General features: G+C 57.2%; 2 protein-coding genes across 10 annotated transcripts in view; one reads left to right on the forward strand and one right to left on the reverse strand.

The window, feature by feature from the left end:
• LOC122239265 (translation initiation factor IF-2-like) overlaps positions 1 to 978 on the reverse strand; it is a 5,499-nt gene extending 4,521 nt beyond the window's left edge. The window contains exons 1-2 of the mRNA XM_042987757.1: positions 831 to 978; positions 204 to 419 (exon numbers count right to left, since the gene is read on the reverse strand). Of these exons, the coding sequence (XP_042843691.1) occupies positions 204 to 419; positions 831 to 978 (364 nt within the window). The remainder of the gene's footprint in view (positions 1 to 203; positions 420 to 830) is intronic.
• Positions 979 to 1,659: 681 nt separating this feature from the next.
• Positions 1,660 to 43,406, forward strand: MINAR1 (membrane integral NOTCH2 associated receptor 1). 9 transcript variants are annotated; one of them, XM_042987879.1, is made up of 6 exons: positions 1,660 to 2,414; positions 8,042 to 8,101; positions 11,838 to 11,895; positions 12,300 to 14,638; positions 16,813 to 17,067; positions 20,989 to 21,466. In XM_042987879.1, the coding sequence occupies exons 4-6, from the start codon at positions 12,350 to 12,352 to the stop codon at positions 21,184 to 21,186; spliced, it is 2,742 nt and encodes a 913-aa protein (XP_042843813.1). In that variant the 5' UTR covers positions 1,660 to 2,414; positions 8,042 to 8,101; positions 11,838 to 11,895; positions 12,300 to 12,349; the 3' UTR covers positions 21,187 to 21,466. The 9 variants fall into 9 exon arrangements, 7 of the variants coding, with proteins under 7 accessions (XP_042843813.1, XP_042843811.1, XP_042843812.1 ...); XR_006218320.1 differs by lacking the exons at positions 8,042 to 8,101; positions 11,838 to 11,895 and adding an exon at positions 21,707 to 21,791 and having other exon boundaries at positions 20,989 to 21,298; XR_006218321.1 differs by lacking the exons at positions 8,042 to 8,101; positions 11,838 to 11,895 and adding an exon at positions 17,411 to 17,476 and having other exon boundaries at positions 20,989 to 21,067.
• Positions 43,407 to 69,693: the final 26,287 nt, after the last annotated feature.

Below are 69,693 nucleotides of genomic sequence, written 5' to 3' on the forward strand. Positions count from 1 at the left end.
TTTAGACTGTTCTGGAAGCCTGTGGGGTGCCTACCGTTGTGCGACGGCCACCCAGGAGGAATCAGGAACGTGTACGGGGCTGAGGAAGGTGGGAAGTAATACCTCCGTGTGGGTGCAGGTTGGGGCGGGCAGTGGGTAGTGGGGGCAGGTGGGGGGGCGGGCGGACACAAAGAATGACCGTGGGCGGTGGGCAGTGGGCTCACCCTCTCTGTCCCCGTCACCATTGGCACACTTCCTGGGGTGTGCTAACGGCCCGTCTGCTGGTCCGCCTCTCCCGCGGAGCTGGGAGGCCCCGGAGGGATGGGGACGGGAGCCTGTGTGTCGTCGCCCTGTGACTTGCACGGTGCCTGGCACAGGCTGGGTGGCTCCGGGAGCTGCCAGGTGAGGGAGGGGACGAACGGCATCTGCATGACTCACAGCTCACTCTGCAGGGACAAGGGAGGCCTGACTCGGTGGCGGCAGCAGGAAGGAAGGAAACGCCCCGATCCCGCCCCCTGTAACCTCGGTGAGAGTCCCTGCGTGACCGAGGACCAGGTCTGGGCTGAGGGGGACTGTGCTCCGCGCCAGGACGGGGAAGCGACTTGCCAGGCACAGGGCCCAATCGGGAAGCATGTGAGGAAGAACCCCGGCCGGCGGCACCGAGGTGTGACTCTTCCAAATCCCCCCGCCAGCCACCAGCCCTCCCGGAGCCTCTCGGGGTCCTTCCAGAATGCGGATTCCCAGGCTTTGCCCAGGGCTGTCCAGGCCGAGCGTCCGGGCTGAGCCTCCGTTTACCCCACATCTTACAAGTGCCTGTTGCCGGGGGTGGGGGGACCCGGGTTCGAGCCCACATTCTGAGTCGCAGACCGCGCCTTGTGGCCGAGTCCCATCAGCGGGAAGGTGCGGTGGCCGCAGCCGGTCGGGGCTGGTCAGAGGAGCCCGGACAGAGGGGCCGTCTGCCGACCCCGGGAGGGCTGCCCTTAACCAGGTCCCCGACATCTGCCTGGCCTGGGGCAGGGCTGGTTCCGGTGTGAGGAGCAGCCTCGTGGGGAGAGGGGGGCGCTGCCTGGTCTTGGGGGCCACTATGCCCACTGGCTCAGGTCGGGGTGCCGCACGCTCCCGGAATGGGGAGAGGACAAGGCAGTGTGGCCGTCCGCGTCTCCAGGATTTTCGGATGCGTTTCAGGACCCCGGACAGGAGAGCCCGTGTTGACCTCCCCGGTGATAACGGTCACCCCCTGGCTTGCCCGCCCACAGAGGGTTCTCACCGACAGGCTGGGCCAAGCAGGTACTGTTTTATCAGTTAGGGCAGAACATTCGCCGCTGGGAAGGACCCAGGTTTCCAGTTATGTCCCCCTAAGTACGAGAAAGCGCAGTGATGAGGTTTTCTTCCTTCCGTGTGCTCGGGTGGGGGGCATGGGGGGGAGGGGCCCCCAGAACCTGTGACTGTTAAAAATTTTTTTTTTAGTGTTTGATTTTTGACAGAGAGAGAGAGAGAGAGAGAGAGGCAGAGCGTGAGTGGGGGAGGTGCAGAGAGAGAGGGACACACAGAATCCCAAGCAGGCTCCAGGCTCTGATCTCAGCACAGAGCCCGTCGCGGGGCTCCAACTCACGGACTGTGAGATCATGACCCGAGCTGAGGTCGGAGGCTCAACCGACCCACCCAGGTGCCCCCAGAACCTGTGACTGCCACCTTCACAGCAGCAGGGACTTTGCAGACTGATTAAGCACCTTGAGAAGGGGAGTACCCTGGATATCTGGGTGGCCCGTGTCATCACAACAGCCCATACGTGGGAAGAAGGCAGAAAAGTCGCAGAGGGAGGCGTGGCCTCTGGGGCAGAGGGGCAGTCACGTGACTGCTGGGTCTGGAGCCAGAGGAAGGGGCCGGGAGTCCCGGAAAGCCTCGGCCAGGAACCGAAACCCGCGAGGAAACAGGTTCCTCCCTGGAGCCCCTGGGGGGGTCGCCGCCTGGCCGGTACCTGGGCTTTAGCCCCGTGAACCCACGGTGGACCCCTCACGTCTGGGTCCCTCAGATGGCAGGTCGGTGTCGTTTTAAGGCTCTGTGTTTGTGGTGACACGTCACAGCGGCAGGAGGGAGCACATACAGGACAGCGATTGACAGGGTCCCCATTTGCCGCCCACTGGGGCGGCACAACCCGGGCGATGCTCTGAGCTCCGGGGGCCCTGGACGCCCTGGAGAATCCGCCCGGATCTTCGCCCTGGTCAGCGTTTCTCGAGTCCTGACTCCACCCCCTTGGGACTGAGCCGCGGAGTCCAGAGGTTCCACGGGGCCCACTTTGGGAAGCTCGACAGTGAGAGCGCGACACCGTCGCCAAAGCGCATCAGGCACCGAAACCGCGGAGCCGCTCGCCGCTGTCCGGTGGGCGCACGTGGGATCTGGAGCCCGCGTTCGGATCTGGCCCCGGATGAAAACCGGTAACACGAGTTACGGCGAAGGAAAATGGCAGGACTCCGAGGGCGGATGCGGGGGGTTTCCTGGGCGCGAACGCACGGGGGGTTCTTGTGCTGCCAGGCAACGTCGTGGCGTCCCTGCCCCTCCCCCCATGCCGTCTGTCTGTCCGTCTCCATTCTCTTGGCACCATCTGGTCCAGGGCTTCACCTCTTCCTGGGAGGTCACAGGAGGGAGGTGGCCTGGGGACAATTTCAGGCGGGGAGAGGGGACGTTAAGGGACCTGCTACCTCTCGTTATTAGTATTTTACTCTAAAAGGAAACACGAGCCACGCCTGAGCGTTAGGAAGGCATTTTCGGAGACGTTTTGGTAAATAATCACTTTGGAGCTAATACTAATACCTAGTATTTCTTTGCACGCTTTGCACGCTATATTTTATAAAATGCCTCTATGGGCAGCCCAACTTGCCCTTTACGCTTCTGCCCCAGGGCCTTTGTACTGGCTGTTCCCTCTGCCCTGGATGCTTGCCTTCCCCACCCAGGGAGGGGAGGCAGGCACATGGTTTCTTCCATGCCGTGTGTGGGGACTTCGTCCAAATGCAGTCTTTCCCCTGAGAACTTGTCTGACCATCTTACTTAAAATTACCACCCCCTCTGCCCTGTTCTTCCCGAGCTCCTCTGTTTTTCTCCGTAGGTAGTTCGCCTCTAATGTACTGTATGTTTTACTGATTTATTTTGCTTATTATCTGTGCCCCACCTAGAAGACAAGCTCTCTAGGGTAGTTTTGTCTTAGCTTTGGTCTGCTCTGTATCCTGCGGTATCGCTACGGCTGAAAACAGTGCCTGGCATATGCCAGACATCTTTTGAATGAAAAAATGGATGTCTCATTTGACCCCGTTCGTGATCTCGGGAGGAGGAAGTGATACCTTCCTTTTCTAGATGAGAAAACCAAAGATCAGAGGTGATAATTTATTCCCCAATTTACAGTGCTGGGATCTGCCTGAAAATCCTTGCCTCTTTATTGTTCGTTAGAAAATCAGATGATCCAGAACATTTAAGTGATAACAGACCTGAACGAAAGGAAGAAAGAATCAGCCAGGGACACTTACTACTAGTTTTGGTACATAGAGGGTGTGTGTTTACAGACAATTTTATATCATGTTATCACATACCATTTAGTAGCATACCTTTTTACTGACGAAAGGCCATTGGTATTAAATGTGTCAACGAATATATATTTGCAACATGATTTATGAATGGCCGCATGGCATTTCACCGTATGGATGCACTACAATTTCACACGACCAGTTGTTGGAGACAAAGGGTATCCGTGATATTTTCTTACTATGAGCCATATTGAAGTGAATGTATCTGTAGCATTTTTTTTACACATATTTGATTCTTTCCTTTGGAGAAATGCTTACAAGCGTGGATTTGTTTGATTTAAAAATAGGTATATTTTCATTTTAGGTGTTAAGTTTTATTTTAAATGTTACCGCTGATCACTTCCTACAACAGCCGTCGCACAGATGTGCCCTGGTGCCACAGTACAGGGGGCTGCCTGCTTTCCCACATCCCCCCGATAGTGGTACGAGCCTTCTGATTTTTTTTTTTTTGGTTGTTTATTTATTTATTTTTGGAGGGGAGGGGAGGGGCAGAGAGAGAATCCCAAGCAGGCTCCGCACTGTCCGCGCACAGTCCGAGGCAGGGCTTGAACTCACGAACGGTGAGATCATGACCTGAGCTGAAGTCGCACGCTTAGCCGACTGAGCCACCCAGGTATGAGTGTCCTGACCAGCTCCACTGCAGCAGGCAAAAAGTCTGTTTATTACGGTGCTTCTCCATTTCATAAAGAAAATATCAGCTTAAATACTTTAGATTTATAAATTAGAAGGTAGTCAAACACATTGCTGTTTTAGTTTGCTTTATTTATGACGATGCGCATTATTTTCTTAGCCTTTCTTTCTTTGTAAATTGACTGTCTTTTTCTTTTGGACTGATCCTCCTTTCCTACTAGTATTTAGAGCCTTCAGTAAGAGGCGAATAGCTTCTGCATTCCAGTTTTTTTCCCCATTTTTTATGACGTTTATTGGCATTGTAAGTAAGTCATTTCCAGTTATCCAAGCTGATCAGTCTCTTTCTCCGTGATTTCAGCTTCTGGAATCTTGTGTGGAAGACACTTACCCGACCTCCCGTTGTCTAAATCCCGACTAAAATCTCCTTCTTTGTATTTCATGCATAATGTCCTTTCGTACATGCCAACGACTGAGAACTCACTTAATTTTTTACCAGTTGGTTAAGCAGTTACTCCAATGATACCTAATATGGACGCATTTGTGTTTTACTGAATAAACCATTATTTTCTCATTGACCCAAAAGGCTACCTTCATCATACGTTGAATCCTTACCTGCATTGGGTCTTACTTCTTGTCTTTCTACTCTCCATGGATTTCTCCACCAAATTATGATCATAGGAGCTTTATCATAAATTTTAACACTTGACTGTCCAAATAGCTCGGCGTTTTGACCAGAAAACTCATCTAAATTATCTTAAAGCAAGTAACTGCTCAGGGTTCCCTCCAGCACACAGAGCCTCTCATCATAAAAATGCAAATAGAACAAAGCAGAACATCAACAAAATGCTGTCTTGTCAATTTTCTTTTTTTCATTTATTATTTAGTTATTATTATTTTTTTAAATATATAGTTTGTTGGCTAACATATATAGCCATGTAACAAATATATAGTTTGTTGGCTAACATTTTTTTTTTTTTTTTTAATTTTTGTTGGCTAACATTTTTTAAACATATAGTGTGTTGGCTAACATACAGTGGACACAACGTGCTCTTGGTTTGGGGTGTAGATTCCTGTGATTCATCACTTACATGCAACACCAGTGCTCATCCCAACAGGTGCCCTCCTCGAAGCCCATCCCCCATTTACCCCCTCCCCAAAGCCCCATCCCACTGATGGACCTGGAGGGTGTTATGCTAACTGAAATAAGTCAGGCAGAGAAAGACAGACGCCATATGTCTTCACTCATGCGGGGAACTTGAGAAACTCCACAGAAGACTGTGGGGCTGGGGAGAAATAGCGTCTTGTTGATTTTCTTAGTTGCTTGTTTGCGGCCTTATTTATAAAAATTTTCTTTTCTGTTTCTGGCAGGTCTAAGCGGGAACTTGTTTTTCTAGTTTTTAAAATGTACTTTAATTAGTATGTATTTTCAAAAGTGCGTTAAAGAGGAGAAAGTGACCTAAGGGATGTCCATCTGCCACTGAGGTGAAATAGGGGCTCCCATTTCGTCATTTTGCCGCAGTGCTTGTTGCTTCGTGTTTTCAAAGGAAAGACTGTGAGAGTCCTGCTCCCATCACCTGTCCTCCCCCCGTGGTGAGGGGGCTTCCCCTCCTGGAGTCTTGGGGGTGGCCACCCACCAAACACCAGGCGTTGGGCAGACGAAGCCGACAGTGGTTATTAATCACACGTTCACAGCCTGGAGGAGGAGGACACGGGGCCACACAGGGTTTGAACTTGGGAGCAGACTGGACACACGGGCTGCGGGAGGCAGGCTTTGTTGTGACAAGACGGTGAGTGACCCGTGCTTCCCGTGGGAGGCTGTGATCGGCCTGTTTGCACAGTTCCACGGCTGGCAGGGTACCGACCCCCGTTTGGCTGGGGGGTCTTGTCCGCAGGAGCAGATGGGGAGCCATTCGAGGCCCTCCAGGTCTCACCAGATGTCAAGGCAGCGCCTAATGCTGGGCCTTCATTTTAGGCTTCTCCACATCTTCCTCCCCCTCTGTCTTTCTCCAAAAGAAACCACTGTCCCAAACCTGGCCCATTTCATTCCACGTGCATTTTCGTGCTTTCCTTTTTATATATACATTGCAGAACAATCTATTTTGTTCCGAATTACACCAGTCACATGACACATCCATTTGTAACTTTCTTTTCCATGCATTTTTATGTTTTTGTTTTTCTTTTTTTTTAAATTAAAAAAAATTTTTTTAACGTTTATTTTTGAGACAGAGAAAGACAGAGCATGAACAGGGGAGGGTCAGAGAGAGGAAGACACAATCTGAAACAGGCTCCAGGCTCTGAGCTGTCAGCACAGAGCCCGACACAGGGCTCGAACTCACAGACCGCAAGATCATGACCCGAGCCGAAGTTGGCCGCTTAACCAACTGAGCCACCCAGGCGCCCCAATGTTTTTGAAGTGTATCCTTAAATCTGCTGTAAATAAATTCATATTAGCTGTTGTATGATATCAATTATATGATCTCCCCACCCCCCTGTACTCTTTTACTATTAAAATCTGTCTTTAAGAATCAGCTTTGCGTCCTTATGAACCCTGTGAATGGTCACCTTGCTTTGTAACCAGGGGTGGATGTGGAGGGCGATAGAATTTGCTTATCTTGAGCTTTTTCTGTATTGCCAAATTGCCTACTCTTTTCCAGGCACTCATACGTAAAACTCAATCATGCGAGATCAATACTATTACTGGATTTAAATTTGGGCTATCTGGCAAAAGAGTCTACGATCTTTAACTATTGTACTATTCTGCCTATAACAAACACCAACTGTATTCTGATTTGGTTTTGGCTGAAATTTCCTACTTCATCCTGATCCTTGCAGCCTTTCCGTGACAGTATGTTTAGGTATATCGCTCATAGGTGGCATCTGGCTGCAATTAAAAAAAAAAATTCCAAATGAGAGTCACAGACTTTGAGCTGATGAATTTAGCTTGTTTATGTTTATTGTGATTTGATGTATTTGGAAAGATTTCTGTCACCTTATTCGTGATTTTTACTTGTCTTACTTTGTCACTGCTTCATTTCCCTGATTTCTGACCTTCTATTGATTGATTGTTCATTTATTCTGTTTTCTCTACATGCGTTTAAAATTCTACATTAAGTTTTATAATTTCTTCCTGTTCTCCTGGTGGTGATCCATAAATTTTTTTCTTTTCTTCTTTTAAAATTTTTTAGGGGCGCCTGGGTGGCTCAGTCGGTTAAGCGGCCGACTTCGGCTCAGGTCATGATCTCCCGGTTCGTGAGTTCGAGCCCGTGTCGGGCTCTGTGCTGACAGCTCAGAGCCTGGAACCTGTTTCAGATTCTGTGTCTCCCTCTCTCTGACCCTCCCCCGTTCATGCTCTGTCTCTCTGTGTCTCAAAAATAAATAAACGTTAAAAAAAATTAAAAAAAAAGAAATCTTTATAAAATGTTTTAAATGTTTATTTTTGAGAGAGACAGAGTGTGAGCAGGGGAGGGGCAGAGAGAGAGGGAGACACAGAATCCGAAGCAGGCTCCAGGCTCTGAGCTGTCAGCACAGAGCCTGATGAGGGGCTGGAACTCACAAACCACGAGATCATGACCTGAGCCGAAGTCCTTTGCTTAACTGACTGAGCCACCCAGGCGCCCCTCCATAAATTGTTTTCTAACATACATTTTTGAGTTAACATCTAAATTTATTTAACATTCCTTCCTCCTCTGGAGGATACCAGGTAATGCTTAGGGAGTTTTAACCTAGATCCCCACCCCCCTTCTATTTTAGCTCTAAAAATAGTCATTAACATGGTTTTATACAGTTGGTGTGTGTTTAGAATTTACTATACGTTTACTGCTTTCTTCTTTCTGAATCCATCTTTCTTTTCTCTGAAGGAGCTTCTTCAGTAGCTTTTACAGTGAGGAATGTGAGCGACAAAGGCATCTTCGTCTGCGGTTAGTTTTAATCTTTATTTCTGAATAATAGTTTATCTGGTGATAGGATTATAAACGATAAGTCATTTTTCCTTAGCACTTTAAGAATTTTGTGTCTATGTCTTCTAGTTTTCTTTTTTGTGTGTGTCTATGTCTTCTAGTTTTCTTCTTTTTTTTTAACTTTAAATGGACCAGTAATTCTGGACATCTATTAATGGAGTATGCACAATATGGATTTTGTAAACAGACCTCGGTTTATCTGAAAGATGGTCCAAATTACAATATCATCTTTATAGAAGAGAATAGTCTGGTTTTTTTTTTTTATTCTTGAAAAATCTGTTTTTAGTTTTATTCTTTTCTCAGTAATTCATTCCCTCCCCCCCTGCCTCAACCATTTCAGGGCTTTCTCTTCATGTGTGTTTTGCTGTTTAAAGGTGAATTTATTTCTGTATGTCTTATTTGGGGTTGCTCTTTGAGTTTGAGGTTCATGTTTCCGGTCTCAAACATTTCTAACATTATCATTTTGATTATTGGCTTTCCACCGTCCTCCCTTTCCTGGAATACCTGTCAGACATTTGTTAAAACTTCACCAACCATGAGATCATGTGAGAAATGTTGTGACCCAGGCTCGGGCAGAGGGCCGCTGACCCCCGAGGAGGGCACGACTCCCTTAAACTCTGGGGTCAGTGAGGGGTGGGGGAGGGGCTGCCACAGGAGCCCCCAGAAGGGGAGCAGGGTTCCAGCACGGGGAGATGTAGGGCACTCGGCAGGGTTGAGGGGGACGGTCCGTGGGGCCACACGGGGTCCTCAGGGGGCCTGAGTGCCAAACGCCCAGCTGCTCAGGGCCCCCTGAGAGCCCTCCCTGCCCGTCCACGTGCCCACCGAGATTCATGAGGACCGTGTGGCTGGCAGGTGTTGTGCTGGTGTTGGCCTCCTGGACCCGAGACGGTGGGTGTGTGGGTGCCTCGGCCGCTCTCCCAATGTGCTTTGGGCTGTGCTGGGAGCTGAAAGTGTTCACACCCTGAGGGACCGGCCCAGAGAGAGCTGAGAGAGAGGGAGGCTGAGTGAGCGGGGTGTGTGTCTCCATGTGTGTGTGTGTCTGTGAATGTGCACGTGTGTTACTGTCCCAAGCGCACCGAGAGCCGGGAAGCCCCCTCTCCGTCCTGTGGTGCGTGTTCCACGTAGGCCCCTGCATAGAGCCGGGGCTCAGCAGGTGCACGGGCCAGAGCGGCCCCCATACCTGCCCCGACTCGGGCCCTCGGCAACTTGCGTCCCTTCTGGACGGGCGGTCACCCCTCCTGGGACCTCAGTCTCCGGTCTGTGAGATGGGGGCGGCATTTCCCCCCACTCCCCACAGGGCTGCCTGTGTGGTCGAGGGAGGGAGCCCGCCCGCGGCAGCTGGAGCCGGTCCCGCCGTTACAGAGCACCCGTGTCTCCAGGCTCCTGCCTGGTCTGCTCTCCTGTGGGGTTTCTCTGTGGCCATTCGCACACGGGCTGCCCCTGCATCCACACGCCCACTTGCGTGGCGGCAGGTGCCTTCCGCTGGCCGTCCGTGAGCAGTTTTAATAAAACATGACTCAGGCTTTCCAGATCACTCGTGATTCCTTCCTTCTCTGCCGGAGACCCTGGGCCTTGCTGACTGGGGCCGAGAAGTGTGTAGCCAGTGGGCAGGGGAGAACGTGGAGAAGCCCCCCCGGGAAGCAGAGTCGGGGTCTCCCGGGAGCCGTGAAGGGTCGGGGCTCGCTGCTCCCTGTGGCTGCCCTCTGCCCCCCAAGTCCGTTTCCCTGTCGGTCAGGACACTCCCAAGAGGTCTGGTGAGGCTGTCAGAGTCCAGGAAGAGCGTCTGTGCAGGTGCTCGGGTCCCCAGTGATCGAGCAGAATGTGCATTTGTCCCCCCCCATCCTGCGCCCACTTACTCCACACCCGAGTCCCCTCCTTTAACAGATGGTCCCCACACCGAGCGCTTTCTTGGGGCGGGCTGGGTGGCCCCGTAGGGCGTGCTTCCCCGCAGCATGCTCTGGGTGGGAACGGGACCCCTCAGGGCCTCGTTGCCTCCTCCCCACGGGGACATCCAGACCGTGGCCCCTGCAGACACGTGTGGGAGCTCCTCGTGGGAGCTCTGCCCTTAGGAGGGACAGCCCGCTGCCGGGAGCCGCTGAAACCAGCCCAGAGAAAAGATGCGGTTCGTGTAGAAAACAGGGGAACAGGCTGGGCCCGCACAGACAGAGCGGCCTGCCAGCAGGTGCAGCCGAAGACACGTGTCCTGGGCGTCCTGGTAAATCTCAGACCTGGTCCTCAATAATGGATGGGCTCTACTCTGTCTTAGGGAATTCTGTGAAACCCTCGGTTTGGTGTGTTTAATGTTTCCGTTCAGGGACTGGTTAACGTGGCTTTTCCGTCCATTTCGAAGTAAGGCTTATTATTTCTGTGTGCTGATTACGAAATAGCAGACGTCAGAATTTCAGAGAGGATGGGAAATTATGAAGAAAAATAACATTACACATAACACATCAGAACACAGGGTGAAGGGGAAGGGGTACGAGGGAACTCTCTGCGGCACTGGGAACGTTCTAGATCTTTCCAGGGGGGGTTGGTTACTACACAGACGTGCTTTTATTGAAGCTTCAGTAAACGCACCCTTAAGATTTGTGCATGTAGATCTTATTTTTTTTTTTAACGTTTATTCATTTTTTGAGAGACAGAGAGTGAGAGGGGGAGGGGCAGAGAGAGAGGGAGACACAGAATCCGAAGCAGGCTCCAGGCTCCGAGCCGTCAGCACAGAGCCCAATGCGGGGCTCGAACCCACAGACCGTGAGATCATGACCTGAGCCAAAGTTGGACGTCCAACCAACTGAGCCACCCAGGCGCCCCGTGTAGATCTTATATTAAAGAAAAGCTGTGAACTGTTGTTGGGACTTGGATTAATGATACGCATGATGAAACGTTCAGGGGGAAGTGTTCAGATGCTTGCAATTTACTCTGAAGTGCACTAGAAACAAAATAAGATAGCCCGATGAAGGATGGATGGATATGTGAGGAACCAGATACGGTAAAATGTTAATGGTAGAATCCAGATGGCGGGTATAGGAGTATTTGCTATAAAATTCTCTCGGCTTTGCTCTATGTTTGAAAATTTGCATAATAAAATGCTGAGGAACGAAGATTACCGTTCAGAAAAAAAAAGTCCATATTTACCATCCAAACGTAACCACTGTTAACATTTCAGTGTCCATTAATTTCTTTCACTGTCATCTCCAAGAATATATGACTTTGTATAATGAAGACCTTCTCACATATACAGACTAATTTTCATTTTTTTCACTCAATATTGTGTCATATTTTTTTTTGTCATTAAAAAGTCTTCCATGTGTAATTTTTAAATGAAGGTGTAATTCACATGTAGCGAAAGCCACACGTGTTAGCACACGGCTGCGTGACTTTTGACAGATGTAGACGGTCAGGGAAGCACCGTCCGCCAGCCCCCGCGACCACCGACGTGTCTTCCCGAGCGTCATTAAAGTGGCGTCCTCAAGCACGTGGCTTCTTTCGCTCACGCACAATGCCTGTGAGCCCCGTCCACGGTGTTGCCTGTGCCGGTCGTTTGCTCCTTTTTATTGATGGGTGGTACTCCATCATGAGGATGCACTTTAATCTAATCTTACTGCCTCAAAGAGTCATTGTTTATCATAACATATCTTATGTACGCATTCCTTTGTTATTTGGACATTCAAGATGTTTCATTTTTCCACTGTTATAGACGCCATCACAGCAAACATCTTTGTACATGAATCACGGTCCTCGACAATTTCTTTAAGGTGGGTTCCTGGGAAGGGACTTACAAGTCGTAGGCTATGAATGTTTCCGAAGCTGCTGATACACTTTTATTTATTTTTTTAATTTTTTTTTTAACGTTTATTTATTTTTGAGACAGAGAGAGACAGAGCATGAACGGGGGAGGGTCAGAGAGAGGGAGACACAGAATGCGAAGCGGGCTCCAGGCTTCTGAGCTGTCAGCACAGAGCCCGACGCGGGGCTCGAACTCACGGGCTGTGAGATCATGACCCGAGCTGAAGTCGGACGCTCAACCGACTGAACCACCCAGGCGCCCCCTACGCTTTTAAATTAAAGAGCTCCTCGCGTGTCGCTAGGTGGTTCGTAACTGGCCTGGTTTACACTGGTGTTTATGATCTCCCTCTACTTTGTGATGTTGTCACTGTAGAACGGACTGGAGCATTCAGCGTCGGCCGCGAGGCTCTGACGTCCTCAGCCATGGACACCAACCAGGACACTTCCCTCTTCCTGATGACGATCTTGGAGGAGCTGGACAGCAAGCAAAACACCGTTTCCTACCAGGACCTGTGCAAGTCCCTGTGTGCCCGCTTCGACCTGTCCCAGCTCGCCAAACTGAGAAGCGTGCTCTTCTACACGGCCTGTCTGGACCCCAACTTCCCGGCCACGCTGTTCAAGGAGAAGATGAAGTGCCCCGGGAACAACCAGCAGTCGAAGAAGATCATGGTGGCCGCGGACGTCGTGACCATATTCAACCTGATCCAGATGAACGGGGGCGCGGCCAAGGGCAAGCTGCCCACGGGCCGGCAGAAGGGGCGCCACAAGGAGGCGCCCTTCGAGCCCTGCGGGTCGGACGCGGAGGCCTGTGCCGCGGCCCAGTGCGAGCCCCTCGGCTGCGAGCTGGGCGACAGGCCCTTCCGCCGGGGCTACCCCGCCCGCCAGGCGTCCCAGGGCCGGAAGGCGGACCCCAAGGACCGCCCGCCGCAGTTCGTGCCTGCCTCCGAGCCCAACTTCCTGCTGGGCGTCGGCAAGGAGCCGAAGAGCCGCGCGGCCTCCCTGGACCGGCTGCAGGCGCTGGCGCCCTACTCCATCGCCAGCCCCCAGCCCTGTGAGATGCAGAGAACCTACTTCCCCATGAACATCGAGAGCGAGCCCGTCTCAGACCAGGACTCCCTGCCCATGAGCCAGGGTGGCAGCACGGAGCCCTTTGTCATCCAGTCCTGTGTCCAGAAGAGGAACATCTTTAAGGAGGATTTTCACAACCTGATGGCCGTGTCGCCCACGCTGGTTGGCCCCGCCAGCAAGGGAGAGGCCGAGCGTGGGGAGCCCCGGGGGCACCCGGAGCCCCACAGGACACCCTTGTTCAACCGCAGCTTTGAGATGCCCTGCAACAGCCAGTACCTGAACCGCACGTACTCCCCGGTGCCCGACAAGAGGCGGGCCAAACACGAGAGCTTAGACGACCTTCAGGCCTCCACGTATTTTGGGCCCACTCCAGTGACGGGGGCGCAGGAAGCCAGGCGCTGCGCGGGGAGGCCGGGCAAGCAGACCCCCTGGCCGGCCAAAAGCTGGAGCCTCAACACCGAGGAGGTCCCTGACTTTGAACGGTCCTTCCTGAACAGAAACCCCTCTGAGGAGAAGCTGCGATATCCACACCCCAGCAGCCAGACCCCCAGTTTCCCAGCCCCAGACAGGCGGCCCACTTACCTCGCGCCAAGCGACCCACAGCAGGTCCTTCCCGGGGGCTACGCGGCAAAACCAGACGGGCTCAAACCTAAAGAGGTCTCGTCCCCCGTTGACCTGGAGAAGCACGAGCCGGTCAGAAAGTTCAAAGACAAGAGCATTAGCTGCACGGGGGGGCAGCTCAGCTCAGACACCAGCAGCGTGGGCACCCAGACCGAGCAGCACGTGTTGGAGCCCAAGAAGTACAAGGACCTGTGCGCCTCCGGGCAGAGCAAGTACAGTGACAGGCACGCCATGAGGCAGTCGGACGACGACTCGGAGGTCGTCAGCGATGACATCAGCGACATTTTTCGATTTCTTGACGACATGAGCATCAGTGGCTCCACGGGGGTGATGCAGTCCTCCTGCTACAACAGCACAGGGTCCTTGTCTCAGCTTCACAAGTCAGACTGTGACAGTTCGCCGGAGCACAGCGTAACCAAAATCGCCAACGGGCTTCCCGGTAGCAAAGGAGAAAAGGGCAGCCGGCCCGAAGGCAGCAGCCACCGCTCCGAAGAGGAGCTGAAGACCAGTGTGTGCAGGCTGGTGCTGAGGATCGGCGAAATCGAGCGGAAGCTTGAGTCGCTGTCGGGTGTCCGCGAGGAAATTTCGCAGGTCCTGGGCAAGCTAAATAAGCTGGATCAGAAAATGCAGCAACCCGAGAAGGCGGGTGTGCAGGTCGACCTGAATTCCTGGACGAGCGAGGCTCCGTCCGACGAGAGCGCCTCTCCCCGGATGTTTCGTGGGCACAGCGGCCCCCGTGGACCCAAACCCGAGAACGCGGCCGACTGGTGCTGCTCAGAGGCCAGCGGAAGCAACAGCGAGAGCCTCCGCGTCAAGGCCTTAAAAAAGAGCCTCTTCACCAGGCCGTCCTCGAGGTCCCTGACGGAGGAGAACAGCGCCACGGAGTCCAAAATCGCCAGCACCTCCAACTCGCCCAGAGACTGGCGCACCATCACCTACGCCAGCCGCGTGGGCCTCGGTGAGGAGGAGGTGAAGGACAGGGGCCCCGGGGAGAGTAAGGACTGGCACCAGAAGTCCAAAGAGGTAATTTAATCCGCGCCCACCCATCGGGGCTCTCGCGCTGGGACAGCCCCGGGGCGCATCCCCGGAGGAGCCTGGCTGTCCTTCCAGATCGGGGGCACTGTCCGCGTTAGGACAGGGAGGACGGCCCGGGCAGATGGTCCGTCCGCCAGCTGGAAGCAGCGTGCGCCTGGTATTGTCCACGGGAGAGACCGGGGTTCGGATTCAGGAGGGGTGGTGGAGCGGGGGGTGTGGGGGAGACGCGGGCGAGCCAGGGGTGACTGCTCCTGAAACAGCGGGGCGCAGGGAGCGGGCGGTGAGTCCCCAGTCAGGGAACGGCCCCCCCGCCCCCGACGGCAGCTCCCCGACACGCGACGCCCGTTTCCCCTGCCCCGTGGCTGTCTGCCATCGCAGCCGTGTGCTCACTCTTCCCGGGAGCCTCGGTGCCTTTGCATCTTGAGGGCCGACACGTCCCCGTCGGTGCCAGGGCGGGCGTACACGATGCTCGTGTCCCCTGCAGCTGGGAGCCGCGGGCCGGTGGCGCCCGCGGCGGCCCTCCTCGCCCCTTCTGGCCAGAGCCGATGCCCTGGTTCTGCGGGCCGGGCCGCAGGTGCTTGGAGGGGCCGGTGCCGGGGAGGGCGTGACGGCGGTGTGGGCTGCGGGCTCGCGAAGCCACGCGGGAGGCTGGCTTCCACGCAAGTTTTCAGTGTCCAGAATCAGAGGAAGGAGGGTAAAAGATGTGATTTATATACATATATGTATATACATATATATATATATGTGTTAATCTTTGTTTAGGTGTATTTATTCTTGAGAGAAAGAGACAGAGCACGAGCAGGGGAGGGGCAGAGAGAGAGGGAGACACAGAATCCGAAACGGGCTCCGGGCTCCGAGCTGTCGGCACGGAGCCCGACGCGGGGCCCGAACTCACGGACCGCGAGATCCTGACCCGGGCCGCAGTCTCTGAGCCGAAGTCGGACGCTCCACCGACTGAGCCCCCAGGCGCCGGAAGTGACCTTGTCCGATCCCAGGGAGGCATCTCCTGCCTGTGCTGGCCACCGCTCTGCTCTGGTGCAGCCACGTGCAGCCCGTGCTGTCGGGAGCCGGTGTGGCACCAGCCGGCCCGGTCCACGTGCAGGCCCACGCTCACACACTCGCGCCTCGCGGCCCATCCCGCGCTCACGCACGCGTCCCCCTCGGGCACCCGCAGCCTCTCCTCCCTGCCTGCCCTGTTGTCCCTGGCTTCTCCGCGTCGCGTACACGGCTTCGTGTTTTGGTGTCGACCCCCTCTGACACACGGGTGGGCGGCCCTCTGCTCGGCCGTCCGATCCGGCAGGAGAGGGGGAGAAAGGCGGACACTGACAGGTGCCCGCTTTCACGGGCCTCGCCGTCCAGGGGGCGGACGGACGGGGAGCCGGGCAGTCACGGGCCTGCAGAGTGTGCAGAGATGGGGGCCCACCCGGGCTTGGCAGTCACCGAGTGCTTCCCGGAGGCCCTGTGAGACCCCTGTGTGACAGGTTCACGGAGAGCAGAGTCCCCCGGGCCGGGACCCCACGCTGCTGTCCAGCTGGCCGCTCCCCGGAGGGTCTCGGCACCACCGGAGGCTCCAGGCGTGTGCCCTCTGGCTGCTTCCCTCCCGAGGGGCAGGGTGGCTCGATGTCGGAAGCGCCTCGAGGGGAAGGGGGCCCGCGGTGCTTACTCCTCGGCACCAGGTACACACTGGGAAAAACGAGGGGCTGACACTCCCGGAAGCCCAGCTGGAAGCCGAGCCCCCCAGCGGCTGTGCCCCTGCTCCGTGGGGGCCTCGCCCCTGCTCGGCGGGGCCTCTCTGGGCTCCGCTCCGTGCCTGCGCGAGGAGGGCTGCTAATGGCAGTGACGCCACGAGGGCTTGGTCCGCGAGGCCTTGTTACCTGAGCTCACGTGAGGGCCATCCCATTGCACACTTTTCCTGGACACTTGCCCCCACTCCTGGCGTACCTTCTATCTGTGCTAAATCCCTGCATTCTGTTCCCCGGATGCCCGCGGGGTCCCTGTCCCCGGACGCCCTCGGGGCCCCTGTTCCCCCGACGCCCTTGGGGCCCCTGTTCCCCGGATGCCCACGGGGCCTCGCAGTAGAAAGCTGCTGGCTGCCCGGTTGTGCCGTGAAATCCCACAGCCTCTGTGCTACTTTCCTGGCCTCCCCCTGTGCCCCTCTGCAGGCGGCCGGGCCATACAGCGTCCCCCCGCAGCACCGACTGCCCAAGCAGTGCAAGGACAGCTTCCTGGTGGAGCAGGTGTTCAGCCCGCACCCCTACCCCGCCTCCCTCAAAGCCCACATGAAGAGTGACCCCCTGTACGCGGACATGCGGCTGACGGAACTGGCCGAGGTGAAGCGGGGCCAGCCCTCCTGGACCATCGAGGAGTACGCAAGGAACGCGGGTGACAAGGGCAAGCTGACGGCCCTAGACCTGCAGGTGAGTCTCGCGCGGTCGCGGGCGGCGGGGGGAGGCCCCCCGCCCCACACCCCAGCCCATGCAGGAGGGACCTCGCCGTCCGGCGCCCCGGGGCCCCCGCCCCGGGATTCCGAACCTTGATCAGCCGCAGAGCCGAGACTTTAACACGGGGAGCGTTCCTTTGCTGATTTGCTTGCAAACATTTGGCAGTGGGAACGCGGGGTTGATTGACTGACTTTGGCCGCCGAGTAGCTACCGGTGCGTTTAAGGCTCCGTAGCGAGTGTACATCCTCCTCGTTCGTTGCCCACGAGACCTGGGACAGAGCTTCACGAAACACCAGCCGATTTCTCCTTCCACATGTAGCACGTGGGATAAACATATTTGTGGGAGCCAAGCCATGGATTATGTGTCCATGTGGAGCAGTCCCAGGTAAGAGCCACCCCCGGGAGCTCGGTGCACGCAGTCGTGGCCCGAGTCTGGCCACCACACGAGGGGCTGGGGTTCGGGCACACGTCGGTGGGCAGCCCCACCTGGTCCCGTGCACACTGCGCCTGCCCGTGTCTCTGTGTCACCACGGGAAAGCATCCCGTCCTCGCCTGCAGAATGAGCTTTGTGACCTGGCCTGTTGAGGGCTGTGGGGGAGATGCCAGTGGCGGGGGCCGGGGGGCGCGGTGTGGCGGGCAGAGACCTCGGGTTCCCCCAGCGCTGGGCTCCTCTGCGGAGGGACCCGGGACATCCCCTCTGCCTGCTCCGCGCCGTGCACTGGTCGTGCCCGTGTGTCCCTTGCAGAGCCGCTGTGAGAAGGTTTGGGAAGAAGGTACTGAAAGTCCCCGGCGGGAAGCAGGGGCTAGAAAGGATTTCAGGGGCCAGTTAAGTGATGCTGAAACGAGTCAGGTCTGCGTGTTCTTTCCCGGGAGGCTGTGAGCACGGGGCGCGGGGACCGTAGGGTCCTCGGCTTGCAGACGAGGAGATGCCAGTTCTGGGATCCGAGTGCCTGGCCCGGGTCGGACAAGCCTCAGTCTGTGCGGGACCCAGCCCAGCCCCTGGTCCTCCTCCTGGACTGCCGAGAGAGCGGGGGCCCCGCGTGTCCCCGCAATGACCACAGTGAATCTGAGTGACGGCAGTTAGGGGAAGGGGCAGCCCTGGCTAGACTCTAACGGTGGGGCTTGTGCTGACAGCCCCCTCGCCCCTCTTACCCCCTGCACCACGCTGTGTCCCTGCGTGTGCTGTGTCCACTGTCCCTCCGGGCCGCTCCCTGTCCTGTCCTCCTCCTGCTCGTGGGCCAGGGCTTGGATGCCCTGCAGGTGGGCCCTGTGCGGCTTCTCGGTGGGGGCCACTCCCCCTGCGTTCCTGGGTCTCACGGCGTGGATGGTTCAATTAGTACACGGCCGTGAAAGGGTCAGATGAATCGAACGAGTCATAGATCGACTAATGTCTTTATTTTAACGTTTATGTATTTCTGAGAGACGGAGACAGACAGACAGACGCGGGGTGGGGGGAGGGGCAGAGAGAGAGGGAGACAGAGAATCCCAAACTGGCTCCACGCTGTCAGAGCAGAAGCCACCACGGGGCTCGAACTCACAGACTGTGAGGTCATCACCTGAGCCGAAACCGAGAGTCGGCCCTTAACCGACTGAGCTGCCCGGGGGCCCTGAAACAGCGTCTTGAAGTTGGGGGAGGGGGCTGTTCCCAGGCACAGGTGACTTTTTGCCCCTACAGATGCGTGACATGTTAACGTGCCACGTTTATAAGTATAAATACAAAATTGCCCAAAATAACAGCGGGCCTTCAGACTAGAGAGCTTTGGTGACCTCACTTAAGGTCGAGCCAAGGAGGGAGTGCCCTTTGCACAAAGCAGGAGGGGAGGGGTTGCCGGGAGGCGCGGCCTGACTCGTTCTCGTTCCTTTTCGGAAACTCAGGTGATGTCAGGACAGCTGTGCCATCTGGACGATCTCCGGGGCCCCGTGTGTCTGGGTGTGAGGTCGCCCGCTCGGGGGCGGGAGCAAAGGGGGGGCCCTGTTGTCACTCGAAGGGTCTAGGGGCCTGGTCACAAGCCACCCTGGCCCCTGGCCCTGGAAACCGTGGTATCACCGCTGTTTCTTGTCCTTAGAGCCTGAAGTTATCGGGAAGGCTAATAAAAAATAGTTTATTTTGCCTGTAAGGTGTACGTGACCGTGAAAGGAAGCCGACTTCCTTCCGTTTGAGACAGAACCCGCCATGCAGGGTGGGCTTGGTTGGCTCCAGGCCTCCCTCCGTGACAAGACTGGGAGGCAGGGGCGGCCGGGCCCGTCTTGAAGGTGCAGAGTGGGGGGGGGGGGGGCTGCTGTTCAGCCGTCCAACCCTGGCAGGTGGCCGCTCACCGTGGCAGACCAGTCTGCCCGTGAGATTACCCGTCCCGGATCCCCCTCTCCCGTCCGGTGTCCGTGAGATGGCTGAAGGGCTTTCGTGGCCGAGCCACACATTGCAAGTGCCCGTGGGGGGCAGACTTTGGGGGGAGGGAGCCCTGGCTGGAGCCTGAAGACGGGTGCTCGTCCTAATGGCGGGAGCGGGCAGCTGGGGGAGGCCGGGGCTCCTGGGACTCCAGCAGAGGACGCGGCAGTGGGGGCTCCCGCAGAGACCCAGCCCCCTGTCCTGATAGACTTTCCGTTCCTGAGAGAGTCCCGTCACTCACGATGGCCCAGGAAGGGAGGGACTGTCAGGGAGGGGCTGTCACGGTGCGATGGGCAGGGTGAGAGCCCGGGGGGCCTCCGGGCACCAGCACCAGTGACAGATGTCGTCGCCCTGGGATCTGAGGCCGAGGGAAGGGAGCTGTTTCTGAAACCCACCGAGGCCCAGGGCCCCGGAGCAGACGCCTGGAGGGAATTGGGAAAACGTCCGGGCCCACCTGGCGTGCGTCCACGGGGCCAGGCTGCTCTGTCCCCAGAGCCAGGTGACAAATATCAGAGGCGTGTCTGGAAGGACGGGCCAGTGAGTAACACGGGTCAGAATCACCAACATCCCCCCCAAAACACGCTACAATGCAGTTTTCAAACAGTTTTCAAAGGATGTGTTTTGTGATCTTGTGCGTGTGTCCGAGCGACTTTAACGTGCACGTTTTGAGCATTAAACAAGCCGAGAAAATCTCCAGAATGGATACGTTTGTTTGTGTTTCAGAGATTTAGGTGACCTCGCTTGGGATTTCTGTGTTTGCTTTCACGTGACGCTACGTTATTAAAAGCTCTTGCCGGAGGGGGAGAACACTGCTCCCCCCTCCGCCCTGTTACAGGAACTGATTAGCACATCACTGGGGAGCGGGGTCCACGGGCCGTTCAGGAGAACTGTGGTGTTTCTCCTACAGACGCTGCGTCAATCTCAGGACACGGGAGACCGAGGTCAGCGCGGGCCTGCCATCGCGGACGCAGCCCGTGGCCCTCGGACCGTCTGCACGGCCCTGTGGACCGGGACTCCGAGCAGCGGCCTGACCGTATTTTAGATTGTGTGTGAGCTGCTCGTCTGGGACAGGACTTTGATTTCTCAGTAGACGCTTTTGTGTGGATCTGGGAACGGAATCAGAGCCACGAGAGAGCCCTGCCTCAAAGGGCTCTGTTCTTAGGGCCGGTAGGGGAGCATACCCGTCAGTGAGGTTCCCGGGTTGTCCCACGGCCCGGCCGGCCCGCTCGTGGCCGCAGACCCCTGGCGTTGAGCCCCGTTTGTCTCGGCCCTGATTTGCTTGCTCACAGCGAGAAGACCCGTGGTTTCCCCGTGTCAGACCCGTGGACTCAGGCAGCGAGGGCGGGGCAGGTGTAGTCGTGGTGTGGAGGAGCCCGAGGCCTCGGTGGCCCGTGTCAGGCGGGGCTGGCATGGCGGATGTCGCGGTGGTCCCGGGCTGCGGACGAGTCAGGCGCTCTGGGACCTGCTTTCAAGTACTTCCCGTGTCCCTAACGTCTTGTCGTTGCTTCTAGACGCAGGAGTCCTTAAACCCAAACAACTTAGAATACTGGATGGAGGATGTTTATACCCCGGGCTACGACTCGTTACTGAAGCGTAAGGAAGCCGAGTTCAGACGAGCCAAGGTCTGCAAGATCGCCGCTCTGGTCGCCGCTGCCGCGTGCACGGTCATCCTCGTGGTTGTCGTGCCCATCTGCACGATGAAATCCTGAGCCCGGGGCCGCCCCGCCGTGCACGGCTGGCGGCCGCCGGCTCTCCCTCTGTGGCGTGAGGTCTCAGGGCCGTGTGGCGACAGCTCGCTGGGGCTTTCTGCCGGTGGGCAAGGTGCGCTTCAGGAAGTGTGCGTTCTAGAGAGACCTACCCTCCTATTGGCTTTGACTCAATGATGCTCGGATGCGTTGTTAGAAGTGCAATATCTTTTCCTCCCCAAAGAATGTAACGGACGAGCAGAACATGCAAATTGAATTCCAAGCAAAAAAAAATTTAATTGGATTCTTTCCATTTTATTGAAGTCTCGCGGTGGGGAATATGTTACGCGGCAGATATTTGCTACGTGCCTGCCCGGGGCCGCGGAGGGAGAGAGCTGGATGAGTTCTGTTTTCCTTAATGTTGCGTTGCAGGTGAAGTCACAGGTTGTGTGTCCCCAGAGGATGCTACTTCTCTGCTGACTCGCAGGAAGGACTACGACTTTTCAATCTTGCCCTTTGGTCACCATTATGATCCTCGTTGCAGATCTTCATGGAACATTCTGGATCTTTCTCCTGCGCACGGCGTAGGGAGGAGCTCACCTGCCGAGTCAGGCATAGCATGGAGTGTGCTCCCTCTGCGTACGAGGCTGAGGGACCCGGGCCGGGAGATCTTCCTGTCCGCACCTCGTGGTGTGGGGAGAGCCGCTCACCAACACCGTAAGGTCAGTACTGGAAAATCACGGCCACCCACGCGGTCTCCCATGAGCTCCTTGGTCTTCTGTCTCCTGGTGGTACCGGGCACTCTGCTTCTCACACGCGAGTCGGAGAGTTTGGAACGTGTCCTTGTGCCTTGAGGAGTAGAGACGAGGTAGAAACTTTGACATTCTAACTGCGGACCATGGTTTCTATGTGCCACAAAACCACTTCCGGTGGCTTTCACAGGATCTTGAAAGCTTGTCAGTCACACGATAAAGGCGCGGAGGTGTTCTCCACAACGCAGCACCGACTCCAGAGTTCCAAATACTTGTCAGCAGCGCAAAAAAAAAAAAAAAAAATCTCTATTTAACCATTTACGTATCTATCTGTGTATGTCTATCTGAACACCTAGTTTTGGTCTATTGTCCTTCTTTGTCAAATAACTTGAGAGCAAGGTTTCTCCAGCGTGCAGGAAGCTGTTGTAATTTGATCAGAATTTGATCCCAGTTTCCACCTGTTGAATGGTGCTTTGACATAATTGCACGGAGAGAATCCTTTTCAGCGTTTGACTCTAATGTCTTGCTACAGGGTCAAGGAAAAATGATTGGCAGAAACTCGCTACCTTAATTCTTCTGAGAACAAGTTGGGTTATGAACAAATGCTGAGAGTAGGAAGAAGCACTCCGGACGGCATAATAAATTCCCGAAAGAGGGGTTTGGGGAGCATCTCAGATTTTAAAGCAGCAGGATCCAGCATCCATTCCCAAGACCTTCGAATGACTCTCAGCTTGCTCTGTCGAGGTCTCCGTTTCCCCACACGGGGCAGTCGGAACGTTTCACGCTGTGAATAGCTAAGGGACGGATGCTTTTGTCTGTAGTGAGCCTTCATGTTTAGGGGCCTTTATGTCACTGTTTTTATTCTCCTGTTTATCTGTGGACTTTCAACTAGGTGACTGAAACTTAAGCCTTAGTATGCAGAACTGAGGATTTATCGTTGAAAATGAAAAATATATATATATATATATATACATTACTGTCTATTGTCAGAATTTTCGTCTTCTGGTGCTCTGTTCTGGGTTGGGTACATTAAATAAGGTTGTTTCTTTCACCCTCAAAGGGGATACTGGGTTCCCACCTGTAAGAGTTGGGAGCTACCCTATCCGCTCTCCTGCCGTCCAGGACGGCTCTGTGACACGGTCCCCCTTATCACAGATTAAGCCACGAGAGCATCAGAGATAGGTAGCTCCCAACCTCTTGCTCCATGATTTGCAGAGAAGTGGAGATGCACCAACCTGGGATGAGAAAAACCTTGTCCAAGCCCAACCCCTGCTGTCCTTGCCAGGTAGGACCATGGCGGATGGACCAAACTGCCATCGCCTCTTCCTAATGGGCCCTGCTTGAGCCACGCGTCTAGCTACCGAGGCAGGGTGTGTGACCGTAAGCCCCACCCCGTGTGCGGAAGAGAAGGGACTCTGTAGAATTTTCTTCTCCCCTTTTCCTGTCTGAGGAGGTAGCAGAGAAATCTCGTCTGGCCCTCCATCTAGTGTGGCTTGAAAATTCAACTCGACATCATCGCCGCGTGACGGAGAAGAAACACCCAGGGCTGGTGATGCCCCTGGGGAACCCGATGGCCCCAGTGGGGACGGGTTATCCCCAGCTTTATCGCTTGGAGTGTGGTACCAAGTTAGGGATCTTTGCCACAGCTTGAAGCTGACAGATGCTCGGAGCCTTGGCATCTAGAGAAGGTGGAGTTCACGGCTGGGTCTTTTCTCTGTCCTGACCCCATGCTTGTGACAGCCTTCTTTCCCCGGACCCCCTCACTCTAGCCGTCCCCCCTCCCCCACCCCTGTATTTGCAGAGCGGGGCAAGACCAGAGTCTGGCTGGGAAGGAGACTTCTCCTCGTCCCGTGCGGACTGGCCTGACTCCCGTAGCGGCCGTCACCTTGTACCACCGGCTCTGGTGCGTTCACAGGAAGTACGATTTCCCATGCCTGGCGCCTAGAATCATACACTATCAAAATTCACTTCGTTCCTCTTGCTTTTGAAAAGTGAACAGTCAGATGTTCTTACTTAAGGGATTGTCCTGAAATCAGATACCCTCAGCCAGTCATTAAATTCAGAATAATCGTATTCCTCTCTTCTAGTCTGAATTTGCTTCGAACACAGCCTTGCAGAAAAGCAAAAAAAAACGTCTCCCGGCTCGGTTTTCGGATATTTTACGCCACCACCCCCTTCTTTATTTTTTTTTTTTTTTTTTTTTTTTTTAAATTTTTTAACGTTTATTTATTTTTGAGACAGGGAGAGACAGAGCATGAACAGGGGAGGGTCAGAGAGAGAGGGAGACACAGAATCTGAAACAGGCTCCAGGCTCTGAGCTGTCAGCACAGAGCCTGACGCGGGGCTCGAACTCACAGAGTGCGAGATCGTGACCTGAGCCGAAGTCGGCCGCTTAACCGACTGAGCCACCCAGGTGCCCCTCACCACCCCCTTCTTTAAACTGCAGATACAGTCGAAGCAAGTTCCTCTGTATCACCATTACTAGCTGACCGTCGCGCGTTAGTATTTTAGGGCATGGGGCTACGCGATTGCTACCTGCCAGGCCACTTTAGATGTGCCAACGCTCGCTGCTCTGATGTGCCGTGAGTCCCGATGCCCTTATCGGAATCGAGGCAGTGCTGTTTTTGTTTACAGTTTATCAGTGTACGAGCGACGGCACCTCGTTTTTTTAAACAACAATGGAAAAGTGCTGCCAACAGTAAATGATTCTGTTAAGAGGTGTAGCAATTTGTGAATGTTGAAATTCAACATGCTTCATATTATAACCAACTTGCAAGAATATCATGGTCCATCGTGTGAATAATACCAAATCAGTATATACTGTATATTGTACTACAGAGATTTGTATTTAAAGGCAAAGATATTAGTAATTGTCGGGGTAATTGGGGAAAGGGTATTAGATATTTATTGATGAACAATGAAAACTGCGACAGACTTCCTTATTTATGCCTTATGAATAAAAGGGTGTGACTTTTAAGTTCTATGTGCGAGACTCGGGGAGCAGTGGGTATTTTTGAAGGCGGGGACTGTCGACCTTTTCTATGTTTGCTCTGTACAGCTGTTAGCACACTCTTGGTGCTTGATCAACGTTATATAATACCAATAACTAAGCACATTTTTAGATCTTTTTTCAAATGGCTTGTGTAAAATTTGGTTAATGTACAATGGTTGGTTGGAAGCTATCATAGAAAATCTGCCTCTCCAAATATAATCAAAAATAAACTGAAAAATTATAAGATATCTTGCGGTGAGATTTCATTTGATGCGTAAATTGTAAGTGTTCAGTTTTATGCACATATCAGAAGTGTCCAACTTGGCGATTTTTCATAAATTGAAACCATCCATGTAATGAGCACCCAGATTGAAAAAAAAAAAAACCAGGACACTCAGACACCCAGAAGCCTCCCAGAACCTCCCTCATGCCCCTCCCAGTTAAAACCTGGTGAAGAAGAGTGGCCCTCCTGTTTTAAGGGCACACATTCGTTTTGCCTGCTTTTTTTTTTAAACTTTATGTAAACACATTCATGTACCTTGCACTTTTTTTTTTTTTTTTTAGTGTAGTTGACACACAGTGTTACATTAGTCTCACGTCTGTACACTATGCTGGGCCCCGCAAGCATGGCCACCGTCTGTCACCACGCAGCATTGTTACGGCACCATTGGCTGTATTCCATGTGCTGTGCCTTCCGTCCGTGGCTTCTTCATCCCGTAACTGGCAGCCTGGGCCTCCTCTCACTCCCTCTGGAAACCACCAGTTTGTTCTCTGTGTTTGCGGACCTGATTCTGCTTTGTTTGCACGTGAAGAGAGAGAAGTCACAGAAACCATGTGATTTCACGTGCAGGCAGGCGGAAGGTAAGAAACAAATGAGCGTATGCTTTGTATCCTTTGTGTCTGGTTTCTTTCACTCCACATGAGGCGGTGGAAAACATCTGTGCCGCCGTGTATGGTGGTGGCCTCCCCATTTTCACAGCGTTATCTGCTGGAGAATGTGGCACGATTTCTTTACCCACTGGTGGGCGTCTGGGGAGCTCCCGGTTTGGGGCTATGAACACGCTTATCCGTGGTTTTGGTGAATGCACGCGTGCGTTTCTGGCAGTAAAGCTGCTGGTCCCCAGGTGAGCTCCCATGCTGCCGTGGCGGGTGACGCGGCCCCGAGGCTCCCCTCCGCAGTGCGCGTGGGGCTCCAGTTGCTCTGGACGCTACTCGCAGGCATGTTCCGTCTTAGCCCTTCTGCTGGGTATGCGCTGGTGTCTCGTGCATTTAATTTGCGTCTTCCTGATGATGAAGGAGATTTGCACCCTTTCATGTGTGTGTTGGCCCTTCGGATGTCCTGATCTGCGAAGTGCCTGTTCACGGCTCTGCCCATTTTCCATTAGGCTGGTTGTCTTTTCCTTAGCAATTTGTAGAAATTCTCTAGACGTTCTGAAAATGAGTTATTTGTCGGATACACATTACAGACACTGTTTTCCATTCTGTGAGCTGCACTTTTATTCTCTCGTTGGTACCTGATCAATAGGGGTTCTTTATTTTGATATAGAAATGTATCGGTTTCTTCATTATGATTGGCAGTTTGAGTCCTGTTGGAGACGCTTCGTACAGACTCCAAGGTCACGGAGATGCTCTGTTTTCTTCTTGAAGCTTTACTGTTTTACTTTTCTTGGTTGGAGCTGCATGTCTCCTGGAGTTGACATTACACTGGTGTCAGGTGGGGGTTATCCCATGTGGGTACCCATTGATCAGCACCGCTAATTAGAAAGATCATCCTGGGGACACCTGGGTGGCTCAGCTGATTAAGCGTCCGACTCTTGATCTCAGCTCAAGTCCTGATCTCATAGTTCGTGACAATCCCTGTATCGGGCTCTGTGCTGACAGTGTGGAGCCTGCTTGGGATTCTCTCTCTCTCTCTCTCTCTCTCTCTCTCTCAAAATAAATAAATAAACATTGAAAAAAGAAAGAAAGATGGGGCACCTGGGTGGCTCAGTTGGTTAAACGTCCAACTTTGGCTCAGGTCATGATCTCATGGTTCGTGGGTTCAAGCCCCGCGTCGGGCTCTATGGTATTGGTTCAGAGCCTGGAACCTGCTTCGGATTCTGTGTCTCCTTTTCTCTCTGCTCCTCCCCTGCTCTCTCTCTCTCTGTCTCTCAAACGAATAAACGTTAAAAATGTTTTTTTTAATTAAAAAAAATAAAGACCATCCCTCCCTCTTTAACACAAGTCTATTGAACGTATATATGGCTTCCTGGACTTTCTATCCGGCCCTGTCTGCTCCTCTGTGCTTGTGTGAGCACAACATCATAGTTTTCTCCACCCCAGAGAGACAAAGACGTCCCTCGCTGTGAAGTAAGTGAATCACAGCCGAAGGGGCAGAGGCCGCAGCACATTTCTTGCCCATGAAATCGTATCAGGGAGGATGCCGGAGAGAGAATTTATCCAGCTTCTTTAATGTTCATCCTGCCATTCGCAAATGTCACCGAGCTCCCGCTCGAGTCATTAAAGAAAAGTGACGAAACACTGTCCGAGCACATCGCAGAAGGCAATTAATATTGTGACGTCTGGACCCCAAAAGAAGTCTCTGATGAGGGCCTGGACCATGTCAGCGCAGTGATACCACAGCAGGCTTAAGAACGCTTCTCACTTTTACAGTAAATTCTAGTTCAGACGTCAACCTGAGGTTTGCACACGGATCGACTGGACTGCATTTCGCCTGAGTGCTCTGAGCAAGTGAATTGAGAAAATAGCATGTATGTAATCGTGTAGGGAAATGTTCATTTTCCTCACGAGGACAAATGTATGCGCAATGTGCTATTGTAAGGCATTTTAATCTGTTGCTATTTAGATTCCTCCCCCCAAGTACCAGCAAGAGTCAACTTACGTCACACCATTGAATGCACTTTTTTTTTTAATTTTGTTTTTAACGTTTATTTATTTTTGAGACAGAGAGAGACAGAGCATGAACGGGGGAGGGTCAGAGAGAGGGAGACACAGAATCGGAAGCAGGCTCCAGGCTCTGAGCTGTCAGCACAGAGCCCGACGCGGGGCTCGAACTCACGGACCGCGAGATCGTGACCTGAGCCGAAGTCGGACGCTCAACCGACTGAGCCATCCAGGCGCCCCGAATGCACTTTTAAAAAAGCACATCTCCCAGTGCTCTCTCTAGATTTCAGGCTTTCCGAAAGTCCCACCGGCCAAGTCACTGGGATTTGGCCGTTCCTGGGTTTGGATTCAATCTGGACTAGTCCTCGTAATGGAAAGGAGAGGCAGGAGGTGCACCCGACTTTAGACAGAAGCGATGTTATGAGAAAACGACACCAGCGTCCAAAAACAGGAACCGAAGGAACACGGGCGTTTCGGGCCGGACCAGGTACCGCACCCCACCCCCTGCACACACTGCTTCTTTGCAGTCTCAAATCTGACCCCAACTCAGCCGTTTTGGAAGATTGCTGAAAGATTCATTAAGTCCTGGACAGAATATCATTGTTGGAGTTCAGCAGTGCACGTGTGGTTAGTTGCAGATACAGTTTCCTTTCCTTTGCAAGGAAAACACTTAATAAATGAGGCCAAATCAGTAACTGAGTTGTCACCCCGTGAAGAGAAGAAATGTACATGGAAAGTTCACGCGGGCTGCTCAGAGGCACGTTCCACGGTGTGATGATTCTTGCATAATTTCCGAAGTCCTGGCCAGGAAGGCTTTCCCGGCTCATTTTCTCCGGGACCAATGCTGTTCGACTTGGATGTCTCCGCCAGCCTACGTTAGCATTTCATTACTAAGTAGTTTTATTATTAAAGCACGGTTTTACCACTAGCGATGGGTATGTGACCTATTTCTTCCTGTTCTTTGCTCTATTTATTTATTCCTTTATTTATTCAACCGACATTTGTTAAGCAACTTGAATGTGCAGGGCACTGGCTTGGGGCTGAAGTATCGTCCCCAGAGCAACAATGTCTCGAACATAGTAGATGCTTAACGAATACTTATTGAACGAACGAGGGGGGAAACGAATGCACGCAGTCTGAGATCGGGTGTCTCGGAACGTCCATTCCAACGGATGTACAGGTAACAAGGAAGTAAGCAAATAAGGGAAACGATTTCGAACAGCAAGAGGTTTCCTGAAGGAAGCTTTTCCCCTCAGAGGGGAGCAGAGGTATTGCCTGAGTTAGGGCAGCGGGAAGACCTGGAGAATGTGGTGTGTGGACGGCCCAGGATGAGCGCCCCTGGCAGAAGGAGCTGGCAGTGCAAAGGTCCTGCGGTGGGAATGAAGTCTGGGCAGAAGGCTAGTGTGGCTTGAATGTGGTGAGCGCGGTGGGAGGGACATCCGTGAAGCGGCAGGGGCCGTTAGACACGGTAAACAGGTCAGGTTTTATTTTCGGTACGATGTGAAGCCTGGGGACGGTGGCAAGCAGAGGGATACGACGTAATCCATGATCCGAGTTACGTGCTTACGAGATCACCCTGGCTGCAACGCAGAGAAGGGGCTGAAGGGAAGGAGGGGTGGGAGCCAGGAGACCCGTTCAGTAAGAGTGGGAGAGCAGGGAACAAAGAAGTGGCCAGGTTTTCCAGAAGCTCTAAAGAGGCTCCCGGGGACCCGGCGTTAGCGTCAGCAGCCCTATCGCGAGGGGGTCCTGACGTGGGGACGCTGTCACCAGGAGGCAGGAAAGCACGCGAGGGCCGGGGCCACCACGGTGAAGGCCTTCCCTGGGGTGTGCTGACTCAGGGCAGAGGGGTGGGCAGCTGTCGGGACCCTCACTCGGCCCTACGTCCACTGAGCACCCACCGGGCCTTAACTCTGGTGACCGGGGAATAATAATAAGCACGACTCCCACCCATCAAGTCGGCGACCTACGACTTCCTGCTACCAATGAGACACGGGCAGAGACACAGGCCCTGGACTTGCTCTCTGTCCGTGGACAACCAGACGCGAAAGCCCTGTTTCCAGGCATTATTCACGAGGCACCCAGGACCGTGAGGTGGGGAAGAAGGTGGGCCCAGGCCTCTGCCTAGAACATTCTGGGCTGCGGGGGAGCAGCCCCGCCCCCCAGCCCCGCCTCTCCTAACAGAAGCGTCAGAAACTGCCCCCTCGAGGCCGCGGAAACCTCCGTCCCGCGACGTCCTGTGGGCCTTTCTCTGCTTCCGTGTAACCGGCTGCACAGCAGGACGCGTTCCCCACCCCCTTCAGACCCTTTCCTCTCTGGGCCTCCCTCCTCCTTACCGGCCTCCCCTTCTCTGCTTCCTCCCCTGCCTCTCCCTTCCGAGCCCTCCTCCTTGCGTCCACGGTTCCTGGGATTGGACACCGTCCGGATACGGATGAGCCCGGTTCACATCCCAACGTCGATCCCTTCTCTGAGCTCCAGCCTAGATGGCCATCGCCGTGGGTGCGTGACAGGCACACTTCGTGCACCTGGAGGGGGCGGGCTCGCTCACCCCTCGCCACTGTCCTCCCCCCCCCTCCCCCGCACTGACTCGGGCGCAAACACACACTCGGCTCGCGCCCCTCCTGCACACCCACGGTCCACACCGCCTGGCCGCGGATTAGCTCGGAGTCCGACCCGCTGCTTGTCCTCCAACCCGACTCCATTCTCCGTAAGAGCCAAAGAGCCAAAGGCTCCCACCAACTGGATGAGATCCGGTCGTGTCCCCTTCCCTGGCTCCTGTCACATGTGGACTAAAGCCGCAGGGTCTCTGGCCTCCCCCCCTCCCCCCCCCCCCCCCCCCGCCGGGCCTCGCTCCCGTCTCACCGAGCCCCGGCTGCCTTTCTGTCCCAAGCACAGCACGCCTGTTCCCGCTCCGGACTTCAGCACGTCCCGGCAGGAAGGATCGTGTCACCGGCCCGGACCCCCCCCCCCAATGCCCTCACCCGAATCCCCCCGCCCTTCGTGCTAGAAAGCGTCCAGGCACTTGTGTCACCTCGCTGTGCGATGTCATTATTTTTTATACTGTGTCCAAATCCCTGTAAGTGCTGCGTCAGCCCGCAGACCAGGGCCGAGCCCAGAGGCCTTTGGTGAGTATTTGTGGAAAGAACGGAGGGTTTCCTGATATTTGTATTAAAGGTGAAAAAGAGCTCACGTGCGGTTTAAAGGAGACGCTTCCTGCGACAGAAAACACGTTATTGATGTGGGTCTGGAGTGCCCACTGAACTCGCGAATGCCTGTCGATAAACTCCTGTGACGCAGCTGGGACGTTCTCCATTTGTAACGAGAAGCAGCCTAGGCGGGTCTGCAGAAACGCTACGTGTCGTGATGGCAATAAGCCTGTGCGTAAGCAAAGACACGGGCCACGAGACGCGTTCACGGAGCTGTTTGGCTCCCCTCGCGTCCGCAAGGCTAAGACTCAGAAGGTGGCTCGGGAGCCCACGATGGTACGAGATTTGTTTTTGGGGTCCCCGGGGAGAGCGCCCCGGTCAGCAGCCTGGAGGAGGGACGAAGGGGGACCGTGCGGCGGCAGCAGGGGCCTCGGCCCCTCCCCGGGGGCCCCTGGAGCCGGTGTCCGCCACCCTCAGGGTTACACAGAGGGAGATGTGGGATTGGAACCCAGACATCCCGGAAGCAGCGTTCGTGGTCGTGTCTGCTCCGCTGTGCCACCTCCCGAAGCCTCTCAGATCTGCAGGCACAGACTCCCCCCCCCCTTCACTCGACTCCTGGAAGGCGTCTTGCCCTGCGATGACACCGGGCTGACCCTGCAGTCACGCTGTCACTCACCTAACCCGCGACGTGCCAGCTGTGCCCTAGACAGGGCTCTGGGCACTGAGAGCACAGAACACACAACTCCCCGCCCTGAGCACAATTCCGCGAGGAGACCCACGGGCACAGCGGAGTCAGAGGCTGCGTGGCATGGGACAGGGGCCGAGGACGTCTGTCCCCACGGGTACTCACTCATCTTTAAGAAGTAGGTGTTATTCTAACCAGTCTGCAGACGCAGGAACAGAGGCCACGGGAGACCAGGAAGTGCATCTAGAGAGTCACAGGCAGCACAGGTGAACTTGGCTTTCATTCTGGGTTAAATCCACCTGTGACTCTGGAGCCCAAGCTCTTCACCGCGACGCCCCTGGGCCGCTGTTAGAGGAGGAAACGGCCGCGTTGATCCTCTGGGACGCGGGTGGGCGCGAGGGTGGGGAACAGGGTCTGAGGCTGGCGGGGGGACCCCTGGGGTCACCTCCTGAGGCCGCCTGGCCACAGCCCCGTCCGGGAAGGGGACCCCGCATCCCATTCTGAGTGAGAAGGCCACGCAGGACTGAATCAGTGAGAGGTCCTCTCTGGCACCTGTCCTGCTCTCGTCCGGACAAATGTGCTCTTGTAGAGGCAATCAAGAAAGCAAGGGGTTTGTCAGCGCCACACCCTCCCTCCTGGCCTTCACCACGAACTGTAGCGCTTAGAGTTCATCAATCACGCCCACAGCTGTTCCTGTGGTGCCCTCGACTCTGCAGAGGGTGTGCAGGGGTGTGAACCCGGAGCCCCCCCCCCCCCCGCCATGCGTGTGTACATGTGAACAGAAGCAGGAAGAAGGTCGTGTTCGCAACTATCTGCACCAGGCTCTCAGCTCCCAGCAGCCCTCCCTTACCCGGTGGGGGAGGGGGATGTGCCTTGTTCCCTCTGCAGGTGCTGTCACTGGGCTGCGGGGAGGTGGGGTCTGCAGGCAGAGCGGACACAGCTCGTGGGGACCGGGGCTGTGATATGAACCCAAACCCACATCCCTGGAGCCCTCCCTCATCTTCTGGGTCCTAGTTGACGCGGTAACTCGGTCCCTAAAGATTCCATCCGTGTCCTTCCCGAATCCCCAGATCCGAATTCCTGTCCTGGGCTCTGTCCACACCAAGGGGACTGTGACAGCTCATCACACGTTCAAATCAGAGTCTGTGAGCTCAGAGACCCTTCTCCAGCATGTCCCCAAACAGGAGGCAGTGAGACAACGGTTAGAACTTGAAGAAATTCGCCCCTACAATGCAGGTTAATTTGTCGTGACGTGACTGCTCCTGGAGACAAGATGTTATCGTGTGGCCTCGTGAGCTGGAACCAGGCTGTGTTTGGAAGAAAATCGATGAGATGATCTCTCTGCAGCACGGTCACTGCTTGTCCTCGACAGCGGCTTGAAGGGGACTCGGAAATTGCCTCCGTGTATCATGTCCAACCGGGCTAAATTCTTCCCGCGTTTCCGCGACAGATGCGCACGGCAAGCCCACACAAAGGCCCCCGAGTGAACCGTCACATGTCCCCAATTAACGTGGCTTTAATTCCGAGGCAAATAGGATCTCCGTGAATTTCCACGCGTTTGACTTGGCCGGGATGGCGGGCGTGTGGAACTCGCGGGCTTTGGGCTGGAGGGTGGCAGTCGTTTCCGCGTGCTGGTTGCGAGGGGGCCCGAGCTGCACGTGCCAGCGTCTGCACCGCGAGGAACAGGGGCCGCGGCACCAGGTGCCCGCTCTGGACCCGCTGCGGCGTCCCTGGAGCCCGCGCTTCCCATTCTCCACCTCAGCCGCATCCAAACTCAGCAGAACGACGTCCCCTCGCTCTCACAAGACGGCTCCGGATGCAGGGATGCTTACTTGTCCTCGTGAGACCAACCATAGGAATGTTGCAGAAGGACCTGGAATGATCCACCAGGAACAGGACTCCTTCAGCTTTGATGTTCTTCTCAGGTCCGAGATTCTGGGCACATCTGGTATCCGGTGGACGGGCGAGCAGGAAGAAATGGACCCGTTACCGGCGTAAATGTGGAAATACCTGTCCTTGTTTGTCCGTCACTCACGTGCGGCCTCCCCACCAGGCCAGGCACTGGAGATGCCGAGGTGAAACGTCGGGAACATCCCTGCCCTCCGGGAGCTCTGAGTCCAGTGCAAGGGCACTGGGGTGCCTGCAGGGGGGCGTCTGGCCATCGGCTCTGTTTCTACATTACCTGCTGGGACACAAATGTCCTGAAAGGTAATATCAGGTCCCACTACCGGATCTGTCCCCAAACCCGGACGGGACCTGGCACCTGGAAGCCGTTCCCGCAGCATCAGTTGGAGGGATTAACGGGATGGAGGCAAGGTATGAGTAAGGAGCTTTTCAGAAGGTTCTGGGTTTCAGAGGGAAAGGCCGCGGCTGGAAGCGAGCTCGAGGGCAGACACGTCCGTCGGAATCAGTGAGTGATATCCGAGACTGTCGCCTTGTGCCACACGGGGGCACACGGCTCAGGGGCAGGAGCAGACGTGCGCCCGGTTCCTGAGGGCGACAGACATGAGCGAGCAGACAGTGTCCTGTGGCAGGTGCTGGTGGGAGGGTCAGAGCACGGGGCCCAGGGCACTCACAGGGCATCATAATCAGGATCCTGTCCTTTCAGGAGGAACAGGACGGAGAGACCGGGGAATCCGAGGCACGTCCTCTGGTGGCACAGTGTCTGTGTGGGGGCAGGCTGTGAGGACAGCATGCGGGTACCAGGAGAGGGCCTGTGTTGGGCCACTGAGTTTGAGTGTTGTTCACTAGGTGATGGGAGCCCCTGAAGGTTACTGAGCGAGAGCATCCCCAGCCGAGCACTCTGGCGGGTGCAGCTGGGTCCTGTGGGCAACACGGCTCACGTTCAAGCTCATCCACAGTCATCGGGCCAAAGAGCCGCGTGCTTGGAAGAAACCTCGGGTCACACACACCATTCGGGGAGGGCATCTCGTGTTGCCCGTGTGGCAGCCTCCTGCCTGAGGGGCGTCGGGCTGGTTGCAGGGACAGAGGCCACGTCCCCGGCCACCCGGAACGCTGGGAAGCTCTCTCTTACGTCGAGTCAGACTCCGGGGACGGCGGGTTTTGGTCCCTGCGATGGTTGGCTTAATGTGCCACCTGGACTGGACCTGGGGGCCCAGACATTCGGTCAGGCGTGACGCTGGGTGTGTCCGGGGGGGTGTTTTGGGCGGTCAGAATCTGAATCGGCAGCCCCAGGGCCCCAGTCTTCTTGCCTGACTGGCTGGAGTCGGGACTCCGGGGCCCTGCCTTCAGACTCCAGCAGAAACATGGGTTCCCCTCGGGTCTTGGGCCCGGCAGCGTCCCCACCCAGGACTGCCGGGTCCCCAGCTTGCCGGCTGCACACCCGGGGACGGCTTCGCCGCCCTAATCCCACGAGCTGATCCCGTAGGGGAGGTGTCTTTGTATTAGAAACACGGGCGTGAATGTGTCTCTCCCGTCGGTTCTGCTACTCCGAAGAGCCTGACCGACCCGGTTTCCCCCGCAGACCTGCCCGTCGGTGCCCTTCACAAAGCGGGGTGTCGGAAGTGGCCGACGTGGCTCAGGTGCTGTGACCCCGCAGAGGGTACGAGTCCCTCCTCCCTTATTCTGAACTGCACCTCTTTACTGAGGTCACAGTGCGACCGACCCCCCGATCCCCACGGTCTCTGAGGAAGCTCAGAGGGGGCAGGAGTTGGTTCCAGGTCACACAGCAACGGAAATGACACGGATGGAACTCTGAGCGCCTGTTGCGCGAGCGACACGTGCTGCACGTCAAGCCTGGGCGTCCACAGGACTCCACACCTGCTCTGGCCCGTACTGACATCTCACTCACCAGGTCCTTTGGTAAGTCGCCCCACCGGTCCCAGCAGGAGCCCCGCGGGGTGGACGACGGCCCTTCTCCCACCCCGGCCACCTTCCCGCAACCCAGCGAGGGTCGGCAATGACCTTGTGCTAACGGCGTTCTGCAGGCCGGACGACCACAGGTGCACGTGAGTCAGCGTCAGACGATGTCGGGACCGTCCGCTCCCAGACGGCACGCTGTGCACCCTCGCGCCGCGGGGCCTCCCCGACCCGACCCCGCACCCCCCACTCACTGCAGGGACAGCCCCGCCTCTCCGTGCTTCTCCCACACCTGCGCTGTGCACCTGTCGTGCGGCAGACCCGGCTTTAGGGCTTCACGTGTTTTTATACGGTGACAATGAGCAGGTCAGGCTTGGGCCAGCTTTTATAATTTTGTCATTAGCAACTTCGTCATTCAGAACGAGCACACGGGCAGCAACCGCAAACAGCGAGGGCTGCGAGTACTGGTCCCCCCGAGGTCCCCCTGCCCCTCGGGGAGGCCGAGACCCAGCTTCCCAACCACTGGCGGAAACCGCGTTCGTAACTGATGACCGGAAAATCTCAACTTCTATTCTATCCTTGACAATGGAAACGGTGCTCCGTCTTGGCAGTTTTCTATAGGCCCTCCTGCCATCGGCTCATCCCGACGCAGACCACCGGGACTGGCGGTGCGGACCCTCCCCCGGCCCCCGTCTCCTAAGCACACAGCGCTCGCGGGGAGAACGCCGTGCGGGGCTCAGGCCGGTGTCAGAGCCCGTGGAGGCAGATGAACTAACAGAAGACGGGACTGTCCCCTGCTCCCATCCCGTCACTTTGTTTTATGCAAGGAAAGAACAGAAGACATGCCCAGATATAGAGGTGATACTGTAGAGATGCTCGGGGCTGGGGTCTGCCCTCAGCCGTGACCTTGCAAAGCCAGTCTCCTCCGCTGGACCTCGGTTTCTCCGCTAAAAACAGACAAGAGCAACCATAACCCGCCTGAGACGAGTTGCCGTGAGAATCAGGGAGCCCCCTCTGACCCTCGGTCCCACTCCGCCTTCACAGGGTTCCTGCAGATATTTTAAGGCGGCCAGGAATTCTACGTGACATCACAGACATCCCTAAGGAGACTCGGAGGTCTCCCGTGAGCCTCCTACGCTCTGGTCATCAGGCTCGGGGAGGGAAACACCATTATTTTACAACGTCCCCAAAGAACAGAGCTCCCAGAATGTGTAATTCTGCAGACCTCACCCAACGATGCCCTCAGGTCTGTCCCCAGACTTAGGGGTCTCGTGCGCGCGCCCAGGCAGGGCGTAGGTGAACGTCCACGCGACTTCTTTGTGCTCACGGGGTCGGGTCTCCAAGTCCCAACAGGGCAGATGTACAGAGCCGGTCCCCAGGTGCCAGGAGGAGTAAAGGCAGAAGCCAGAGCGCCAGCAGGGGACCCCCGTCCAGGGGGTGGTAGCTGACGTACTAACACACAGAAAACCGATTTGTAACCCGTGGAGGTAAAGCCTGCTGCCCGCATTTGTGAACGCATGTCGAATTGTACACGAACCTCTTCATCACACAAGCGATACTGCGATACCCTCCCCTTCTGGGAGGTGAGCGGGACCCGCTCAGGGCACCCGCGGACTCGCCCCACCGCGGGTCCGCGGCTGCACATCCCCCAGGACCTTTTCTCTTGCTTTCACGTAACTACAGGCAGAATCAACAGACGCACAAACGGTACCTTGTATCGGTCACTGGCGTCTGCACGGAGCTTCCTTCCACAGCCCGGCGTCGCTCGGTGAAACGACCCGCATCCATCGCATCCCTTCCGAGCTTTCTGTTCTGAGCAGGACCGTGTGAACGTCTGGGCCCACGAGGGCGCACGGCCCTTCGGAAGCGGCTGTCCTATTTCACAGTCCCGCGATTTCCGGTTTAGTACCAACACTTTGTGTTTCCCAACCCTTCTGGTATCTCCTTGTTTGAAGTTATATCTCTTTTGTTATGAGAGACCCGGGCATCTCTTCTCGCGTGTTTTCTCTTATTTCCTGTGCGTATTATATGATCATTCTTATATTGGGTTATTTGTGAGGTTTCTTCCTCAATTATTTTTAGGAATACTGATTTTTGTTTTGTAATATCTGCTGCAGATGTCTTCTCCCAGTTTGCAGACATTATCCCATTTTCCCCTTAATATTGTATTTTTTTATTTTACCCCTTAATATTTTAGTGTGTTTTTCCTAAGAATAAGGATATCCCTTTATGTAACCAAAATATTGATATTAAATTCAAAACATTTTGCACTGAGGATGTAATTTCACCTAATCTACCAACCACGTTCCAATTATTTTCTTGTCCCAATACTGTTCTTTAAAAAAAAAAAGAATTAATTAATTTTGAGAGAGAGAGAGAATGAGCAGGGGAGGGGCAGAGAGAGAGAATCTTTTTTTTTTAAATATGAAATTTATTTTCAAATTGGTTTCCATACAACACCCAGGGCTCATCCCAACAGGTGCCTTCCTCAATGCCCATCCCCCAGCCTCCCTTCCCTCCGACCCCCATCAACCCTCAGTTTGCTCTGTTTTTAAGAGTCTCTTATCTTAAGCAGGCTCCAGGCTCAGAGTCGAGCCTGATGCAGGGCTTGACCCCAGGTGAGGTCCCAAGTGACATCATGACCTGAGCTGAAATCAAGTGTCAGACGCTCAACCGACTCAGCCACCCAGGCGCCCCCAGTATTGTTCTGAAGGGCATTCTTTCCCTCCAGTGCGTGGGGCTCAAGGCTTCACAAACACCGGGCTCCATGGGCCCCAAACACACCAGGCTCGGCCACTCACCATCGACAAAATCCGAAGGCAGAGAGACGAGTGGGGGTGAGACAGGAGAGAGGTTTATTTCCGGGAGGCCGGCACCCGGAAGACGGCAGACTAGCGTCTCAAAGACCGTGTCCAAAGCGCAGAACCACCTCTAGGTTTATCTGAGGAGACGTGGGGAAAGGTGGGGGGCCCGTGCAGGTGGGCAGGGAAGGTCAGGCAGGTCCCTGTCCTGGGGTCCATCTCGGGGTCCTGCTGGCTCGGGGCGGCCCGCATTGCTCGAGGGGTCGTTTCTGTCCCCGTCACGGGGTGCCCTGCCCTCGGGGTCTCCCACCTGAGCCCAGAGACCCGCCGGAGTGCTGGACGGTGTGAGGTCAGGGTGGGGCTGCCGATGCCCACTTTCAGCGCAGCCCTGGTTCCCGGCGTGCGTCACCCCGGACCCGTTCCTTCCACAGCCTTCCTTCATCCACTGACAATCCTGAGACGTGGGGCCCGATATTCCATAGCGCGTTCCTCTGGTTGGTTTGGTCTGGGGCTTGCTCATGCCTGGATTCAAGTTTTGCACGACCCTCCGTTTCTCCCGGGGCCTCACGCCTGGAGGCCCAAGATGTCCTTCTGATGCTCTGGTGACAGCCATTCTGACGCTGGACCAGGGGGTGATCAACACGGTCACCGTTTCCCTTGACCCTCATCAGAACGAGCCCCTAGTTCATTAGTGGTTCTTGCCCGGACCTGTCTTCACTCTGACGCTCACACGTCTCGTGCCCTCACCAGGTAGCTCTCCACCCGAAGGGAGAGCCCTCTCCTCCCTTCCCGCGTCTGCTTCTCCGCTCACTTGTTGCCCATCCCCGCCCTCTCTCTTCCCCCATCCACCTACCGAATGGATTCAGGGGTTCCCATGGCATTGCTGACTCATAACCCACCGCCGACCGTATCAGTCTCCCGTGGCTGCTGTAACAAACGACCGCATCTGTTCCGACGCAGGTCGGAAGTCCACGGTCGGTTCTCCGAGCCCCAGTGAAGGTGGTGGTGGGGCCACAGGCCACCCGGAGGCCCCCGGGGGAGGGCCCTTCTTTACCCTTTCCGGCTTCCAGAGCCCAGTTCCCCCCATTCGCCCACTTCTGTCCCCATCCTCCACCTTCAGAGCCAGCAGGGTGGCACCCGGCTCTGGTCCATAGATGGTCTACTTCTTCTCCGTGTTCAGATCTCTCTGCCCTTTAATCACATCTGCCAATCCCTTCCACCATACAAAGTGACGTTCATAGGCGGTAGGGCTTAGGACCCCCGTGTCTGTGGAGGCCATCATTCAGCGGTCCCACTTCTCTTGTGCTCAAACTTTGGTGCTCACCTTATTCCAGCTTTGGCCAGTGGGGTCCCCTGCAAGCCTGTTCCTTCCTCCTAGTGACCAGCCACCATCATGTCACTCATCTATTCATTGGAACTTTCTGGCACAAGGTATCTCAGAACCATGTTGCCCATTCTCTTCTTGCCCTTGAGCCAAGCACCGTCCAAGAGACCTACTTCCATCTAGTGGGAATGACATTTGGGGACCATACTCCTGGGTCCTGTCCGCGGACAGACCTTGGAAATATGTACCTATTTACACGGGGTATTAATCTCTTTCTTTCCCTGTTCTGCATCTCCCTACTTCCACGGCAAGAACTGGGTCCCCGCAAAGTCCCCACGGTGTTCACTCGCTCTGTGCTGCAACAGACGTGTGGTTTCAGACCCCCCGCAGCCGGCGTGCTGAGACGATCCTGGTGGAGTCCAGGCTTACTGTCCCTTTGCTTGTCTGGACCGAGGGTCCACAGCCACAGCCACGGCATTGACTTCAGCGTTGACCTGCGTTGGTTCTGTCTCCCCCACTCAGTGTGTTTATTCGTTTGAAATAGACTCATTGTTTTCATTTTCCCATTTGGTTTTAGGTTGCCTTTTCTTCCCGGCTCATTGATCCTTCGGATGAAATTTGCCGGGTCATCTTTCCATCAGTTGCTGCTTCCCTGGGAAGGATGTGGGTGCACAGTGTCCCCCGAGCTCCTGAATATTCAAATCTGTCCTCTTACACACCTTGACAGCGGGACCGGGTCTAAAACTTGTGGCTCCTTCTACTTTTCCTTGAGTTTCCTGAAAATATGGCTCCACGCTTACCTTTCTTGTACGTTTCCCCTTGAGAAGTGTCTTGCCTGCCTGGTTTGTTACCCTGTGAATAATCCGATCTTGCTGATTGGAGACCCCGAGGATTATTTTTCTTGGTCTTTAAATCCTAATGGTTTTAATCATGGTCTTGGACCATTATTAATATTATTATTATTTATTTAATAATAATTAAATTATTTTAATTTAATACTTTTTTTTTTAATTTTTTTTTTCAACGTTTTTTATTTATTTTTGGGAGAGAGACATAGCATGAATGGGGGAGGGGCAGAGAGAGAGGGAGACACAGAATCGGAAACAGGCTCCAGGCTCCGAGCCATCAGCCCAGAGCCCGACGCGGGGCTCGAACCCACGGACCGCGAGATCGTGACCTGGCTGAAGTCAGACGCTTAACCGACTGCGCCACCCAGGCACCCCTAATACTATTTTTTAATATTAATACCAATTAAATACTAAATTTAATACTAAGTAAATACTAATTTGATACTATTATTTAATAGTGGTCTTGGACTTGACCACTCCGGGTAAAATTTCCAGAGCATGCAGTAGTGCCTTTCAGTGCACAGGTGTGAGTTTTCTCTCACATCCGCGAAGTTTTCTTGGATTAAGGTCTTGAATATTAATGCTGTTCCGCTGTGTTTCTTCTTCTGGGACTCGTACCGACTTCCATTTCAATAACTCGCTCTCTGCTCCGTTTTTACTTCCTTCTTTAACTCAATTTCATTCTCTTGGCTACTTTTGTGCCTTGTCTTCAAGGCCCCTTATTAAAATTTAATTTGGCTCTTTTTCCCTTGGGCATGTTATGATTTATTTATCTTTTATTTTGAGGTGGTTTTGCCTTTTTATGCCATTTCTTTCCTGCATTCACATTGCTTCTGTGTCTTCCTCTGGCTTACATTTCTGTTCTTAATCTTCGAGTTTCTTTCTTTTTCTTTTTTTTTGAGACAGAGAGAGAAAGAGAAGAGACAGAGCATGAGTGGGAGAGGGGCAGAGAGAAAGAGAGAGAGAGAGAATCCTAAGCAGGCTCCACACCCAGCACAGAGTCTGACCCAGGGCTTGAACCCAAGACCCTGAGATCACAACCTGAGCCAAAATCAGGAGTCAGACGCTTAAATGACCGAGCCACCCAGGTGCCCCTAAACTTCTATTTCTATGTGTTTTTCAGTGACTCCAAATGCTAGTTCGAGGATATTTGATTTGGTCTAAAGTGCATCACCTTACGGTCATACTTGGCCTCACGGTCTTGTGCGAAAAGAATGGTCACAGGCTAAAATGTTATGATTCACATTTTAAATTTTGTTTTCAAGGCAGTTCGGTATAGAGTTGGCTGGCTTTCTTCTATAGGAGAAATTCTATAGAGGAGTTCTATGGGTCGGATTCCCAGGCAAATGCGCGGTAGCCCCTGATGCTGACGGGGGAGGTTGGTGGGGTTGAGGTGGGTTGTTCTTTCCCTCCTAAGGGGTCTCTGAATTCTGCCTCTGACTTCCTCCCTCCCTTTGATGCCAGACCCCCCGGGGACATCACTCCTTCTCGGTGGAGTTTAAACCCAGAACCGCGTTCCGTGCTTCGTGTTAGGGCCAGCCTTTCCCTTCCGGAGATGACATCCTCTGCTCACTTCCCATCCCGGTCTCCTCGGCCCTCCCGCCCCCGCTGTCCCCACTCTCAGATCTGCGGTGGCCGTGGGGACTCTGGCGACTCCGTATTTGTCGCTGTCCTTACGGGAGACCTGATGTTCGTGGCATTCTCTCTTTCTTGGAAATGCCGACAGCACGCGTCAGGAGCTGCTTTTTTGTCCTCAAATCCCCGTTTCTGCACGAGTCCACTTCTGTTCCGTCAGTCCACGTCTCCGTGGAGCACAGGACCACGCTTTTTATTTACTATACTCTTAGATGTTTGGGAAGCTGGAAAGCTCACTCTTCTCCCTTGATCTTTGTCAGAAATACCGTGGCTGCTCGTGCAGAATCAGTGCTCCTTGTGAACCTTGAAATCAGTGCTCCACACTAATTACAAACATTTTGAGAGTGCCTGATACACAATAGGTGACTTATAACCTGCCTCACAGAGAAAGGAACTGGCAGCCGAAGCCGTTAGCTTCGCGGACTCCCCCTCCCTTCCGCGGTTAACCGCAGCCTCTTCCTGTCTCGTTACAATGAAGAACCTTCTCTCCCCTGTGTAAGGCTCACCCCTGCACCCCTGCTCTGGGCCCGGATCTTTTTATTTTGATTTATGTATTTATTTTTACAGCCCCACGGGCTCAGCACACATGTGGCCACCACCTTGGACCACAGCTCCCGCGTTTTGTCACCCAGCCTCTCCCCCCTGCCCCTCCCCATCGTGGAGCAGACGCGGGTCCCCTCCCCGGCTGGCTCTCGCCCACGTCTCCCGGCTCCTCTCAGCCTTCTCTCCTTGTCCATCCTGCTCCGGCCACTCCGGAGCCACATCCAGGCCCCACGCACATGCATCTTCCTTCGTCTTGGGCCCTGCAAACCTGACCCCTTTCCCCACATTGCCCCAGGCTCCTCCAGCCCCCGGAACGACGCCTGACCTTCAGAACCTGGCTCAGATGCCCTACCCCTGAAGTTTGGTGGGTGCCCCCGCAAGGCCCTCCATCACCCCATCTGCTGCCCCAAGTCTCCCCAGGGCACTTGCCGGGGCACTGTCCCCCACCGGCCTGGGAGCTGCCAGGAGGCAGGGGCTGCGGTCACCTGGGAAGACCGGTCCCCATCACGGTCCCGGCACACGGTCCATGCCGACTTCCCGCTGGATTCCCGTCCTCCTTCCCCGCGAAGAAGGAAGCCCTCGGGACGACAGCAAGCGAGGGAGGACCCAATCCGAACAGCCACCGTTTACCCGCCAGAAGGAGCTCGCGGGTCCTCCGTTCGCCTCTCTCTCCGGCGGTGACGGCAGCAACCAGGACAGGAGGCAACATGGAGGTGAAGCACTTCACTCGCGGGGGCGCCCCCAGGGTCACCCCCCGACGGAGCCGGACAGGTCACCTGTCACCCCCATTCATCACTCTGTCCTCACCTCGCATGTGCCTTTCTCATCAGCATGGAAAGGATTTCCTCCTTTTCCAGGGCGACTGGGACTCCTACGAGCCCATGTCGGCCTTTACCGGAATCTTCCCTCTACTGGGCCAAACATCGTCGTGCCCTTCCTCTTGGGGCCCAGAGAACAGTTTTTGCTGCTGGTCTCCTCGGGGCCCCATCAATCTTCTTGCCTTATCTGGCGATGCTGGGGCCTTAGTTAATTTCAGTACGACAGACTGTCCCGATCAACAACCTCCTCGAGAATGAACACTCGATTACCGAATGAATGGAGCTCTGTCCGTCGTGGGTTCATCCTTTGTCCCCACCGGGGCTTTGGCCATCTGGAAAGCCGGGCCCGCTTCCTGTTTCCCATGATGACACAGGTCAGTAAGGTAGTCCAGACAATGGCAGATTGTGAAATTATGAGAATTAATAAATCGTCTGGGGAATAATCACATGAAGTTCTAGAATTGCAAAACTCGATTTCAATCACCCCAAAGGAGAAAAACCATCTGGAAGTGAACGTTTGGTCTCCCAAACTCCTATTTTACAATGGATTTGAATCAGAATTTCTGGGGTGGTTTGTGTGTGTGTGTGTGTGTGTGTGTGTTTTAGCTGAAGGTGCCTCTGTGGAGGGGGTGTGGGAACAGGTATCAGCTAGGGGTCCTGGAGGGCCATGTGAGGTGACATGGGAGGAGCCAGCCACACAGCCCTCGGGGAAGGGCATCGTGGGAAGTGAGAGGAACACGTCCTCGGGGCTGGCAAACAGGAAGGGGGCCATATGGGAAACAGACTAAAACAAACAGAAATGAATAGACACTTACGTTGTTCCTCAAATACACCATTTACGACCCTTCCTTTCGACAGGGTTCCAATCACTTTATGGCTTGACTCTTCTCAGCACTGGCCAGCACGGCCCAGGTGGACCCAGCTAGATGCCACCTGTCACTCAACCATCCTCACTGTGGGACCCTCCGGGAGGATGGCAGGGACCCTCCCCACAACCCTCCCTGCCTGCCCCCCTCCACAACAGCGCCCGGACCCCCTCCCTTCATACATCTCATTGACGGGCAACGAGGCGGCGGCCAAAGAGCGGCTTGCGAGGAAGACGAAGTTCTTGGCTTTGCACAAAGTCCTCAGGGTCTTTGCCCCCCGGGCTCTCTGGGTCCCAGGTGGGGGCCCTCTCTTGTTCTCACGCCAACCCCTTCCTCTAGCCAGTCGGCCCAGATGTACGTAAAGCCAACGCAACAAGAGACCCAAACGGCCTGCTGTCCGAGGGCCTCCCGGTCGGCCCCCAGCCTCGTCGCCGTAGGCCCCAGGGCCCCGTGGTGGAGCCTGACCTGTCGCAGCACGAGAAGGCCCAGCCACAGAGAAAGGAGCAGCCGCTGGGCACAAGGCTACTGCCGTGGCGAGTACTTTGGTCTCCTTGCTCCCTCGTCCTTCCTGGAGGCCTCAGCCTCGGGCTCTGACTCTCCACCACGGCCTGGCCAGCAGGAGGCGAGGAGCCGGTGACGGCAGGCAGGTGCTTCGGTTGGTAACTGTGGAGGGGCCCCCGAGGGTGGCAGAGTTCCCTCCTCCCACTGCGGGGGGGGGGGGGCAGAAAGAAGCCGGTCCAAGCCGGCAGCTGTTATTTACACGTCTGAGTCACGTGCGAGGGCGGGAGTGTCACAACAGTCCAGATGACTCAGGAGAGGAAAGAAATGAGGCCTTCGACAAAGCTGGGTACTATCTTTGTAAAACCCGATGCCTCTGCTAAAAATAGACCCCAGCACCCAGTGCTGGTTCCTGATGGGAGGACGACACAGATAATGAAGTTATTTCACGTCTGTCTTTCGCCCGGGCTGCCGGCCCACCTGTCTGCCACCTCGGTGAGCATCTCAATTTCCCAGCGGCTGCTTTCGGCAAAATATTCCAGAAGCTGCATGCCGCTCTAGTCCCGCCTCCCCACTACTGCTGCTGCTGTTCACCTTAGCTCTGGCGTCTGAGGGCAAGGGAGCAAAACCGAGTTTAATGCTCACCGCCAGTCCCACCCTTTCTGAACCCAAGAAACCACTTGGGCGGTTGACGGCTCGGATGGGAATGTCGAGTTTCCATGTCTAGGAGATGGGTTTGGAACGTGTCTCGCTCATGGGGAGGGACGTCGTGCATGCGGAATGACTGACTTTCTGCGCCAAACCATTCGACCTGAATTTTTATGATTATGGTCTGAGATCAACCAAACCCACAAGATGAGGGGGAAACTCCACATGACTTTAAATAAATATCAACTCTTACCTGCACGTGAAATACACTAACTAGCATCAATGAGCAAAGAAGACAAAACATGAGTTGTTTTTTTAAATCATATGGTGAAAGTGTAAGAAGGGTGTGGAAAAAGGTGGCTGGGAGCTGCCCGTGGGGAAGACCGGAATTGATGACCAATGCCGTCGCGCATGGAGCCTCCTCACCCTCTCCACCCACCCGCGGGGCTGTCTCTCCTGCTGGCTGGTGGGACGGGGTGGGAAAGGGGGAAGCTGGCAGCTGGAAGTCCAGATTCGCACCTCTATGCATAGACGGAGGACTAAGGGAAAAAGGGGCTGCTCTTCTCCAGCTCAGATTGGGAAAAAATCTCAGGGCAGGACTGTGATTGGCCCACCTTGAACCGCTTGCCCACCCATTGGACCAACTGTTCAAGGAGCGGGGGATGCCATTGGCTCAGCTTGGCAGCAGTGGGCGGGGCTCTGCGACCGCAGGAGGTGCAATACCCCACATGGCCGCTGGGGGGGGGCTTGAGAGTCAACAGCGACTGCAGCCCAGGTTGGTCCCATGTGGCCTCCATCTAGTTGTGCAGGAGAGGCTACTCAAAGGTGGGTCTCCGGGTTGAGGCCCCCCGGGGAGCTTGACGGCATATACAATCGGCTTCAGTTTGGAACGGCCCCGCCCACTTCCTGGCAGGGAGAAGAAGGAGCTAGTGCTCTGGGGAGATGCACTTTTTAGGGAAGCAAAGGTTCCTCTCTAGGGAAATGGTTTTACAGGCTGTAAAAATTTCACAAGGTCACACAATATTTTCTAAGAAAGGCACAATGAGAATTACATCCTTCAGCTCCATAGAGGAGGGAAAGAGGGGCTGTGCCTTGTAGACGGAGCGGAGTCAGGCTGAAATAGATACGCGGTTCCTGGGACTGGGGAGGGGTGGGCTTCAGAAGAACCACCCGCGAGCTGAAGCAGTTCTCTTCCATTTTACACCCTTTAAGTTGGGGGATGCTTTTTTATGAGAATACCCAACCTCGGCGGGGTTCCAGGGAAGCAGGTACACGTGCAGGGTGCCCAGGGAACGGTGGGTCGGAAAGCGACTTGATAATACGTACTTGCAGCCACTAAAGCACTTGGCTTTTCCGACCCTGCGACCTCTCTTCGTGGAATTTCTCCTTAGGAACCCAAACGAAAATAAGGCAAAATGAAGATCCTCACCAAGCTCTAACTCCTACCGGAGAATTCCAAGGGCCAGGGTCGTGTTTTATTTATCACCGTGTCCCCAGCGCAGTCTCTATCGGGCCTGACACAGAGCCGGCGCTCCGCAATCTGTTAAAATAATAAGTGAAAATGCATGCCCGCAAAAGGGTCATTTCTACACTAATCACGTAGGATCATTTCAGTGTGAGAGGACGTTGTCCTCCGAATAAGAACTATGAAAACGATACTACAGAGTGGGAGACGGCAACAGGAAAACAAGCAATTATTTGTTGCTTTCTAGACGCTGAATTCCCTACCATACAGTCCCTTAATACGTACGCACTAACATGTTTTAAAACAATTGATGTGTTTGCGAAATGTGCTTTCGTGGCAGAACGGCCAACGGCACCAAATATGTGACGGGTGACGCGTGGCCGACAGGCACGTGGGAGGCTTCAACACAATATGAGCCAAGACAGACGTTTTCTTGTTACGATATTGTGATTTATAATGAGAAAGTTGTATTTGGTCCTCGTCCCTGTTCCTGGCACACAGCTCTTAAACCCGCGTCACCTCCCAAGTGATCAGAGCACCAGGAAACTCTTGTTCTGATACCTGGTCTTGACCCTGGTTCCCGACACGGCGCTCCTGGATCCTTTGTTCTAACGAGGCGATGCTAGGTGGCTCCCGGGTGGGGGCTGGACGCGGGAAAGACCCAGCTGCCGTCAGAAGCCTGGAACGTTCAGTTCGCCCAGCCCGTTCTCCAGAGTGAGGGGCTGGAAAAGGGTCCCTCAAATGATGATCACGTCCACATGGTGAAGCCTCCGTAAAAGTCCCAAAAGTAGAGGGCGGGTGAACACGGGCGCATGGGGGGCGCTGGCAGAGGGGTGCCCCCGGGGAAGGGCGGGAGCTCGGCACCCCTCCCCGTACCTCGCCCTACGCCCCTCCCATCTGAGTTCACGGCCTCCTTCATCCTGTCCTCGTATGACAAACGGGTGAGCAGCGACCGCTCTGAGCTGCGTGGGCCCCTCCAGCAAATTATGGAACTTGAGAGGGGGTCGTGGGAGCCTCCCCTCCGGAGCAGGGAGGTCAGAAGCACAAGAGACAGCCTGGCCTTGTGACTGGTGTCTGAGGTGGGGACAGTCTCCGGGTGGATGGTGTCACAAGTGACTTACACTGCAGGACACCTGGCTGGGGCCGCAGAATTTCTTGGTGTGGGGAAAACCCTACCCCCCTGGGGCGCAGCGTGTCCGCAGCACTGCGCTCCGAGTCGTGCAGGAGGAATGTGGGTGTGATCGGCACACTTACCCACCAGGCGTCTGTACAAGAATGGCTGCATGACTGGTAAGGCCTGGTAGAAAAGGAGAACGTGGGGACCCTGTGTAAAAAAACTACCTGGGGCACCCGGGGGCTCAGTCGGTTCAGCGTCCGACTTCGGCTCGAGTCATAATATCACGGTCCGTGGGTTCGAGCCCCGCGTCGGGCTCTGTGCTGACAGCTCGGAGCCTGGAGCCTGTTTCGGATTCTGCGTCTCCCTCTCTCTGACCCTCCCCTCGTGCTCTGTCTGTCTGTCTCTCTCAAAAAATAAATAAACATTGAAAAAAATTTTTTTAACTAGCATGAATTTCAAGATGGCAGTAGCAAAGCGTTATGTGGGGTCCTTTTGACCTTCTGAGGGTGACTTTGCCGCTGTGCAGGTCAGCTCCCCGGGGCCACCCTGGAGGTGCACACGGGCTGGGAGTGGTTCCGTGCTCCTGGGTTCTAGCGTCCAGCCCCCTCCCGCTGGCCTGCCGCCAGAACAGGGACACCTTCTCTCTGTGCCCCGTCTGGTCGCAGTCTGGCCTCCCTGCCAGCCCCGGCCCCTCCCCCCGACTCTGGGTCCAGCTCTGCAAGCCGGGAGCAGCCCCTCCGGTCCCCGTGGGCTGTGCTCCTTCCAGAACTTGCCACCGCCGGGGGAATGCGCCTTCAAATTACCATCTGCAGATTCAGCCCGACGCACCCTCCCCCTACCTTCCCATTAAAATCCTCATAAAAAAAGATGAAAAGGAGAAAATTCACAGCAGCAGGGACATTATGGGTAATAAGCAACCATATGCCAGAGCCCCGGGTGCGATCACGTCCCGGCGGCCGCAGGGTTGTGGTTAGAAAAGCAGCCGCGACCACAGCTGACGCCCGAACGAGGCCCGCGGCCCTGCATCCAGCTGGGGTGGCCGCATCTCAGGCTGCGGGCCCCTCAGAGACAGGCTTCTGGGGGGTCACCCGCTGCCCGGCCCCTGCCTCTCGCGCCAGCCCTGGGGAAACTGGGAAGCCTGGCTAACCCTCAGCCTCCCCTGCGTCCTGTACTCCTTGGTCACCCGGGAAGTCCTTGCCCGCTCTCCTGCCCGCCCCCACCCTCGCCCTCCCCAGCCCTACCCGCCCCTGCCGGGCTGCCTCTCCCTGATCCTGTGCCCGTTGCTCTCCTTGTGTCCCTTGGGACTCTGTGCCTCGTAACCTGTCAGGGTGAGTGTGCTCCTGTCTAAGAAGCCCGACTCCCCAGGGACCCGCTCAGCTCTCTTCCCATCCCCTCACCCCTGCCCACGTCCACAGGCAGGAAGGGAGGCCAGGCCGTGCTAACACTCGGGCGTCCTGGGTGGAGTGACCAAGGAGAGGGACCACCAGCAGACATCTGACCAGATGGCTCCCCCCAGGCCACGGGAGCGGTGACTCCCAGGCCCATCTCCTCTGTTTCACTCCTCGCTCCTGCTGCACAATGGCCATCCCCACCCCTGCACGGACACGGGACCACAGTGAGGACGAGCAACCCCAGTTCCGTGAGGTCTCCGTGTCCCCGCTGAGCTGTTGGTGGCATCTTATGACCAAGATTCACCTATAAACAGGGGAGCCCCTGGCCTGGTCCAGATGGTGTGGCTCCCTCAGAAACCAGTAATGTTGGCACGACTGTAGGATTTCAGAAGAAAAGTCTACCCAAGAAGAGAAAGTTAAGATGCCTTCGCTGTGTCTTTCAGGAGCTGCCTACACACTCATTTGTTCGAACCACGGGTTTCTCCTCGACTAGACCGATTCTCGGGACAACAGACGGGCTCACCTGATGAGCAAATGAGTCCCTTTCCAAACGGCTGCTGTCCCACCAGGGCTCCGTGGGAGAAGACCCTCCTGGTCTCAGTGCTGGCCGTCCTCCTGGCTCAACTCAACTCCGGCGGCTTTTACCTTCGGGCCGTCCGCCGCCCGCAGCGCCCTGGACTCTGCCCACCTCTCAGATGCCCGCGTGCGGTCCTCGCAAGGTGACCGGCAGCCGGTGCGTCCGCCACCCGCCCCCCCAGCCCCTCGTTGCCCCTCCCCCATGTGAAGGCTGCGCCGGAGGTGTTTGGGTCGTTGGGGAGCATCTACCGTGGGGGCAAAGACTCTGGCTCCGGAGGACGGCCTGGGGCCTAAACGAAGATCGGCGCAGTTTACTCAGCGAGCGCTGGCCCCGCGGAGGGACTGGGGATCCGGGAGCTGCGGGGACGCGGAACTTGACAGAGAGGGGACAGTTTTGTGCAAACTGGGATGCGTGGGTCGGCCCATCCCCAGGAGGAACCGCTAAGGGGGTGCGGGGATCAGGAGCATCAGGCCGCATCCTGACCCCCTGGGGGACACGGAGGGTGCGTTAGGCCTCTGTTCGTCCCCACATGAACTGAGGGGAGAGCCTTGACCTCCCGTGCCTTCTGATGTCCACTAAGGTCCTTGGGCTGGGGACGTGCTGGGGCAGGGGGTGGGGAGACAGCCTGAGGGCCACCCTCCATGCACCGACGCCCCCCCTCACAACTGTAGCTCCAAAGGGCACAGGGTCACATGATTCACGCAGACAAATGAGGGCGCCTAGCCGTGCACCCCCATCACATGACACAGAAACTGACTTGGGGTGGGGGGTCTTCCCACGGTCAAAGGGAGGGCCCGGGCCAGCACTCCACCTTCCTGGAGGTCCCTAAGGAAGGGCGGGGCTCGCAGAGAATTCCCCTCCAAGTCCATGGGTCATCAGGAAGGCATCTGCTTGACCCCTTCTCTCATTACTTCTGGAATTGAAAACATTTCAGGGAGTCCCACGTGAGGAGGGCATTAAGACAGGAGTGCCACGTGCCTAGACCGCGAACGGAGGGCCCAGCACCCGCACACGTATTCTGCGTGACCTTGAAGACACGGAAACCCAGCCAGAGGCTCCCAGGGCCCTGAGTGGGGGGCCGGGGGCTAGCGGGAGGATCACGGGAGTTTTCTGCCTTGGAGTCCGTGGCTGGGGTGGGGGCTCCCCTGAAAGGGCTGTGGTGTCCCCTTGAGGGGCCCTTGGTCACAGGGTCCCATGTGGACCCAAGTCCCAGCAGTGCTCACGGGAGCACCTGTGACCCCCCAGCGCACACCTGCTTTAGAAGATTCCTTAAGTCTGTTGAACGCATTTACTTTGTCCCCAGGGAAGGGACACGGGACACGCGAACTGAGATTCTACGGCGAACGTGCCTCCAGGGTCTCCGTCCTCCTTATCACTGCAACAAGGGACGAGTATTTGAAGTCTTGCCTAAGAAGGTCTCTCATCGTCCCCAAATGTCCCCTCATAACAGAGATTAAGCTGCCCTTCACGCTTTGAGTGACTTCTCAAAAATAAAGTCAGTTTTGTCCCCGAGCCTTAAAACTGCCTCTGGTGACGGAAGAGTGGGTGTGATGTGCCGCAGCGACCCGTCATTTCTGCCGCAGGACGGCCGTGTCGGAGGGAAGTAGTCACAGCGGCACCAGCGTCCGGAGTTGGGATTTGGGCTGTGGGTCTGGCCAGCTGCTTCTGTCCGTCCGTCCAGGAGACTCACAGGCCAGGGTCCGGGACTGCTTACATACGGAGCGGTCTGAGCTCTCACAAAAGGCTGAAGACGGGGCAGGTGACCGCTGGACGCGGCTTTGCCATGGTCTTGAGTGGGACATTAAGGGGCAGGAGAAACATCCGGAAACTCTGTCTTTGGTGTCTTAAAATTTTCCTGCCTTTGCGGCAGAGAAGTCAAGACAAAGTCTCCCCGAAAGGCGGGCATCTTCTCTGAAAGTGGGAGGTTTTGAAACAGGTGCACACAGCTGGCCGGGCCGAGGGAAGGTCCGCCTGACCGGGCACCGGCCAGCCTGAGCCAGGACACGGGCAGCAAACTCCTGCTCTGGCCACGGATGATGCACCGTGGCCAGAAAAGCCCGCCAGGGCTCTGGGGTCCACAGAGAAAGAGGGAGGGGAGCCGCCCTCTGTGAACCAGGCTCTGGCTCAGTCAACCTGAACTCCCAGGAGGGGCTGCGTCTTCTGAAAGGATTAGGACATCGGCCGGAGGGTGGGCTGGAGGACCAGAGACAGAAATTAAGGACACTCTGGAAATTTGGAAATTAATAAAAGTCAACTTACTCGTGTCCAGGTCTCAGTCGGCTGAAATATTTTCCCTCTCACATGAAATTCTCTTCAGCCTCCTTGCAAACCTCGTCCCGAGTCCGACCCTCCGGGGCCCCCTCCCCCCTCAGCTTCTGTCCTCACTTCTGCCCTGAAGTCTGGACCCACCAGGCACCGCACACCCCGCTTTCCTCGGCCCTTTGTCTTTGTCGCACCTGCTGAGGACCCGAGCCTCCATCCACTCACCGGCCTGCTTCCTGCAACCCAGCACCCCGGCCTCTGAGCGCTTTGGAGCGAGCCGCACCGCATAACCAGGCGGTCGTGTATCATTATTGCCGGCGTGTGACCTCTGAGCGCCACGAGGCCCACGGCATCGCCTGGAGATACTTTATTTCTCAGACCGGCTTTCGTTTCCGTCTTGTCTCAGTTAAGCCCCCCTGACACCCCCCAGATGCGCTGCCCCACCCGCCTCCGGGACCCACGTGCCCGAGTTCGGACGTGCTGCCCGCCGGGACAGCCGCGGCCGTCACACTGGACCCCGCGGCACCCAGGATCGTGGAGCACGGCTGAGTCGTCGGGGTTCTGGTGTTTGCTGGGTCCTTCCGCTGCTCACGTGGGTCTTACTGGAGAGGAAGCCTGTGCGCATTGTCACTTCTCCAGTTCTCCTTCCACAAAATAAAACAAGAAAACAAAACAAAACAAACAAAACACTTCAAAGGGAATGAAAACAGTGGAGGCAGTGCCCAGGCAGAGAAATCCGGGTTCGCACAAAAAGGAAAGTCAGCTGGCTCAGGCTTTGCCTTCACGGCACTAAATCCCGGAAGATGATGATGTGTTTGCAGAGCGTTTGGTGGGGAAGAAATCTAAATACACTAACGATGCTGACGTGAGAAGGCGGAGAACGACGTCACAGATAACGCACGCCCCCCAACTCGGACGCGGTTCTCGAACGTTCCCCTGTGGACAGAGGGACACGTTGAGCGCACACAAGGGCGGGGAAGCTCGGGGCTGAGAGAGCCTGGGAGGGAGCGTGGGTTTCTGCACGGCGATAAAGGGAGTGACATCTACGGTTTGCTAAATACGCTGCAGGAAGAGACGCGGAGGGAATTTGGCAAAAGCCGAGGGTCCCTTGTAAGGAATCAAAGAGGAACAGCCGTGCGGACGGCAAAGCCCATCTGCCTCCAGGTCCGCGTAGACGCCGTGGGGTGAGCGCCCAGCTCGTCACAACCGCCGATTCCCCGTGGCCGCCCGCTGTCACCAAAAGACCCCCGTCAGCCGCGTCTGTGTCGTGTGCTGTGCTTCCCTGGCCACCAGGTGGGCTTCTGGCTCGAGCTGGGCCATCAGATCATCCCCACCAGAAACCCAGCCCTCCGACTGAGACACGGCGCCCGGGTGCCACTGGACAGCTAGGTGGGACGCCCGCCGTGGGAAGGCCCACGAAGGCCTCCAGCCAAGAGCCCCGGGCCGGCCTGGTCCCCGAGCACCTCAAGCCCTGGCCGTTCAGTCGTGGCGTGGACCTCACGACTTCCCCAGCTGCCGAGCGGGAAACGTCCTCGCTAAGCCGGGCCAGCCGGAGTCCCTCTGCCACCACGGGCCAAATGAAACATGACGAACGTGGAAGTTGCTGCCAGGAGTGGAGACTCTGAGCCGGCAGGGAGGCGGGCAGAAGGAGGGTGGCAAGGAGCTTCCTATCCTGTCCGGAAAGACGCGCTCCTCGCCACCCAAAAGTGACGCTCGGGGAAGCCTCCCCTGTCTGCCCCCGGGGCTCCACTCGCTAGTGTTACCGGAGGATTCCAGCACATTCCAGCTACTTCCCGCAGCCTCCACGGTTCCAGAGAGAGACCAGCTCCTGTCTGAGAGAGCCTCCCTGAACGTGGACAGAGCGGAGCTGAGCATGTGGACGTGTGTGTCACGCACGGATGTCGTCGGAAATCCAGGCAGCTGGAGGCCAGTTCCATGCCCGGGCCCGACTCCAGCCACCACGTCTGCCCCTGTGTCCATGTGGCAGGGAAGCTAGTGTCCCGGCCACGACCCTGAGGAGAAGCCAGAGCAGCCCGGGACCCTAGAACTCCCCTCAGCCCCCTCTCTTCCTCCAAAGCACCCTTGAAAGAGAGAAGAGTGGAAGGAGTGCTCCCCAGACTGTGTTCCCCAGACTGTACACCCACACGTGTGCCCACCCCACACGTGCACCCAGACCCACACACAGGCGTGCACACACAAGTGCCCACGCAGGCATGCACACTCACGCACACTCGTGCAACACACACACGCACACCTACACAAAGGCGTGCACGCTCATGCAGGCACACAAGCGCCCACACACTCGTGCACGCCCATACACGTGCACACACAAGTGCCCACGCAGGCATGCACGCTCACACACTCGTGCAACGCACACGTGCACGCCTACACACGCACGCACACCTACACATGGGTGTGCACACTCATGCAGGCACACAAGTGCCCACATGCTCATGCACGCCCACACATGTGCACACTCAAGTGCCCATGCAGGCATGCATGCTCACGCACACACTCGTGCAATGCACGCGTGCATGCCCACACATGCACGCACACCTACACACAGGCGTGCACACTCATGCAGGCACACAAGTGCCCACACACTCATGCATGCCCACACAGGCGTGCACACACAAGTGCCCACGCAGGCACGCACTCTCACACACACAATCGTGCAACGCACACACGTGCATGCCCACACATGCACGCACATCTACACACGGGCGTGCACACTCATGTAGGCACACAAGTGCCCACACACTCACGCATGCCCACACACGTGCACACACAAGTGCCCACGCAGGCATGCACACTCACACACACACTCGTGCAACGCACGCACACATTTGCACACCCGCGGGAGCAGTCAGAGGGCGGGATGTAGTGAACATCCGCCGCTCGGTTTGCAACCTGGTCCCGCCTCTCCGGGAATAGGCCTCTGAGTGGGGTTGGGGATCCCGCTCTCCCGTCCACGCAGTCACAGAGAGGGAGCTGTGCTTGTCCCACGCGGCCCCATCTCCCGGCCACCTAACTCGAGGTGTGCTGGGTTCCAGCTGAGTCGAGTCCTTTCTCCCAAATTTTGAATTTGAATTTAAGAAAGTGGCCGCCAGCCCGGCTGCCCTGTGCACGTGGGCGACACCTCCGGGATCCTGTGCGGACACTATAGCAAACAGGACTGGGCCGGGGGCCGGGGCCACGTCGACGACAGGGCCGGGCAGAGCACAGGAGTGAGAGCCGCCCCAGAAGCTGGCCTGCGGCCTCGCCCGGGACTTAGGATTTCCTCTGCCGGCCGAGTCCCCGCGTCCTCGGTACAGCCACCTCCGTGGCCACCCTCGGGCTTAAGCTGGCTCAAGGCTTCTATTTCTAGCAACCAAGAAAACCCTCATCTCCATCCCTCGACATAAAATTTACATTTTCTACCTTCACCTCTTTTATCCACCTCTTTCTCCAGCCCCACCGTGGTCAGAACAAGCCGCCACCGTGAGGCAGTTAATCGTTTCACACACGTGCCACCCACCGCCAGCCGGCTCGGGGTCCCACGTGTGGCCGGGCCCCCAGACCTCACCACAGAGCCCAGCCACGAGGTGGGCCGTGAGCAGACGGGGCGGCTCCCCCTGCCTGGGCGGCCGCTCCAACTCAACACGAGCTTCCCGCCCTCCAGCCCCACCGCGACCTGGTGACCCGGAGTCCAACATGGCCGGGAGCCTGGGGCAGCAGTGAGCCGGGCTGGGCCGGTGCCGTGTGGCAAGTGTGAGCCCTGATTGACCAGCGGACCTGCCCCGTCATCGGGCCCGGGGCACCACTGGCCTCTCCTCTGGGATGCAAGAGGAAGCCAGGCAGTAGTAGAAGGGCCGGCTAACGCAGTCCTGAAGGTTCTACCAGGAAGGCCAGGCGTGGGGCCCGGAGGCCCAGGCGTGGGGCCCGGAGGCCCAGGCGTGGGGCCCGGAGGCCCAGGCGTGGGGCCCGGAGGACCAGGCGTGGGGCCCGGAGGACCAGGCGTGGGGCCCGGAGGCCCAGGCGTGGGGCCCGGAGGACCAGGCGTGGGGCCCGGAGGACCAGGCGTGGGGCCCGGAGGCCCAGGCGTGGGGCCCGGAGGCCCAGGCGTGGGGCCCGGAGGCCCAGGCGTGGGGCCCGGAGGACCAGGCGTGGGGCCCGGAGGCCCAGGCGTGGGGCCCGGAGGACCAGGCGTGGGGCCCGGACGACCTGGCGTGGGGCCCAGAGGACCAGGCGTGGGGCCCGGAGGCCCAGGCGTGGGGCCCGGAGGACCAGGCGTGGGGCCCGGAGGACCTGGCGTGGGGCCCGGAGGACCAGGCGTGGGGCCCGGAGGACCAGGCGTGGGGCCCGGAGGACCAGGCGTGGGGCCCGGAGGACCAGGCGTGGGGCCCGGACGACCAGGCGTGGGGCCCGGAGGACCAGGCGTGGGGCCCGGAGGACCAGGCGTGGGGCCCGGACGACCAGGCGTGGGGCCCGGAGGACCAGGCGTGGGGCCCGGAGGACCAGGCGTGGGGCCCGGAGGACCTGGCGTGGGGCCCGGAGGACCAGGCGTGGGGCCCGGAGGACCAGGCGTGGGGCCCGGAGGACCAGGCGTGGGGCCCGGAGGACCAGGCGTGGGGCCCGGAGGACCAGGCGTGGGGCCCGGAGGACCTGGCGTGGGGCCCGGAGGACCAGGCGTGGGGCCCGGAGGACCAGGCGTGGGGCCCGGAGGACCAGGCGTGGGGCCCAGACGACCAGGCGTGGGGCCCGGAGGACCAGGCGTGGGGCCCAGAGGACCAGGCGTGGGGCCCAGACGACCTGGCGTGGGGCCCAGAGGACCAGGCGTGGGGCCCAGACGACCAGGCGTGGGGCCCAGAGGACCAGGCGTGGGGCCCGGACGACCAGGCGTGGGGCCCAGAGGACCAGGCGTGGGGCCCGGAGGACCAGGCGTGGGGCCCAGAGGACCAGGCGTGGGGCCCAGAGGACCAGGCGTGGGGCCCAGACGACCTGGCGTGGGGCCCAGAGGACCAGGCGTGGGGCCCAGACGACCAGGCGTGGGGCCCAGAGGACCAGGCGTGGGGCCCAGACGACCTGGCGTGGGGCCCAGACGACCAGGCGTGGGGCCCAGACGACCAGGCGTGGGGCCCAGAGGACCAGGCGTGGGGCCCAGACGACCTGGCGTGGGGCCCAGAGGACCAGGCGTGGGGCCCAGACGACCAGGCGTGGGGCCCAGAGGACCAGGCGTGGGGCCCAGACGACCTGGCGTGGGGCCCAGAGGACCAGGCGTGGGGCCCAGACGACCAGGCGTGGGGCCCAGACGACCAGGCGTGGGGCCCAGAGGACCAGGCGTGGGGCCCAGAGGACCAGGCGTGGGGCCCAGAGGACCAGGCGTGGGGCCCAGACGACCTGGCGTGGGGCCCAGAGGACCAGGCGTGGGGCCCAGACGACCAGGCGTGGGGCCCAGACGACCTGGCGTGGGGCCCAGACGACCAGGCGTGGGGCCCAGACGACCAGGCGTGGGGCCCAGACGACCAGGCGTGGGGCCCAGAGGCCCAGGCGTGGGGCCCAGAGGCCCAGGCGTGGGGCCCAGAGGCCACCTGATTGTGGATGTGGAGAGGGTGGCTCAACCCGAGGGCCCTCCCAGCATGGCAGGATCCCTCGCGTCCCTCCGTGAGTCCTCGGGCTGGTTCTGGAGCCGTTGTGCCTGCAGGTGGGGGTCTCCCGGGCCACAGCGGGGACACACTGGGCAGGAGGAGGCCGGGAACTAGAGGGCACAGTGGGGGAGGTTCTGGGGAATCGTGAGGACATGTGGAGCAGGGCTGAGTGACGGCCCGGGCACCCGCCTCACGTGGCTGACGGAGCGCCTGAAGCGTGGCGCGTGGGACGTGCCGTCGGCGTGACTGGCACCCGGGGGCCCGGCAGGGGGGCCGCAGGGTAAAGGGTCTTGGTAGTGACGCTGAGATCGACCACCTGTTGAAACGGCCGTGTGTTCCGTGTAGCTTTTGTGGGGGCTTGGACCACGGCCTGTGGCTCAGCACCGTTTCCGTGGGAGAGTCCTGCAGACTTTCTCTGACCGGCGACAGGAACCAGGCACGAGGGAGGATGACGGAGAGGAAGAGGGTGAAGGAAGAGACACTGCTGTTTCACACGAGGAACCTCCCTCCTTCACGGACACCACGCGAGGGCACGGAGAAAGAACCCTTATACACGTACTTCCGCACCATTGGCAGCAGCCGCATAAGGTTTCTGTCCCACTGCCCCCACGCTGCTGGCGAGGAAGAGGAAACTCAGAAAAGCGTGGGCGACCGGCCCAAGCTGGACGGTCAGCGGCAAGCAGAGCTGGGGTGGGCGCCCCACGGTCTTACCCGCCGCCCTCTCCCCCTGCACCCTGCAGCCTTTGTCCCACGCCAGAACGAGCCGGAAGCTTCACGGATGTTCTCGCCGGCCTCTCGGGGTCTCCGGGAAAGGCTGCACGTGTACTTTTAGTCCGGCAGAAATCTCACCGTTTGTTCCTTGAGCAAAATTCAGAGGGCTCCTGGTGGGTCCGGACATCAGACCCACTCGTGGGCTCACCGGGACCATCGCCACCTGCCACGCCTCAGTGGTAGACTCGGGAGAAGCCGGATCCCCTGAAGCCCTGACTCAAGAACTCGGCTGAAAACAAGGCTGCAAATTCCTCCTGACATATGAGCTTATCAAGAATCTGCGACAAAATTTCCAAGCTGTCCAAACAGTTTAATATGCATTCGCTGAGAGCGGGGGCGGGGGGGGCGGGGGATGAAGAATTCCAATTCTCCGCCAGACAGCGGTGACGGGCAGAGAAAATGAGTGGCCCAGTATGCATCTAATCTTCTGATGCTAATTGTCCCCGGAGCAGCACAGGACACAGCCACCAACCCTGCCCCCCCCGCCCTGAGTGCAGCCGCCTTCCGCCTGGCTTCCTGTAGCCAGGGACCCACTACCTGTGCTCACCTGACCCGGCAGGGGTCAGTCCTGGGCCAAGGTCAAGTGCTTTCTGGCCTTTCCTGGCACCTCCCTTCAGGCCGGTGAGGGCAGCAGGACTTCCTGGAATCTGGGGCTCTCCCCGGGGAAAGGGGCCAAGCGGCTCACACGTCCCAGCTGTGAGATGTTCGCTTCTCGGCTCACAGAACAAAGTACCACAAGCTAGGTGGCTTCCACAACAGAAATGTCACCGTTTCAGAGGCTGGAGGTCCGACACCAGCCTCTCTGCAGGGAGGGAGGCTTCTGAGGGCTGGGAGGGTCTGTTCCTGCCCGTCTCCTGCCTTCTGCTGCTTTGCTGGCAGTCCGTGGTGCTCCGTGGCCGGCAGGTGCATCCGTCCCGCCTCTGCCCGCATGTGCACAGGGCGCCTCGCTGTTTGTGTCCAACTTCCTCCTCTCTACAGGAACACCAGCCACACTTGATTAAGGCCGCCCCAGTGACCCCATCTTTACTTAATCATCTGCAGAGACCCTATTTCCAAATAAGGTCACAGTCACCGGTCCCAGGGCTAGGACTTCGGCATCATTCGGGAGGTAGAATTCAGTTCACGGCATCTGGGCGGCTGACACTCCCCGGGAGAACAAATCTGTCCCTGAGCAACAGTCCGATCGGGGGGCAGACGTCGTCTGTTAGCCCGACGAGTCCCTGCCACAGGCCCGGTTTCCCCTGGTTTTCCACTGTGGGGGCCGGGGCGGCCCCCTCCTCCTCACATCCGTGGGGCTGCGGCTGTCTTGCTCTGTCCTGGCTCGGGCACCCGGCTCTCTGGCTTACTCTTGTTCTGCACCCGTAACAGGTCACACGGCATCCTGGCACGCAGTCGAGTCTGGGCTCTGCCGTCTACCACCCGGGTGACCCCAGGCAGTTCTTTGACCTCGTTCAGCCTCACTTTTCCCATCTGTAAACGGGGCTGTGGATTTTCGATCCCTCCGCACGCTGTGCGGAGCAGTCCAGGACGTGGTGGCTCGGGCGAGGCACCGAGCCGTGTCTCGTGCAGCGCGGGTGCGTAACAAGCAGTGGTTTGTCACCGAGGCCCCTGCCGGGCCGAGCCTGACTTGGGGGGACCAGCTCCCCCCTGGTGCTGTCCTGAGGGCCGGCGTTGCCGGGAGCCCTCTCCTCCGACCGGCCCTCGCCCCGCACGTGAAGACCACCCTCTCCGTCCCTGCAGACGAGGGGCTGGGCTTTGGTGGCCTGGGCTGGGGCAGGTGGGCAGGGGGGGGGCCTCATATTAATGAAGGCGGCTTGAACACGAACGAAGGATGCCGTCCAGGCGGATGCACCAGGAAAACAAAGTACCACTTAGCCAATCTCCCAGGGCCCAATTGGACCACGGCTTCAGCAAGCTTGATTTCGAGAAGTGAGCGGTCTCTCCTCTGCCTTAGGGAGAGGGGGGAGGGGGCCACAGAGACGGAGGAGGCGGCAACACCTGTGTTTCCTCTGGTGACGCTGCTGCAGAGACTGGCCCTCGAGCTGGCCTCTGACCGCTGTCACACGGGGCCACCGTGGCCAACTCCTCGCTGTTCCCACGCACCTGTGTGTCCCCTGGAGGTCCGTGCCACGCACACCCGACCACCCGTGTGCCAGATCCTCATGCACGGGACAGTCCAGGTGGCAGAGGCTTTGCCCCCCTCCCCCAGCATCCCAGGTACACAGTGCTCAGAGAGGCCTGCTGAAGGATTGCATCAGCCCCCGGGGTGGGGACACGGGAGCCCATCGCGCTCCCACGGGGGAGGACGGCCGGCAGCCACGATTCTGTCCCCGCGCATCCCCGAGGCCAGCCTGCCCTTTGTCAACAGCTGGGGTTCAGAGGAAGCCTGGCACCCTCGGATGCTCCCGCGGCCCCTGCTGATCTCGCGCCTTGTGTGGATGGCCCAGGCGGCGCGGGGGAGGGGCCCAGCTATTGCTCTGCTGAGCACCCATCCCGCTAGCGGGTTCCCCTCTGGCACAGCGGGAAAGGCCGCTGACTCAGCACCCCAAATTATCACTTTGGAAAAATACCAACATGGCGGCTGGGGTCTGCGGTCGAGGCCCATGGGTGAGGAGCTACAGGGAGTCTAGACTCCTCCTGAATCTGTCCACAAGTCATTAAAGTGTGAGTGTGAGTGTGTGTGTGTGTGTGTGTGAGCGCGTGAATGAAGGATGGGGTGTGTGTGTCAGAGTTTTGTTTCCTTTGGTTTTTTCCCAACATTCGAAGGAGGAGGAGACCTGTATCAGGGCACAAGGGGATGAATTTGATGCAGGGAATTGGTTACACGGGAGACTACAGGACAGAGGGAATAATAAAGAAAAGAATGGGAATTAATGAAATAGAGGACCGGTCTATAATGCAGACGACCAGGCCGAATAATGGTTCCTTGAACAGACTAATATAGGGGTGCCTGGGGGGCTCAGTCGGTTGGGCATCCGACTTCGGCTCAGGTCATGATCTCACGGCTTGTGGGTTCGAGCCCGCGTCAGGCTCCGTGCTGACGGCTCAGAGCCTGGAGCTGTCTGCCTCTCCCCTCCTCCCGCTTTGTCTCTCTCTCTCTCTGTCTCTCAAAAATAAATAAACGTTAAAAAAATAAAAAAGAAAAGACTAATAAAATTGACACCCCTTTATGAGGCTTTAACATGTGTCCACAAATTCTTTGAAAATTGTCTCAAAGGTGGAGCCTGATTAAGCTCCTTTCAGTGTGGGCTTCACGGGAGATTCTGACTTTCTTCTTTGTTTAGTATATATTTTTCTTTTACAAAGTTAATGCATATTTTTCAATGAATATTTATTTTTGACAGAGAGAGAGAGCACGAGTGGTGGGGGAGGGGCAGAGAGAGGGAGACACAGAATCCGAAGCAGGTTCCAGGCTCCGAGGTGTCAGCCCAGAGCCCGACATGGGGCTCGAACCCACAGACTATGAGATCATGACCTGAGCCAAAGTCGGACGCTTAACCGACTCTGCCATCCAGGCGCCCCAATGTTTATTTATTCTCGAGAGAGAGACAGACAGAACATGAGCAGGGAAGGGGCAGAGTGAGAGGGAGACACAGAATCCCACGCAGGCTCCAGGCTCTGAGCTGTCAGCACAGAGCCCAACACTGGGCTTGATCCCACGAACCGTGCAATCATGACCTGCCCTGAAATTGAGAGACGCTTAACGGCCTGAACCCCCAGGCCCCCAGGAGACACCTTAAATGGTTGTGATTGGGACGGTGTTGCTCGCATCTGGTGGGTAGAGGCCGGGGTGTGCTAACACCCTATAGTGTGCAGTCCTGTACGTTACTCGGTCCCAAATGTCAATTGTTACCGAAGATACGAAGCCGGCTCTATGGCAGGGACCCGGCTCTACGGCAGCCCCTAACGTTTGCAGGGTCCAGAACAAGCGTGCAAATGAAGGTCCGGCTCCTCCCGTACTAAGATAGGCCTTGCACACACACGTATGGACACCCCCGGCTGCAGATGGAACCCTGTCCACACCCCCAAAACCTAGAGGTGCGCACATCAGGGGCGGAAAAGAACCGGGTCCGGGGAAGAGCTGGTTGCAGACTTGGGGCCACTGGGCAGGAATTCTGGGCCCCGAACGCTAGCCACGATCTAGGACAGTTTCACTGCCCCTCGGAGCCAGTGCGGCCGGAGGAGAGCCTGACCAAGGCCCTGCAAGGTGGGGGGCTGGGCTCTGGCCTGGGTGTGCGTGCAGCTGCGGGGTCTCTGCTGTCGCTCTGCCGGGAGCGGCTCCGCGAGAGGGCAGGACAGGGCCGGGCCGGGAAGTAGACCCAGCGTCAGAAGAGCTCGGATGTATTTGGCCCTGGCCTCTCTGTCGGCTGCTCACGCCCCGGGGTTGGGGGGAACGCGGGGGCCTGAGGGGCAGGAGACCCCAGCGACGTCAGGAGAGCAGAACGGGAAGATATGGTACCAGCAGCCGAGGAAGATTCTAGCCGTCTGCCAGCCTCTGAGCTTTGATTCCTGAGACTCTGAGATGGAGACGCCCCACCCCCCACTTCTGCCTCCTTCCCCTGACCTGACTTCCCTGCTACGCTGTGGAAAATGGCCCGGTCAGAACAGTGGATCCAGACACAGAAACTGGAGAGTGGAGTTAATGCCTCTGCCCTCCCGGTACCCACACGCTGTGGATCCTGACCTCCCGGGTGTCCCCGTGCTGTCCCCCTCTGCACCACCCCCGCCCCGCCCCGGTCCCGGTCCCGGCACAGTTCATCCCCCTCAGGTGAACGGGGCCCCGATGCCAGTCTCCTCCACCACATGCTCCACTCGGGCTGCCGGGGAACCTTCCGGTAACACACCTCCGGACACATCACCCCAGAGTTCAGAATCCTTCTGTGGCTCCCCCCTGCCCACAGGTCACGGCCCCAAGTCCCCAGCATGTCAGTGTCCCCTGACTGCCTGCTTTCTGCTCTGTCTTCAGACTCTGGTCTTCATGCCTGGACCTACCGGCCAGAGGGAACCTTCCGGATTTATCTCCCAGAACTCAAAGCCCCACCGGCCGGAGGGAACCTTCCAGATTTATCTCCCAGAACTCAAAGCCCCACCGGCCGGAGGGAACCTTCCGGATTTATCTCCCAGAACTCAAAGCCCCACCGGCCGGAGGGAACCTTCCGGATTTATCTCCCAGAACTCAAAGCCCCACCGGCCGGAGGGAACCTTCCAGATTTTTCTCCCAGAACTCAAAGCCCTGTTACATCTGCAGTTACCCCACTGTGTCACTGGGGCCCAAAGCCTTTAGGGCCCCAGACCAGACCTCGCACACATTTCCAGCACAGTGACTACCGCAGGGGAACGGCTAACAAAGGCGTCACCACCACGTCTCAGAGAGGCTTAGGAAGCGCCATCAGGGCCACGGGCCGCAGGGGTTTGTGGGAGACACGGAAATGGGTTACCAACTGCTTCCAGGGGCCCCGCCCAACTACAGGAGGGCGGCCAGGGGCCCGCAGACACCGTGCCCGAGACCCCCTCCCTGTGCACGTTCTGTCTGGACACTGAGGTGGTGGGATAAAGGCCAGGACGCCGAGAATTGCAAGAGAATTGGGCTCTGGCGGCCACTTCCTGCCCCAGAGCACCCCGCGAGCCTGGCAAAAACTTGGTCCAGCCCACATTGCACGTTTGCTTCACCTTCTGCCCAATTTGATTGGAAGATCCAGCAGACAGACGGTTTACCAAACCCGTCAGACAGGTGCCCCGCTGCACCGCCCCACGGGGGTCTCCCCCGCCGGCCAGGCTGATGGCGGAGAGGCTGTTACACAACGTGGCTCGTGGGGTGACCGGACCCCGGAGCGACACAGGCGTAGGCAGTTAACTGCCAAGAACCAAGGACTTGCAGTTACTGTAACGACCGGCAAGGACGGAACAGAAGCGAGGGACCGTGGCCAGGGAGCTCCTCAGAGCCGAACAGATGGGCCGTGGACGAGGACACTGGCCGGCAGGCGGCAGCAGCAGAAGTCAGATGACCAACAGGCTTATGGAAGTTGCCCCAATCCGATGTCACCAACCCTTGTCTTGTCTCCGTGCCGGAGTCGAATTTCAAATGGAGAGTCACTGACGGAACGGGTGGCTGGGTCTCCAGGAGGAAGGAGACGTCTCTCCAGACGGAAGGACCGTCTCGTCCTTCTGGCCAACACATACACCAAATAATCATCCAGCCCTCTCACAAAAGGACCGTCAGCCACTCAGGAGGGCGACCGGACAGCCAGGCAAGGAGAATGACCACATACTTCCAGAACTGTTTGTCACAGCTGACAGTGACCACCCCCCCCCGAGATCCAAATGCCATCGCGGCCCTGCTGTTGGGGTGCGGAGATGTGAGGGCCGTGTGGGGGATGGGTCCCTGCCCGGGACCAACTTCCTGAGGGCCCTCTGCAGCCACGGACCCGCACAGCGATCCCTTTCCCCGACTTCATGGACACACTTGGCAGGGCAGGTGACCGGCACGTTGGGTCCTTGGCCCGTGGGGCACTGGCCGTCGCGTGGACAGGCCAGATGGAGGCCTCCGAGATTACTCCCCCCGGACAAGACTAAATCAAAACTCACATAACGTCTCTGGGAAGATGGCGGAAGAAACCGCTGCCCTCAGAGATGGAAAGCAGGCAGAGGTGGCCGTCCCCACGGTGGCAGAGCCCAACCGTGACCAGGTGCATCCCGAAAATCCAGTGGGGAAGTTTACACTGGGCCCCGGGATGACCGTGCAGGGAGGGGTCAGGGGGCAGAACCCCTCCATCCTCCCCCCCCCCCCCGCCAAAATCTATAGACGTGGAGCTGAAGAATGTTAGTGACCCATTTCAAGTGCGTTTGCTTCCTCTGGGGCGTGCAGGGGGTTGGCACGTCCCGCGGGGCATGAGGACCCTTCTCTGCAGACGTGGAAGCCGCTGGTTGTAGGTGGAGACACGGGGGGTGGCTGGGGGTCTGTGGACCCCATGGAACGGGTAGGGGGAGCCGGTCTAAGTACCTCTGCTGTCCTGCCATCAGCCCGGGGCCTTGCGCCGTCCAGCCCACGTGCCCGCGTGACAAGGGTTGTCACCTCCGGCCACTTTGACCCCCGACCCCCACCCCCGCCTGCCTTCGAAGCAGACGCATTGGCGGCAAAACCAGGTTGTGCCAGCTCTGGAGGGAGAATCAATCAAGTCAATGAACTGAGAAATCAACTAACTTCACTCTTTGTAGTTCGTGTTTTAAAACCCACTCGATGGCTGCGGCTCTGCTCCCACTGAGAAGCCGGCTGAGAGCTTCCTGTGTCTTTTAGCTAAAAATGCCATAACTTCTGGAAATAATTTACGGAAAACCGACTGTGTCGGCTCTGTCTGAGCTTCCACGTGTTTTCAAGAATGCCGGAGCCGTCTTAACAATATTAACGGTAACGGTGGCTGACTTCTGTGCACTTCAGTTTATCACAGTTCCCACAAACACCCCGTCTTGACCTTGACAGCGAAATGCGGGGAAACGCTCCTCCTTTAAAGATGGAAAGGCCCACCGGGTTTCAGGCACTGGCCCAGGACCACGAAGCTAAGAACAAGGTGGCACAGCCGGCCTCACGGCGGCCCGGTCGGGACGAGACGAGAGGTGCACAGGGTCCCCATGCCGGTCAGTGTGTGAGGTTGCCTGGTTTCTAATCTTGCCCCAAAGAGGAGACTTATCCACCCAGCACGCACCCTGGGAGGAGAAACCGAGATAACGGAACATGTTAGTTGCACGCATGGACTTTTCGTGCCTGGGAATGAGCTCAAGCCTGGAAATACACGAGGCACCATCCGGGTGGGCGCACGTCAGGGCGCGGGAAGCGGCATCCTCCCGCGGCCGCTGCCTGTGGTCCCGCAGAGTCCCCGCGGCTGAGCTGGCCGGACCCGGCCTGGCACCTCCCTCACGAGCACGGAGCGGAGAGGGAGCAAGACCAAGGCTAGCTGAGCAGCCACGGGACACCTTACCGTGTGCTTTGTGCAGCCACCCGCCACCAGAGTCCCCTGGTCCCTAAATTATAGACAATGACCTTGGAGAAGGAGGAACCTGAAGGTCACGGCTGCCAGCTCCTCATCCTTGAATTCACCTTGAGCTGCCTGGAAACATCTCCAAGGCAGACCTCTGTCCGCGGAGCCCTGGAAGCATCCGTGCCCACCTCCCTGTTTTCTGTGGCGTTGTCCGTGTCTCATGCTCGGCCTCCCCGCAGGGAGGACAATCCCCTCACCTGGTCAAACCTCACTCACTCCCAAGCCCTGACTCAAAGTCCGCTCACTCTGCAGGCTCCCACCTGCCCCACTAGGATCTACCTGCACTCTGAGGTCCTCCCCAAGGGTCGGCCCCCGGGCCCCGTCCCCGGTGAACCCCCCAGGACTGTCCCGGGCAGACTCACAGCCCCGCTGGGGGCAACCCCCAACCTGTCAGAGACCGACGGGCGTCAACGGCACCGTGGCAGAATCCCGTGAAGGGGACCCTTGCCCGTCGTTCTGTTTCCCACCCGGCACCACCCGGAAACACGTCGTGTTTCCCCCTTTGTTCACGTGGCCCCTGTTGAGACTGTGCGCTCTTACGAATGCCAACGGGGGGTTCGGTTCTGGGCACCTGCATGGAGCCCAGAACAGCCCGCGGCTTCTTGAGGGAATGAGGAAGGCTCTCGCGTCCAACAGACTCCTGCACAACGGTGGCCCGAGCCATTCACCCGCGGATCTCACTGCCCACACAGCACCTGCCCGGGTAGAAAAGAAGACAAACTCAAATGTCCGCCGGGTCGGGGAAGGTGGCCGCCACGATGAAGACGAGAGAGTGGGGGTGCGGACCGCAGGAAACCCCTGGCCGTCGGGAGAAGAGAGCCCCACAGCCCCTGCTGACTGTTGGCACCTAGGAAGCCGGTCCCACTGTGGCTGGATGGCCTGACTTTTCAGGAGCCCAGAGATGTTGTGACTCACAGCTGACAGTCCCCAGCACGGTCATAGGGCACATGGGCAGCCCAGATCCCGCCTGCCCCCCAGGAGGTGCTCAGTGGCTGGAAATGACTAAGAGACAGGCCCCCCCCTGCCCCGGTCAGGTGCTCAACCATTGTTCTGGCTTGAAGTGTGGCCCGGTCGTGGGACCCCTGCCCCCAGCGCAGTGCTCCCTGGCTGCCTGCTTCCTCCAGTGAGCCCAGCTTCAGAAGCCTGGGTGCTGAGGGCCTTACACCCTCTTTCTCACTTGTGAAGGGTATGGATGGTTCCAAACATCTGTCCTCACGGTGGGCGCTAAGCCCTGGGCTCCTATGGCCTCACGACAGGCTGCAGGGGCTGTGTTTCCCAGGGGGCTCCGGGTCGCATCACAAGGAGACTTCTTTACCTGTCTGGGGAGCGGTGGGTCCTCCCAGCAGGTGGGCTCTCTCTCTTATCTGCGGAGAGGCCCCGGGAAGCCGAGGATGGGGAGGATGGGGATCCCAGCTGTAGGCAAGTCAGGCCTCAAAGACCCCCTGGTGCTCTGAACCAGGATCTCTTGTGTCAGAGCCCAGAGCCAGCCTCCTCTTACTCTCGGGAGAATTCCCCAAGAAGCAGAAGCCATTCATGTGCACGAGTACTTTAAATTGTTTTGTCGATGTGCATTAAGTTGCAATTATCTGCCTTAAATTCATTAGCCGTCGTACCACCTAATTATCCCAGGTTCCCAGAGACTCGAGAGTCCACGGTGCTTCCCCTCCTGAGCCAGATAGTTTTGTCTCGGCCACACCTCCGTCTCCGTGCGGACACTGACTCAGCCTGGACGGGGCAGGGACGTGAGCGGAGGGAGCCGGGGGCCCAGAGACACGGGAGGGAGGCCTGCTTCATCCCCGCTCTTGCCTCCAGAGCAGGCCGAGGCTCCAGGCTCCTCTGTCCCTGGACTCTGACCCCTGGGGGCCTGGCTCCCTCCCCGAAGCCCCTCACGCTCTGAGGACCTGGGGGGCCCAGCCCATGTCTGTCACCGTCTGCGGGTGAGCAAGTCCTCTTAGAATTCCCAGTCACTCTGTCTCCTTCTCAGCGGTCGAGGTGGTTTGCCTGTAGCCAGAGGCACTGTGCCCAGGAAAGGCAGGAGGCTCAGAGGAGGCCTGGTCTGACTTCCTCCTCCTCCTCCTCGTGAGGATGTGGGGGCCCAGCTGGGAAGAGGGGGGCCGTGTCTCAAGTCCAGGCCCCAGGGCCCTGGCTTTGGCCCTCCTCCTCCACACATAAAAGAGGAGGAAATTCATGAAAATGGTGTTCTCTGGGAGCCTCAGAGGGGAATGAAACTCGGGGTGCAAGATAAGGGCTCTTTATTTTATGTTTTTAATGTTTATTTATTTTGAGAGACAGAGAGAGACAGAGCGCGAGCAGGAGAGGGGCAGGGAGAGGGGGAGACAGAGCAGGCTCCAGGCTCTGAGCTGTCCGCACAGAGCCCGACGCGGGGCTTGAACTTATGAGCCGTGAGATCATGACCTGAGTCGAAGTCGGACACTCAACCGACTGAGCCACCCGGATGCCCCCAATTTTTTTTCTTAACGTTTATTTATTTTTGAGAGACACAGACAGAGAGTGAGCAGGGGAGGGGCAGAGAGAGAGGGAGACCCAGAATCCGAAGCAGGCTCCAGGCTCTGAGCTGTCAGTGCAGAACCCGATGCGGGGCTCGAACTCACGGACCGAGAGATCATGACCTGAGCCCAAGTCAGACAGACGCTCAGCCCACTGAGCCACCCGGGCGCCCTAAAGGAGGAAACTTTTAAAGGAAAGCACACAACCAGAAAGAGTCTGGACTAAACCAAGCACTGTTGTGCATATTAAAAAAAAAAAATCTCAAAGTACCAACAAATAAAATCGGTAATAAATAGAATATTCCAGGGACAAACTAAGGCTTATCCTGTGAATGTTAGGAGAGCATAAACCTGTGACAAAGTCGGGGTTAGACCAAGCAGGAGAGATCTCACGGTCATCGTAAACAAGGCTGATCAAGTTCAACGCCCAGTCCCGACGGAATGTGCTTCCTGACAGGAACGCAAGCGTGCCCTCCAGAAGCGGCAAAGAGCCGGACGGAGCCACGTGCCAGGCCCTGGGCCCTCC

The sequence above is a fragment of the Panthera tigris genome, chromosome B3 (assembly GCF_018350195.1).
Source record: "Panthera tigris isolate Pti1 chromosome B3, P.tigris_Pti1_mat1.1, whole genome shotgun sequence".
Lineage (NCBI taxonomy): Eukaryota > Metazoa > Chordata > Mammalia > Carnivora > Felidae > Panthera > Panthera tigris.

Excerpts from the sequence above, each read along its gene's own strand:
- MINAR1 (XM_042987876.1), top strand. Across the intron at positions 14,639-16,812 it reads GGCACCAGAAGTCCAAAGAG|GCGGCCGGGCCATACAGCGT; the intron begins GTAATTTAATCC and ends GCCCCTCTGCAG. Across the intron at positions 17,068-20,988 it reads TGACGGCCCTAGACCTGCAG|ACGCAGGAGTCCTTAAACCC; the intron begins GTGAGTCTCGCG and ends CGTTGCTTCTAG.